This window comes from Triticum aestivum, chromosome 3B (assembly GCF_018294505.1).
Source record: "Triticum aestivum cultivar Chinese Spring chromosome 3B, IWGSC CS RefSeq v2.1, whole genome shotgun sequence".
Taxonomy (NCBI): Eukaryota; Viridiplantae; Streptophyta; class Magnoliopsida; order Poales; family Poaceae; genus Triticum; species Triticum aestivum.
Genome location: NC_057801.1, coordinates 201320129 through 201392217, shown reverse-complemented (window position 1 = coordinate 201392217; position 72089 = coordinate 201320129). Strand labels below are relative to the sequence as shown.

Below are 72089 nucleotides of genomic sequence, written 5' to 3'. Positions count from 1 at the left end.
TCCGGAACCACTAAAGGTTCCGGTGCGGAGTCCGGTCCAAAGTACGGGAGGTTGCCCTGCGGCACCTCCGGGGCCTCCTCCTCCTGGCGAGTCCCCTTCTGGGATCCCACCTCGGTGTCGTCGGCGTCACGGGGGGAGGAGGCGGTCGGAAGTGAAGCACTATTCACATCCGACGAACCAAAGGACCCGCTCGACAAAGCGGGGAGATCGTCCTTGGGCGGACTACAGGGTTGTATGCGGCGTTAGAAGACGCTATGCGACAAAAAGGAAAATTATGAGTCATTCAGGAGTGCGGACACTTACGATCTCGCCAGGGGCTTGGCCCTTGAGGTCCACTCCTCCTCGTCGTCGGCGGTGTTGGTGGAACAGTCCGGGGAAAGGGTCCTTCCCTTCTTGGACCCTTCGGCCTCCCCTGTTGGGGAAGCCTTCCTCTTCTTCTCTCCCCCCGCTGGGGGAGAAGCCTCTTTCTTCTCTTCCTCGTCTTCGTGGGAGGAGTCCGCCTCGGAGTCATCGGATGATGAATCCGATAACACCTGGCACCGGAAACTCCTCCGGGTTCCCGTGGCCTTCTTCTTGGCCTTCTTCTCCGGCACCACGTAAGGCGCCAGGACCAGCAGCCCTGTCAAACGGGCATCCGCTGGGTCTTCTGGAAGGGGAGCCGGACAGTTAACCTGTCCGGACGTCTTCTGCCAGGCCTGTTAAATGTATTGGGAGTTTAGATCCCGCATAGAGTCAAACTATGGAAAGCAAGTGTCTCGTAAAGGACAATATAGCTTACCTCGCCAGTCGAACGCTGCGAGCTGAACCCGCGATCTTCGGTAGCGGATGCAGGCGCCTCGGCGCCCTTGAACAGCACCCTCCAGGCCTCTTCGTACATAGTGTCGAAGAGCCCGCTCAAGGTCTGGTGCTGTGCCGGATCGAACTCCCACAATTTGAAGTCCCGCTGTTGGCAGAGGAGTATCCGGCGGATGAGCATGACCTGGATTACGTTGACAAGCTTGAGCTTCTTGTTCACCAGGGTTTGGAGACAGGATTGGAGTCCGGTCAGCTCTTCCGAATCGCCCCACGGCAGGCCCTTCTCTTTCCAGGAGGTGAGCCGCGTGGGGATGCCAGATCTGAATTCGGGGGCCGCTACCCATTCGGGGTCACGCGGCTCGGTGATGTAGAACCACCCCGATTGCCACCCTTTGATGGTTTCCACGAAGGCGCCCTCGAGCCAAGTGACGTTGGGCATCTTGCCCACCATGGCGCCTCCACACTCCGCTTGGCTGCCCCTCACAACCTTCGGCTTGACATTAAAAGTCTTTAGCCATAAGCCGAAGTGGGGCTGGATGTAGAGGAAGGCCTCGCACACGACGATAAACGCCGAGATGTTGAGGATAAAATTCGGGGCTAGATCATGGAAATCCAGGCCGTAGTAGAACATGAGCCCCCGGACAAAGGGGTGGAGTGGGAAGCCCAGTCCGTGGAGGAAATGGGGAAGGAATACCACCCTCTCATGGGGCCCGGGGGTGGGGATGAGCTACCCCTCGTCAGGGAGCCGGTGTGCAATATCGCTGGACAAATATCCAGACTTGCGCAGCTTCTTGATGTGCCCCTCCGTAACGGAGGAGGCCATCCAATTGCCTCCCGCTCCAGACATGGTTGGAGAAGGTTGAGGTGAGATGTGCGGACTTGGGCGCTGGAGCTCAAGTGCGCAGAGATGGATAAGCTAAGGAGGAAGAAGGCATAGGTAAAAAAGGTGGATCCTTATCCCCTTATATATGGGCAGACGAAACTATGCGTCCCCACCAGCCTGGTAAAACTCGCTTATCTCCCAAGCGCCGCAATCAATGGCGCGGTTGGGTTACCCACATCCGTATTGATGAGAATCCCGGAATAAGGGGACATAATCTCTGCATCGACAAGACGTGCCAAGGAAACCGCTTCACTAAACGCGCTGAGGTGGAACAATAAAAACGATTCGAGTAAAGGCTTGGCCGTGGTGTGACGTCGTGCCACGAAATACGTCAGCAAATTGAACATGTGTAAATATTATTCTCTCTACGGTGGAAAGTGGAATTTATTTTGCAGAGCCGGACACTATCTTGGTGTTCACAATCTTCTATGAATTATTCGGAGGAGGAACCCGCCTTGCAATGCCAAAGACAATATGCGCGCCGGACTCGTCGTCATTGAAGCCTGGTTCAGGGGCTACTGAGGGAGTCCTGGACTAGGGGGTGTCCGGATAGCCGAACTATCATCATCGGCCGGACTCCAAGACTATGAAGATACAAGATTGAAGACTTCGTCCCGTGTCCGGATGGGACTTCTACATCAACACCATAGCCCCTCCGATGAGTTGTGAGTAGTTTACCACAGACCTTCGGGTCCATAGTTATTAGCTAGATGGCTTCTTCTCTCTTTTTGGATCTCAATACAATGTTCTCCCCCTCTCTTGTGGATATCTATTCGATGTAAACTCTTTTTGCAGTGTGTTTGTCGAGATCCGATGAATTGTGAGTTTATGATCAAGTTTATCTATGAGAAATATTTGAATCTTCTCTGAATTCTTTTATGTATGATTGAGTTGTCTTTGCAAGTCTCTTCGAATTATCAGTTTGGTTTGGCCTACTAGATTGATCTTTCTCACCATGGGAGAAGTGCTTAGCTTTGGGTTCAATCTTGCGGTGTCCTTACCCAGTGACAGAAAGGGTTGCAAGGCACGTATTGTATTGTTGCCATCGAGGATAAAAAGATGGGGTTTATATCATATTGCACGAATTTATCCCTCTACATCATGTCATCTTGCTTAAGGCGTTAATCTGTTCTTATGAACTTAATACTCTAGATGCAGGCAGGAGTCGGTCGATGTGTGGAGTAATAGTAGTAGATGGAGGTAGGAGTCGGTCTACTTGTTGCGGACATGATGCCTATATACATGATCATGCCTATATAATCTCATAACTATTCGCTTTTATATCAATTGCTCGACAGTAATTTGGTCACCCAGCGTAATACTTATGCTATCTTGAGAGAAGCCACTAGTGAAACCTATGGCCCTCGGGTCTATCTTTTATCATATGTGTTCCCAATCTACTTTTATTTGCATCTTTACTTTTTGCATCTATAATATAAAATACCAAAAATATATTTATCTTTTCATACTATCTCTATTAGATCTCACTTTCGCAAGTGGCCGTGAAGGGATTGACAACCCCTTTATTGTGTTGGTTGCGAGTTCTTTGTTTGTTTGTGTAGGTGCGTGGGACTTTTGAGGAGCCTCCTACTGGATTGATACCTTGGTTCTCAAAAACTGAGGGAAATACTTATGCTACTATTGTTGCATCACCCTTTCCTCTTCAAGGAAAACCAACGCAAGCTCAAGACGTAGCAAGAAGGATTTCTGGCGCCGTTGCCGGGGAGGTCTTCGCTCAAGTCAAGACATACCAAGCACCCATCACAAACACATCTCCCTCGTATTTACATTATTTGCCATTTGCCTCTCGTTTTCCTCTCCCCCACTTCACCCTTGCCGTTTTATTTGCCCTCTCTTTCCCAATCTCCTCCTCTCTCTTTCGCTTGCCTTTTTCTGTTTGCTCGTGTGTTAGATCTTTTACCTTGTCGCTATGGCTAGCTCAGTCTTTATACCTTCGTCTCCCGATTTTGAAGTTCTCCACTTCAAGCAAAGACAAGGAGAAAATTTAAAAGACGTTTGGTTTAGGATGTTGGAGTCTTATCATAGTTGTGCTTTAGAAGGAGATTTCAAGATCTTAATTCGCAATTTTTACGTTGGGTTAACCTTACCCCACAAACAACTCCTTGATGTTGCCGCAAAAGGGGAATTTATTGAAGTTGATCCTAGTTCCGCTTATGAAATTTTATAGGGGATAGTAGGAGTACTTCCCCGATAGGAAGGATCACCCTTCTGTCTTGAAGGAACCCAAATTTTAAATAAATTACTTGAATTGCAAAAACTTGTTGAACCTTTTAAGAATATTGTTGGGAGTATCAACCGCATGAATAATTTGATCACACTTTACAATAAGTGGTTGGATGCCTTAGATCAAAGGATCTCTGAGCATGAAGGGAAATGCAAAGAGCCTCCTGGACTTAAGCATAACTCCATTAAAAAAATTAGTGCCAAAGATGGCACTACTTAGATCTATCTTCGCTTTTATGCGTAGCTAGGGGCGTTAAACGATAGCGCTAGTTTGGAGGCAACCCAATTTTCTTTGTGTTTTTTGTTTTCTCCTGTTTAGTAATAAATTTTTCATCTACCTTCTGTTTAGATGTTTTTTAATCTTTTAATTAGTGTTTGTGCCAAGTAGAACCTATAGGATAACCTATGATGATTTGATTCTGCTGAAAAACAGAAACTTTTCGCACACGAATTGAGTTTTGTTAAATCACAGACACGTAATTTTGTGTTGATTCTTTTTGATGCTGATCAATAGACAAATTGTCCAGGATTTCCTATTTTGGTAGGATTTTTAGAGTTCCAGAAGTATTCGTTAGTTACAGATTTCTACACACTGTTCTGTTTTTGACAGATTCTGTTTTTCGTGTGTGGTTTGCTTATTTTGATGCATCTATGGCTAGTAAAATAGTTTATAAACCATAGAGAAGTTGGAATACAGTAGGTTTAACACCAAAATAAATAAATAATGAGTTCATTACAGTACCTTATGTGGTGGTTTTGTTTTCTTTCACTAACGGAGCTTATAAGATTTCCTGTTGAGTTTTGTGTTGTGAAGTTTTCAAGTTTTGGGTAAAGCTTTTATGGACAATGGAATAAGGAGTGGCAAGAGACTAAGCTTGGGGATTCCCATGGCACCCCAAGATATTCAAGGATAACCAAAAGCCTAAGCTTGGGGATGCCCCGGGAAGGCATCCCCTCTTTCGTCTTCGTTCATTGGTAACTTTACTTGGAGCTATATTTTTATTCGCCACATGATATGTGTTTTTCTTGGAGCGTCGTGTATTATATTAGTCTTTGATTTTTAGTTTACCACAATCATCCTTGCTGTACACACATTTTTGGGAGAAGCCTACTTGATTGAATTTATTAGAATATGCTATGTGCTTCACTTATATCTTTTGAGCTTGATAGTTTTTGCTCTAGTGCTTCACTTATATCTTTTAGAGCACGGTGGTGAATTAATTTTGAAGAAATTTCTAGTCTCTAATGCTTCACTTATATTATTTTGAGAGTCTTTTAGAACAGCATAGAATTTGCTATGGTTACAAATTTGGTCCTAGAATGATGAGCATCCAAGTTGGGTATAATAAAACCTATCATAGAAAGTGAATTGGATGCTATGATCAATTTGATGCTTGATAACTATTTTGAGATATGGAGGTAGTGATATTAAAGGCATGCTAGTTGAGGTGATTATGAAAAATACTTGTGTTGAGGGTTGTGATTCCCGTAGCAGGCACGTATGGTGAACCGCTTTGTGATGAAGTTGGAGCACAATTTTATTTATTGATTGTCTTCCTTATGAGTGGCGGTCGGGGACGAGCAATGGTCTTTTCCTACCAATCTATCCCCCTAGGAGCATGCGCATAGTGCTTTGTTTTTGATGACTTCTAGATTTTTGCAATAAGTACATGAGTTCTTTTGACTAATGTTGAGTCCATGGATTATACGCCCCTCACCCTTCCACCATTGCTAGCCTCTCTTGTGATGCGCAACTTTCGCCGGTACTATACACCCACCATATACCTTCCTCAAAACAGCCACCATACCTACCTATTATGGCATTTCCATAGCCATTCCGAGATATATTGCCATGCAACTTTCCACCGTTCCGTTCATATGACACGCATTACTTTTGTCATATTGCTCTTTGCATGATCATGTAGTTGACATTGTATTTGTGGCAAGGCCACCTTCATAATCTTCATACATGTCGCTCTTGATTCATTGCATATCTCGGTACACCGCCGGAGGCATTCATATAGAGTCATATCTTGTTCTAGCTTTGAGTTTTAATTCTTGAGTTGTAAATCCATAAAAGTGTGATGATCTTCATTATTAGAGCATTGTCCCAGTGAGGACAGGATGATGAAGTCTATGATTCCCCCACAAGTCGGGATGAGACTTTGGACTTTACAAAATAAAAAAATGAAAAAAGAAAAAAAAGAGAAAGGCCAAAAAAAAGAAAGGCCAAAGAAAAAAGAAAAAAGAAGAAAAAAAGAGAAAAAAAAGAGAGAAGGGACAATGCTACTATCTCTTTTTCCACACTTGTGCTTCAAAGTAGCACCATGATCTTCATGATAGAGAGTCTCCTATGTTGTCACTTTCATATACTAATGGGAATTTTTCATTATAGAACTTGGCTTGTATATTCCAATGATGGGCTTCCTCAAAATGCCCTAGGTCTTCGTGAGCAAGCAAGTTGGATGCACACCCACTTAGTTTCTTTTGTTGAGCTTTCATATATTTATAGCTCTAGTGCATCCGTTGCATGGCAATCCCTACTCACTCACATTGATATCTATTAATGGGCATCTCCATAGCCCGTTGATACGCCTAGTTGATGTGAGGCTATCTTCTCCTTTTTTTGTCTTCTCCACAACCACCATTCTATTCCACATATAGTGTTATGCCCATGGCTCATGCTCATGTATTGCGTGAAAGTTGAAAAAATTTGAGATTATTAAAGTATAAAACAATTGCTTGGCTTGTCATTGGGGTTGTGCATGATTAAATACTTTGTGTGATGAAGATAGAGCAACAGCCAGACTATATGATTTTGTAGGGATAACTTTCTTTGGCCATGTTATTTTGAGAAGACATGATTACTTCAATTAGTATGCTTGAAGTATCACAATTTTTATGTCAATATGAACTTTTATTTTGAATCATTTGGATCTGAACATTCATGCCACAATAAAGAAATTATATTGAGAATTATGCTAGGTAGCATTCCACATAAAAAAATTCTGTTTTTATCATTTACCTACTCGAGGACAAGCAGGAATTAACCTTGGGGATGCTTGATACGTCTCCAACATATCTATAATTTTTCATTGTTCCATGCTATTCTATTACCCCTTTTGGATGTTTGTGGGCTTTATTTTACACATTTATATCATTTTTGGGACTAACCTACTAACCGGAGGCCCGGCCCGTATTGCTGTTTTTTTTTTTGCCTATTTCAGTATTTCGAACAAAAGGAATATCAAACGGAGTCCAAATGGAATGAAACCTTCGGGAGCGTGATTTTTGGAACGAACGTGGTCCAAAGGACTTGGAGTGCAAGTCAAGAAGTAGCCGAGGCGGACACGAGAGGGTAGGACACGCCCACCCCTACTGGGCGCGCCCCCCTGTCTCGTGGTTCCCTCGGGCGGCCACCGATGTACTTCTTCTTCCTATATAAGCCTACGTACCACGAAAACATCCAGGAAGCCAACAAAACACAATTTCCACCGCCGTAACCTTATGTATCCGCGAGATCCCATCTTGGAGCCTTCGCCGGTGCTCCGCCGGAGGGGGAATCGACCATGGAGGGCTTCTACATCAACACCATAGCCCCTCTGATGAGTTGTGAGTAGTTTACCACAGACCTTCGGGTCCATAGTTATTAGCTAGATGGCTTCTTCTCTCTTTTTGGATCTCAATACAATGTTCTCCCCTTCTCTTGTGGATATGTATTTGATGTCAACTCTTTTTGCGGTGTGTTTGTCGAGATCCGATGAATTGTGAGTTTATGATCAAGTTTATCTATGAGAAATATTTGAATCTTCTCTGAATTCTTTTATGTATGATTGAGTTATCTTTGCAAGTCTCTTCGAATTATCAGTTTGGTTTGGCCTACTAGATTGATCTTTCTCGCCATGGGAGAAGTGCTTAGCTTTGGGTTCAATCTTGCGGTGTCCTTACCCAGTGACAGAAAGGGTTGCAAGGCACCTATTGTATTGTTGCCATCGAGGATAAAAAGATGGGTTTTATATCATATTGCATGAATTTATCCCTCTACATCATGTCATCTTGCTTAAGGCGTTACTCTGTTCTTATGAACTTAATACTCTAGATGCAGGAAGGAGTCGGTCTATGTGTGTAGTAATAGTAGTAGAGGCAGGCAGGAGTCGGTCTACTTGTTACGGACATGATTCCTGTATGCATGATCATGCCTAGATAATCTCATAATTATTCGCTTTTCTATCAATTGCTCGACAATAATTTGTACACCCACCGTAATACTTATGCTATCTTGAGAGAAGCCACTAGTGAAACCTATGGCCCTTGGGTCTATATTTTATCATATTTGCTCCCAATCTACTTTTATTTGCATCTTTACTTTTTTGCATCTATAATATAAAATACCAAAAATATATTTATCTTTTCATACTATCTCTATTAGATCTCACTCTCGCAAGTGGCCGTTAAGGGATTGACAACCCCTTTATTGCGTTGGTTGCGAGTTCTTTGTTTGTTTGTGTAGGTGCGTGGGACTTTTGAGGAGCCTCCTACTGGATTGATACCTTGGTTCTCAAAAACTGAGGGAAATACTTACGATACTATTGTTGCATCGCCCTTTCCTCTTCAAGGAAAACCAACACAAGCTCAAGAAGTAGCAACCGCCATGGAACTCTGTGTATCCCCAATAGCAAGATCCTATCCCTTCGCGGCAGCAATGTCCATGGCCTCCTCCGCGGCCAGCTTGCCTATGTCAACCGCCACCTCCAATGGTTCTGACTCTTTGGCTTGGTGGCCTGTGGGTGAGAAGAACAGAGGACAACAAGGAAGGAGAAGGTTACAAAGAGAGAAAGAGAAGAAGAAGAGAGAGATGAAGGAACAAATGAAGTACCTGGAGAAGTCTGCCGGGCCCTCTGTTTCCCCGGCAACAACTGTTGGCGGGCCCCGAGCTTCACCCTCTGCCGTGGTAGTCCCGGCAGCCTCCAGTGCATCTTCATCCACAAAAGGCTCCGTGGGGGTCTCTCCAGCTCGAGCATTAGGGTATGCGTGCCCCTTGGGGAGGGGCTCACCCAGCATCATCTCACCTTCCCCTCCACCTGATGGAACAAGAAGGCTATCCCCATCGCCTCCGGCAGGTGGAACTAAGTCTCCACTCCCGGGCCGAGGGCTGGGCTGGGGGCTCGGCACAGGGTCCTCTGCATCACCCCCCGCCAAGGACGAGCTCTCTGCGCCCTTCAATGACTCGAGACGCCGGAGCTTCCTCCGGGAGCGATGGACGAGGGTTTCCGTGTCCTCCTCCACCTCCCTGCCGGCAAAAATAATTGGATATGAACAAGCTATCCACAAAAGAAATCCTCCTTACTCTTATGCAATAAGAACGAAGTCCAAGTTGAACTCCATGTGAGGTGAGGGCTCCCTTCTCCTCTTCGGGGGGCGGAGGAGCAGGGCTCTCTGGCAGCTGCGGTGCCTGGTGCGGAGCCAGGGGATCAGATGAAGATGAGTTCTGTGAAGAACTCAAACTCGAGCTAGAGTCCGGATCACCCTCCACGACCGCCGCTCGCCCGGTGAAAGAGGTCTTGGTCCTGGCGAGACAAGGACATTGGCGGCACACCATGTCGGCTTTGGAGGCTTTGGTGTTAGTCTTCTTCACCTTCTTAGCGGTTGGATCGGCGGCGGCACGCCTGCGGGTATGCTGCTCGGGGTCCGACTCGGGGGCTTGCGGCCCAACCGCAAGCCACTCCTCGAGCTCCGCCACCTCGCCGACCTCCCCCTCCTCCTGGAGCTCCGTTGCTGCCGTGGCTAGGGCATCTAGCCCGGCAAAGTTATACCCGGCAAGATCTTCCCCGATAGCTCCTTCCATGCCTTGCGCCTCGCTGCCGCCTTGGGAAGAATTCCCGTCCCCAGCCTTCCCCTTGCTCTTTCCGGCCTTCGCCATCTCCGTGAGGCAGGCCGCCTTGGCCTCCTTGACCCTCCTCAAAATATGCGCCACCTCCATAGAGTAGGTGGGCTTATACATCCTAGTTTCGGTCCTAGTGACCCCCTCCACCATGGTGTTTGACCACTCGAGCTCCTCATCCAGGGTGGGTAGCTACCAAGTGCTTGCTACCCCTTCAGCGTTGCAGTCCGGCATCCATTTCAATATCTGGTCCCAGGCAGAATTGATGTTCAGGGGGATGACGGTTGCCCCGAGCTTCAACAACTCGAAGTGACCGAACAGTTGGTCACACAACCATGCATGACCATAAACTGACAAGTTGTTGGCCAATCTAGGGAGCAACCTCATCATGTCTGCTGCATCACCATACAACCACGGGGATCTGTCCCTTTCCTGCAACGACGAGATGCGGCGGAGAAGAACGTTTGCCCCCACATGCTCGATGGTTAACCCGATAGCCCTCAAATGGGTGATCCTATTGATTGTCGGGTGCAGCCTGTCCTTAGTAAGGCCTTTATCGCTCCAAGCCTTGCCGCACTTGACACATTCCTACTGGGCTTCGCAAAACTCGGGGGGATTCCTTATCCTGTATCCATCACAAATCTCCTCTCCATTCATCCCATCTCTCACGCTGGTACCCAGGGAGGTAATCCCAGATCTTCCTCGCCACACGTGGCATCCAGCTAATGATTCCGGAGCGGTAAACTCTGCTCTCCACTCGCAGGACAAAGTAATGTTGAAACACATCCACATTGGGCCTGACTCCGACGAAATTCTTGCACAAATGCGTGAAGATGGCCATGGTCGCCATTGCATTTGGCGTGAAATCAAGGAGGTGGAACCCATAGATCTTCGTGATCGCCTCCAGGAACTCGGAGAAGGGGGGACAAAGAACGCAGATGAAGTAAGCACAGAAGAATCAATGGGAATCGCGCGGATCCTCCTTCCCGACCACATAAACCATAGGCTCTCCATGCCCTTTCTCAATGGGCCTCCCCCACATATACACATACCTTGCTTGAAGGACTTGGCCGCTCAAATTCGACGGGGTGAAGACGACATCTTTGCTCTGCATCTTGGAGCATCTCCGCCTCTCTCCTGCTTCCCTCTGCGGCGGCCTCCTTCGCTGCGGCTGCCTGCTTCTTCTTGTCTGTGGGTTTCTTCCCCATTCTGGCAGCGGTGACATGGAAGGTAGAAGGGATCGATGGGGAGGACGACAGCGGAAGGGAGAGAGGAGGAACTGTCACTTGGCTTGCGGAGGAAGAAGATGGGAAAGCGGAGCAGAAGACAGATGAATCACGCCGCTCCGTTTTTCCTTGCTATTAAGGGGGAAAAGCGGAACAGGAGCGCGACGCTTTAGAAAGTTACCATTTGACCTTAACTGCCACATTCCCATGACCCCACGACGAGCAGTAATTAAGCGAAGTTGACATTGGATTGACCAGTCATCATGGCAAATTTGTATGCGCAGCCCTCTCCTGCCACGTGTCGCGCATGGTTTGGGGCCTAAACCAACATGCCCCGCAACACGTGTGGCTCAGGCCCGGGGGCTTATGTCAGGGAAAATATACAGGGGTATATGTTCCCCCCTGACTCGTGCACAAACAAGCCAAGATCAAACCAAGATGTACAAGAAACCAAGAGATCTGAAGAACCAACAAGCAGATCAGAGGGACCGAGGCCAAGCCAAAGAAGCAAGATATCTTCAAGAATGAAGACTCCCTTGCTGGACAGGCGTGCCCGGCAAGGGGCGAGGCCACCCCTAGAAGAAGTGACCAATGCATCCCTGCAAGGCTTGTCGGGGCTTGTGGAGGCTGAAACACCTCACTAAGCACTCTACCATGACTCACGTCGTCGATCACTGCACTGTCAAGCCGCAGAGTGATTAGGTGGCAGCCATTCTCCACATGACAACCCCTTTCTACCAGAAAACCCACAGACGACACTCGTCCTATGATGTGTCAGACGAGCAGGCATGGAGCTGGCAAGATAGCCCGGCAAGCCTTGCCAGGTAACCAACAACATGACGTTGAGCGGTGCATTAAGTGCGCACTATCAGCCTGCAGAGTTAAGTATGTGTAACATCCCAATCTTCAATTTGGATGTTATACATAGATCATTCATATGCATTTCATATTTTATTGCATTTGGTTGTGATCCAAGAAATCTTAAGCAACTCAAGGACCCAAGGAGAGAGTTGGAGGTTTCATTTAAATTTCATTTTTGATATTTTTTCAAATTTGAAATGTGGATCAATTTGATTTCAACAAATTCTTTCCAATTATTTCAAACAACAAAAATAAATGAGAGAAGATAAAATGACTTCTTCAAAACAGATGAGAAATATTGGAAAAGAAATTGTGAAGTAAAAATATTTTTTTGAATTTTTTTCTTTGCATTTTTATTCGGTTGAAATTAGAGAAAAATATGCAATTTTCAAAATTGCATTTAGTAAAGAAAAAAGTTCATCTTGTCCCAAATATTAGGTAAGGATGGCCAAAATTGTTTCTGGAATTTTTAGAACTTTTATTTTTTGTTTATTAGGATTTTTTTTCTCATCACTATTTAAAAAAAAGGGTCAACTGGGCCGGCCCAGCCGAAGCCAGGCCAGGCCCAGCGCGCCGCCGCCCTCGTTCCCGTGCCGTCGCAGGACTCCGAGAGGAGTCGAAGCTCACCCCGCCGCCCGACCCCCTCCCCAAGTCGGCCTCGCCACCACCCCCGGGCTTTATAAGCCGCCACCCCGCCGCTCTCTCCTCCCCAACCCGCAGCCGCTGCCTCCGCCTCCATCACAGCCGCTGCCGAGTCGCGCCACCGCCGTCGCCGCCTGCTGCTGCCGTGCCAGTCACCGCCCCGCTCAGCCCCGCCGCCACCGACACGGAGCCTCACCGGAAAGCCGCCGAAGCCGCCGCCGGTTAGCCGGTTAATTTTCGGTTTTTTTAGTTTTCGGTTTAGTTAGGTTAGATCAGTTTTATTTTTTTAGATCTGTTATTTAGCGAATGTTCACCCAATTAGTTCTGTTACCGAACAATTACGTTTGTTAGTCTCTGTTAGCGGACGTTCGTCCAATAATTTTTTTTCTTTTTCTGTTTATTTTCAGCCAGGGACCTAACCGCGAATAGTTTTATCGCGATTTAGCCCCTGAACTTAAAACTAGCGTCACTTTTATCTCGTTATCGAAATTAGTTAAAACCAATGCCTAAATCTTTGTAACGATCCCCTATTTCCAGTAAACCAACTTGAACATGATTTTGACAATTTAAAAACTGAGTTTAGTTTAGATTAGTATTCGATCTTGTTTCGTTTGTTTCTTGAGTTTCGTAACTCCGTTTGAGTTGATTCTTTTTGCAAATCGTAGCTAATAACATGTACCTACTGTTAAGATCTAATACACATGAAAATAATGTTGTTAGGTTTCATTTTCTTCTTAGCTTGGTTGTTTGCTTGTTTCGAGTTTTATTTGGATCTTTTCTCGATTCTCTTTGTTTCATTTGATTGATTGCTTATGTATGTTATTGTTTGTCTATGCTATATTATCCGGATTGCGAAGCTTGTTACTATGAATCTCTAGAGTTTTCCGATCGTCGGCAAGGCAAGTTACACTTTGATCATACTCTGCTCTACCCAGTTTTTACTATGCATTAGTTTTGCCCCTCAAATATTTGCATGAGTAGCATTGGGAACATGTGGGTTGGTTGTAGTACTTTAGGTAGGAACCTAATACCGTTGATCACCCCGGGAATATACGTTATGTTCATTCATTGCTTAGCCATGCTCGTAGACGGGGATTGGATTGTGATGTACATGGAAGTTGTGAGAGTTAATAATTTAGGATAACCTGAAGGTGGCAACTTTAATACACATCTGGGTGGATTGGTTGGGGCACTTGGAGAATCCAGTGCTTGCCCGTTTGGGAAATCCCGGAGTACCCGTGTGATTTTTCCTCGGTTCGCCACCGAGGCTCAAAGGGATCATATGATATTTCATGCCTAGAAACTTTCGTGTGCAGCCGCAAGCCATTATGGGTTGTGGCATAGTTGAGTAAGTTGCGTGAGCTCTTGAAGAGGTGGACTAGCAGATGTAGGGGAAATTAGGTGTACCAGTCTGCCCGGAGTAGAGAGTTAATGCTTCAGAAAGACTATGTCTCAATCTTCCGATCATGGATGCGGTTGAGTCTTGTGGGGAAAAGTGTGCAAACCTCTGCAGACTGTATAAACTAATCATGGTTAGCCGTGTCCCCAGTTACGGACATCTTGAGTATCTAGAATTGGATATTATTGTTGATCTCATCACTCTTAAATTTGATTGAATTGGGTTTAATGATGATACTTGCTTAATTGGGATTGAGTTGGAGGAACCTTCTCAAATATTAGTAGAACTTGGGAGTAGTAAATAAATTTATTCCTTTGCTGTAGGGAAAAACTAGCTTTATGCAAAACTTTAAACTTAGGGCCTCCACCAGGCAAATATTGCATGTAGATGTAGTTCTTGCATTCATTACTTTACAGTGTAACTCTGCCGACATATTCAATGTGCTGACCTTCACGGCTGCAACGTCTCATGTTGCAGACTTCTCAGACGATGAATAAGGTGTGATAGGTCGTTGTCATGCACTCAGCTATGCCATTGGAGTTGATGGAATCATTTACCTTCAAAGCTTCCGCAGTTATTGAGTTTAGATGGCCTTCAGCCACTTTATTTGTGTAATCATACTATTTATGAGGACCTCGGTGTAATAAGTGTGTGACTGAACTCTGTCATAATTCCTTGAGTACTGTGTGTGTCAGCATTACCGATCCAAGGATGCCACTTAAGCACAGAGACTTCGGTCCACTGGGATCTTGGTCGCTACAGTATGATAGCACTATTTGCTATCTTATTAGTGTCTAATGACTGATTTGCCACTGTGGTGACCCCTTAACCTATAAAAGGAGGCCCATGGCAATGGTTTGCGAGGTTGGAAAGTTGGAGAACTCACACCCCCATATGCGTGTAGTCACTGCCTCCCTGAGGCCTTGCCGGGCGAGTGTACTACTCCCCGCCACCGCATTTCCACCATCAATCCACCAAAGCAGGAGTAGGGTTTTACGCCTCACGGCGGCCTGAACCTGGGTAAAACTGTCGTGTGATCTCTGCCATGCTGCCCCATGTTGGTCTGCTCTTTGTGCAACGCGACATCCCCCTGTCGAACAAGCAAGGGGCCATCTTGGCCCAATAGGTGGTCGTGGTTTCCTGCGACAACGGGTTCCTCTAACATTTCTTCAATATGTGGATGAAATTTAAACCACTTTTCCTTAGGGAGATCAACATGAGTAGAAAATGATTCACAAAAGGAAGCTACTATCTCAGAGTCAAGACCATATTTAGTACTAAACTTATGAAAAAACATCAGTTTCCATAAAATATTGAACACAATAACACTCAAGTTTTGTACCCGACTCTTTACCTTTGTCGAATTCCCAATCTTCAGAGTTGCGTTTAATTCTTTCTAGAAGACCCCATTTTGAATTCAATAGTTTTGTTCAAAAAGGAACCAGCAGAAGAAGTATCAAGCATGGATCGATCATTATGAGAAAGCCGAGCATAAAAGTTTTGTATAATAATTTGTCTTGAGAGCTCATCGTTGGGGCAAGTGTGCATCATATAGTTAAGCCTCCCCCGGCTTGAGCGATACTTTCTCCTTCACGAGGCCAAAAATTATCCAAATGCATAGGATAGAACTTCTGATGAAATTCCAATTTCAATCAATTCAAATCCCATGTTCCAATATCATCCAATAGCCTATACCCTGTCAATTCCTTTCCCTCCAAAGATAAAGGGAATACCTTCTTCTTAACTCCATCCTCGGATAAACATGCAAGCCTAAACAATCCACAAATTTCTTCCACATAGATTAAGTGCATATCAGGATCTACCGTTCCATCTCTTGCATAAGGATTATCTAGCAGTTTCTCTAACATACTGTGGCACCCCGGCTGAGGGAGTCCTGGACTAGGGGGCGTCCGGATAGACGAACTATCATCATCGGCCGGACTCCAAGACTATGAAGATACAAGATTGAAGACTTCGTCCCGTGTCCGGATGAGACTTTCCTTGGCGTGGAAGGCAAGCTTGGCAATACGGATATGTAGATCTCCTACCATTGTAACCGACTCTGTGTAACCATAGCCCTTTCCGGTGCCTATATAAACCGGAGGGTTTTAGTCCGTAGGACAACGACAATCATACCATAGGCTAGCTTCTAGGGTTTAGCCTCCTTGATCTCGTGGTAGATCCACTCTTGTACTACCTATATCATCAATATCAATCAAGCAAGAGTAGGGTTTTACCTCCATCGAGAGGGCCCGAACCTGGGTAAAAACATCGTGTCCCTTGTATCCTGTTACCACAGTTCAGGACCCCCTACCCGAGATCCGCCGATTTTGACACCGACATTGGTGCTTTCATTAAGAGTTCCTCTGTGTCGTCACTGATAGGCTCGATGGCTCCTTCGATCATCAACAACAACGACGCAGTCCAGGATGAGATTTTTCTCCCCGGACAGATCGTCGTATTCGGCGGCTTTGCACTACGGGCCAATTTGCTTGGCCATCTGGAGCAGATTGAGAGCTACGCCCCTGGCCATCAGGTTAGATTCAGAAGTTCGAACTTCATGGCTGACATCCGCGGAGACTTGATCTTCGACGGATTCGAGCCACAGCCGAGCGCGCCGCACTGTCTCGATGGGCATGATTTAGTTCTACTGCCGGATAGTGCCTCGGAGGCCGCACACGAGTCCGCTCCGACCCTTAATTCGGAGCCGACTGTGTAGATCGAGGATGGGTGGCTAGACACCGCCTCGGGAGCCGAATACCGACCTTGTCCCTTGTGAAGCTCGTGACTCCGAGGTGCCGACTAGGAACGACGACATCTTAAAACTGAGATTATGATCCTCGGCACGCCGTCACTTCTGACAACGTACCGAGTCTCAGGGGCTACCATCTATACAGGGCGCACTCTATGTGCAAAACTGTCAAAAGGTATGTCATTTTTACGTACCTCAAACCCCGTCAATTAACTTCTGACGGCCTCATGCAACCCGCTCTTAGCGGATGAAATCCTCTCAATCACCGTACTCATTAATGTACGGTGATCTTCTGAGATAGACGCCCTCTCGAGCAAATCCTTTAGCTCCCCCAGCCGCACACCAGTGGGTGCCGCACTCTTTGGCCCCGCCGGACTCGGGGAGACCCTCCGCGATGACACCTCAGGGTCGTCTTCCCCGCCTGACGGCGCGGCAGATGGAGGCGTCTCGCTCTCCATCATCTCCGGACGAAGATCCCCCGAAGATGAGCTCAGCTGAGAAGGGCTGAGACCCAAACTACAAGGTAAAAACTTCGGTTATCCTTAGACATAAAAATAGGGATGTCCCTTATTACAAAACTCCCATTTTTCTACTTACGGCTCGCTGGAGGGCTGATTCCTTTGGGGAGATAGTACGGCCGGGGCTTCTCCTGGCTCAGGACCCTCCAGTGAAGATTTCTTCCCCCGCTTTGAGGCCTTAGCCTCAGGATCTTCGGAAGCGGTCCTCTTCTCCCCCTGGAAGGAGGGATTCTCGATCCCCCCCTTTCTTGAAAGCCTCCTTAGTGGAGGCGGTAGTCTTTCTGTTTTCCCCTTCGCCCTCTTCTGAAGGCGCAACCTCCCGCATCTTGACTAACACGGGATCCGGCATGGTCTCGGGGAGAGGGGCCGGACACCGTATCAGTTTTGCTTGCGCTATCCACTCCTGCCCAAGGGATAGCTGGTTAAAAGGCAAATCCATGATAAATAAATGAACGACATGTCCGGACACAGGGCTACTTACTTGAGTATCCGGGCGATTGCAGCTTAGGCCAGCGTCCTCGGTCAAGTCCGGACACATCTCTTGTGATCTGAAGAATAGTTTGTACATCTCCACGGGTGTCGTACCCATGAAGTGTTGGACAGCTCTTGGTCCCTCCGGATTGAATTCCCACAGGCGGAGGGGGCGATGTTTGCAGGGCAGAAGACGCCGAATCAGCATAACCTGCATCACTACGACCAGATTGATCTCCCTCTCTTGGAGGTCTCGAATCTGGCCCTGCAATATTGGTACGTCCTTGGACGGCCCCCAGTCAAGCCCTTTATTGATCCATGACGTCAGCCGTTGTGGAGGGCCCGAACGAAAGGCGGGTGGCGGTACCTGCCTGCTGCCCCTGGGAGCGGTGATATAGAACCACTCCTGTTGCCACAAGCCGAGCTCCTCTGGAAAAGAGCCCTCGGGCCATGGAGCATCAGCCCTCTTACTTATAACTGCCCCTCCGCACTCTGCCTGTCGCCCCTCGATCATCTTCGGTTTCATGTTGAAGGTCTTGAGCCACAAACCGAAGTGAGGGGTAGTGCGGAGGAAGGCTTCGCAGACAACAATGAACGATGAGATATGGAGGATGGACTCCGGAGCCAAGTCATGGAATTCCAGCCCATAGTAAAACATGAGCACTCTCACAAAGGGATCCATCAGGAAGCCTAAACCCCGACGGAGGTGAGACACGAACACAATGCTCTCACCAGGCTCGGGAGTGGGAATGACTTGCCCTTGGGCAGGCAACCTATGCAAAATCTCGTAGGTTAGGTACCTGGCTTCTCTCAGCTTTAGCACGTCCCCTTCCATGACGGAAGAGGGCATCCACCGGCCCTGAATGCCGGAGCCGGACATTGTCGAAGGTCCGAGGCGCCCGAATCTGGAGTCCTGGGTGTTGGAACTCGGGGCAAGGGGCGGATTCGATCGAGGATTGAAGAAAAGGAACGGGCCTTGGTCTCATTATAAAGAGGGAGAATACCAAGAGCCATCCCCGTGACCATTTGGAACCCGCCTTCGATGGAGGGGGCATGGCAACGGGCGCGGTTGGGTTACCCACGTCCGTATTGATGGGAATCCCGGAATAAGGGGAACACGACCTCTGCTTCGACAAGACGTGCCAAGGAAACCGCTTCGCTAAACGCGCTGAGGTGGTATAATAAAAACGATTCGAGTAAAGGATTGGTTGTGATGTGATGTCACGCCACAAAATACGTCAGCAGATTGAACTTGTGTAAATATTATTCTCTCTACGGTGGTATGTGGAATTTATTTTACAGAGCCGGACAGTATCCTGGTGTTCACAATCTTCTATGAATTATTCGGAGGAGGAACCCGCCTTGCAATGCCGAAGACAATATGCGCGCCGGACTCGTCATCATTGAAGCCTGGTTCAGGGGCTACTCAGGGAGTCCTGGACTAGGGGGTGTCCGGATAGCCGAACTATCATCATCGGCCGGACTCCAAGACTATGAAGATACAAGATTGAAGACTTCGTCCCGTGTCCGGATGAGACTTTCCTTGGCGTGGAAGGCAAGCTTGGCAATACGGATATGTAGATCTCCTACCATTGTAACCGACTCTGTGTAACCCTAGCCCTTTCCGGTGCCTATATAAACCAGAGGGTTTTAGTCCGTAGTACAATGACAATCATACCATAGGCTAGCTTCTAGGGTTTAGCCTCCTTGATCTCGTGGTAGATCCACTCTTGTACTACCCATATCATCAATATCAATCAAGCAGGAGTAGAGTTTTACCTCCATCGAGAGGGCCCGAACCTGGGTAAAAACATCGTGTCCCTTGTCTCCTGTTACCATCCGCCTAGACGCACAGTTCGGGACCCCCTACCCGAGATCCGCCGGTTTTGACACCGACATTGGCTCAGAGCAACCGGTTTACCTTGCATTGCCATCCCAGAGATCAAGTCTTCTGGCAACACACAACAACATGGTACAGAAACAACCGCTTTATTGATGCTAGCGGAAACACAAGTCTGATATTACATTGAGATAAGAGGCCAAGCGGCACACACACGATGTAGCTGAACAGTATGTACATTATTTAATGAACATGAAGGGGCATCAATCACATAAACGAAGCGGCAGCGAAATGACGATGAAGTGGAACTCCATAGCACAGGGACACTGACGTGGACACGATCTAGACGCGGGAAGCTCTCCCATCTGATATGACTTGCCTGAAAGCTGGCATGACACGCCAGGTCAGTACATTGAATGTACTTGCAAGCTCACATGAAACATAAGCATAATGGCAGACAATATTATGACAATTAATCAGGGTATGCAATGCAAATAATACTACTGATGCGGTGAAACCAACATGTGCATCGAGTCCCTCAGACTCGCTTACCAGATGGGTTCCCTCGTAACCTAATGGTGATCATACCCGGATCACAACAGAAGCCAATCACTTATGATCATCTTATGATCCCACAAATCATCACACAACCAGTGCCAACAATAAATACTTAGTGTGCAAGATTAATTATAAATGTTGATCCATGGTGTGACATACTCCCGAGTTGTGTCCATAACCGAGGACACGGCTATCGATAGATTAAATGCACTCTACAGAGGTAGCGCACTTTACCCACACCACAGAACCCATGGCCTCGCACTCCCATTCGGGTGGACCAACAGCGTTCCGACGGAACCCTTCCCTTGCCATGACACTCTCCCGGCCACTCGGACCAACTCCCTCTCAGGGCTAAGTCATGGGTGGCCCCGTGCCTACCAAAGGCATCAACGGCCATCGTCGTGGCAAAATGCTCCCAAATGGGGACAAGGTACCATAAAAACAAAATAGGCACACAAGGTTATGTCTTCTTACCAGGCCAGGGTACCGCACGCCCATAACCTTCCCTCGTTGGAGGCACCGGCAAGTGGCATGACAAAGGACCGAATCAAGACCCCACATAAAGGTAAATGTGGTCGCACTGAGAAAACCCTATTCAGTGGCACCATGACTTGATCAACGTTATATTCAAGTTGGATTATTATCAGGTTTAACTTGAAAATAAAATCACTCCAAGTCATACAATGCCATGCTGATGCAACTATTCGATATGCAAAACATGCAGCTCACAATAACGGATCAACCTTATCTATATGACTTTCTTGCATACTTGTCATAAAACCTTACTGATTGTACTACACGGGTTATCGACATGCATCATTTTGGTTAACTTGTCATTTATATGAAAATCCAATTATCAAATGAAACTACCATTATTTATCAAAGAACTTTCATCAAGTTAAAACTTTACTCTACTTGACCAAACTAGTTCATGCATTCAAACAGTAACTTAAACAAGCATTTCAAGCATGACAAAGTAACTATCATTAATCCATACTTATTTAACTAATTTAAATGCATGAAAAATACCTCATAATTAAGTAGGAAAGTTAGGGATATTGAAATGACACCATCCAAATGTTGGTGTGGCTTGCCTTAGTTCAGAGGAGGTTCACACTCCTCCTGGATAGCTTCAAGACAAGTCTCTCCCTCTGAAAATATTTAAAAACCACTAAACAAAATATCAAGAACCATTCTGAAAATCACCAGAAATTTTAGGCAGCAAAGAAAAATCCACACTTTGGTGTGCTACTACAGCTTTCTAAAACAAACACAATGCAAAAAGAATCAACTCATTTGGACTTATACGCTAAAAGTTATCACTGGTTAAAGTTTGGGTCAAATATTTGAATTAATTTGAATAAAACAGAAAACCTGGGGGGTGACGTCGATGGCGTAAAGCCAGAATACGCCTCCACTCATACCGCTTCGGGTGCGAGTGGAGAGGCTGACAACGGGCCCAGCAGTCAGGAGAGAGAGGGGAGGGGGAAACAGAGCACGGCGGTGCTCCGCTGGAGCTCACACCAGCGAGGAGTGGATCTAGGGAGAAACCAGAGGGATAGAAGTGAAGAGGGGGTCATGACGCACCTGCCTGAACCCGTGGCTCATTGGGGGATGACCGGAGCTGCTCGCAAACAAGCTCGCAAGCGGCAGTGGCGGTTGGGACTTGCCGGAGAGGAAGAAGGCGACAACGAGGGGCGACTCCAGGGGCTCTACTGCTTCCAGGCGACACAAGTGGACCTCCAATGACGCGCCTGAGAGATTGGTTGAGCTCGAGGAGCTCTGGAGCAGGGTGGATGGGCTGCGGGGATCACTGGCGAGCTCTGGTCGGGGACGGCGGCCAGAGGCCTACTCGGCCGGGCTGTGGCTGTGCTACGTGTTCGTGGAGGTTGAGTGGTGCAATGTGAGGCTTCGGAGCGGAGGGGAGGGCTCTGTTTATAGCCGGAGGGGGAGGGGTATACGTGGTGCCACCGAAGCTCTCAGGAAGACGGCGAGCAACAATGAAGGGCGCCAGCAAGGAGGAGAAGGGCTTAGCAATCACGCGGGGAGCTGTCCACGGTCGCGGACGAGCACATGAAGTAGGGGGAAGAAGATAGGGGCACGGGTTCTCTATGGCTTTTTGGCCGTGACGCGCCCGTGCTCGCTGCGGAGTCTTCGGTGTCGGCGAGCGCCAGGGAGGGGTCAAGGGCGAAGTGACAAAGCTAGTGGCGCGGCGCGGCAGTCATCGGCGAGCTCTGGCTCGAGCACGCGCCGAACAGAAGCACTGGCGCGACGCAGAGCGCGTCGAACGCATGCTAGAGCCCGTGCCCACACGCGGTCACTATGCTGGCATGGTCAAAATGATGCCCACGCTCGGCCAAACCTTGTCTAGGCTGTTGTTCGTGCAGTGTTTAGTCTAGAGAGGGTGAGAACTCACTGCCAGGCCGACCAGATGTGACTCAGCTTGCTGGCAAGTTTCTGGACAGAAGCTTGGTCGCGAAGTTTGGAGGGCTTCTAGAAGGCCATTAGGGCTGATCTCCTGGGATTAAGGTTTACTTAGGAGGGTAATGAGGCTCAAGAAAAACCATCTCCAAAGGATCAAGGAAAAATACAATTGTTGTACAAACTGCATTTTTGGGCGAGAAGAGAAATGATTTTCTATAGCAAAAATATTACAAAAAGTCATGCAATATTTTTGATCAGGGAGGTGGGCCAAGGTTCAAAGAATATTCAGGATTTATCTCAAGATTTTTGGAGCAGTAAAAATGAGGGTTGCTTTGGAGCACTAGTTTCTGAAATGAGTTTCAGAAGGGAAAATGAACATTTTTCTTTTATGAAAAATATTCATTGGGCCATTTTGGAGGTTTTCAGAGAAATGAGGTTGAATGAGAGGTAGATGGGTTACTTGGGTGAAAGTCAAGGGCATGCCTAAGTGATAAGTCCATTTGAATTGATTCCAAAAACTCAAATCCAAAGCAAAGGCAAATTAATCCGGAAAAAGAGAGAAGGCAAAATCCAGGCTGTCACAAACCTCCCCCACATAGGATGAATATCGTCCTCGAGACTCGGTTGCTTGGGAAAACAGTTCTCGGTAAGCAGTCCATAAAAATTCCTCTCTTTCCCAGGTTGCCTCTTCCTCGGTATGATGCTCGCATTGAACCTTGTAAAACCTTATCATTTTGCTGCGAGTGACTCTTTCGGTCTCATCCAATATTCTGATTGGTCTTTCCTCATATGTTAAATCCTTAGCCAATTCTATCTCTGCCATATCAGTCCTTTTCTCCGATGGCGAGATACATCTTCTTAGCTATGGGATTTGAAATACATTGTGTACCTCTGACAGTTCTGGTGGCAATTCCAACTGATAAGCAACTATTCCAACTCTGGTCATGACTGGGAATGGGCCAATATATCTGGGTGCCAATTTTCCTTGGGTCTGAAACCTCTTAACTCCTTTCATAGGGGTGACTCGAAGATACACATGTTCTCCGGATTCGAAGCTGACCTACCGGTGCTTTGCATCATAGTAACTCTTCTGTCGTGACTTGGCCAACTGCAGCCTGTCTCGGATCTCCTTGACTTGCTTCTCAGCTTCCATCATTAGATCCGTCCTGAAAATACGGTTGTCTCCGGTTTGAGACCAGTTTAGAGGAGTGCGGCACTTACGGCCATGCAGAGCTTCATAAGGTGACATCTTTAAGCTGGTCTTGAAACTGTTGCTGTTAGAAAACTCAGCGTACGGTAGACAGTCTTCCCACTTGGATCCTTGGGCCAATGCACATACTCGGAGCATATCTTCAAGTATTTGATTTACTCGCTCAGTCTGTCCATCTGTCTGGGGATGATAAGTTGTGTTGTATCTTAGGGAAGTTCCCAAGGCTTGATATAGACGGGACCAAAAGGCTGAAGTGAAGAGAGATCCTCTATCTGATGTGATAGTCTTTGGCACTCCATACAAACTGACGATCCGGGACACATATAACTGTGCAATTTGATCGGCACGGCAAGTGGTCCGGATGGGAATAAAGTGAGCTACCTTCGTTAAGGCATCCACTATGACCCATATTGCGTCATTTCCTCCGTGTGTCTTTGGTAAACCGGTGAAGAAATCCATGTAGACATTGTCCCATTTCCATTGCGATACGGGTAAGGGTTGAAGGATTCTGGCATATTTTTGGTGTTCCGCCTTTACCTTGTTGCATATATCACAACAAGCCACAAATTAAGCGATGTCTTTCTTCATTCCATCCCACCAGAATACCTGACGAAGATCTTCATATATTTTGGTGCCACCTGGGTGAATCGAGTATGAAGATTCGTGTGCCTCTGCCAATATCTTCTTTCTCAGACTTTCTTGGTTGGGTACGCAAATCCTTCCTCGAAACCTTAGCATACCTTGTTGATCTTTAGAGAAATCATGTGTCTGTTTGGCATATAATTGCAGTGAATTGTCATCTGCTTGAGTGCTGCGAATTTCTTCCTCCAGGGTAGGAGCAACTTCCAATATGTTGGCAAGACCAGCCACCACTATTACCAGATTGAGCTAAGCAATCTCTTCGCAAAGTTCAGGGGGCAAAGAATCCAAGAGAGCATTCAGGCTGGCAGGCTTGCGGCTGAGGGCATCGGCTACCACATTAGCTTTACCCAGGTGATAATTTATCCCGAGGTCATAATCCTTCACCAACTCGAGCCATCTTCACTGATGAAGGTTTAAATCTGGTTGGGTGAATATATACTTGAGACTCTTGTGGTCTGTAAATATTTGGCACCTCTTTCCAGTAAGATAGTGTCTCCAAATCTTCAAAGCATGCACCGCCGCGGCCAATTCCAAGTCATGAGTTGGATAATTTCCTTCGTGCAGCCGCAGTTGTCGGGATGCATAGGCCACAAACATGCCATCTTGTATGAGTACACATCCAAGACCTTTCCTGGAGGCAACACAGTAGACGTCAAAGCTGCGGTAGATGTCAAGAAGAGTCAATACTGGTGCTGACATCAGTCTGGTTTTTAACTCGTTGAAACTCCTTTCACAGTCCTCAGTCCATTCAAACTTCTTATCCTTCTTTAGGAGCTCTGTCATAAGCTTGGCAATCTTAGAGAATCCTTCGATAAAGCAGTGATAATACCCGGCTAATCCAAGGAAACTCCTGATTTCTGAGACGGTCGTGGGTGCTGCCCAATCAAGCACATCTTTCACCTTACTTGGATCCACGGCTATTCCTTCCGCTGAGAGAACATGCCCTAAGAATCCAACTTGCTTGAGCCAAAATTCACATTTGCTGAACTTTGCATAAAGCTGATGGTCGCGGAGTCTTTGCAAAACTGCTCAAAGGTGGCCCTTGTGCTATTCTTTGCTTTTTGAGTAAATGAGAATGACATCGATGAACACCACCACGAACTTGTCCAAGAAATCCAGGAACACCTTATTCATCATATGCATGAAAAAGGCTGGGGCGTTGGTGAGACCGAATGACATAACGGTATATTCATACAGACCGTACTGAGTGGTGAACATGGTCTTGGGAATATCTTCCTTCTTGATTTTGAGTTGATGACACCCGGTCCTCAAATCAATCTTGGACAATACATTGGACCCACTAAGTTGATCAAACAAATCATCAATCCTCGGTAGTGGATACTTGTTCTTGATGGTGACATCGTTCAGCTATCGTTAGTCCACACCAAGTTGTTTCTTTAACTCCACCAATTCTGATGAAGGCATTCGATAATATTTCTTGTATATCGGCGCGGTTCCAGGCACCAAGTCAACTGCAAACTCAAGCTCTCTGTCTGGCAGCATTCCTGGCAATTCCTCAGGAAATACATCCGGATACTCACTGACCACAGGAATAGATTCCACTTCTTCAGCCACAGTTGTGAAAACCATATCTTTCTTGGGTATGCTTCTGCGGGCATAAAAACTTGTGGTGCGACCTTCCTGATTTGCCATGGTGACTTCTCTGGTCGCACAGTTGATGCGTACTTGGTATTGGATTAACCAATTCATTCCCAGAATAATGTCCCATTTATCAAATTCGATGACTATCAGGGCTGTTGGAAACTTGACTCCCTTAATATCAATCTCCAAATTATGGCAGACCAGATTTCTTCGAAGCACCGATCCCGGGGATTGTACAATCATACTATTTCCCATAATCGAGCAAGGAAAATTTTTTGGGCAAAAAAACTCCGCTAAATAAAAGAGTGGGAAGCCCTAGAGTCAAATAAAATTATTGCAGGTATGCTATTAACAGGAAACATACCAATGATGACTTCTGGGTCTTCTTGGGCTTCATCGACAGAGATATGATGGATTTGACCTTGGATGGCCCTCGGGATGGAATATGGCTCCAGGTGGCTGACTTGCGGACGGAATGGAGTAGTTGGCTTGCCGTTCTTAGGACACTATCTGGCGTAATGTCTGGTTTGTCCACAGTTTAAGCAGGAATTGTTGCCCTGACATTCTTCACGTACCAGACTGGTCACGACATTCTTGACTTGAGTGGTGGTCTTGTTGACATTTTGCTACCAGTTGGGTTTGTACTCAACCTCAGTCTGTTGCCATGTATGAGCCTTCTGCACTGGTTGCATATCCTTCTTAGGCTCGAATTTGTGCTTGTGGGCATATTAGCGGGCCTGTTGTCGTGCATGAGCTTGTGCTCCCTTTCTACGGTGAGGGCCTTGTTCATCAGAGTTTGGAAGTCTAAGAAATCAAACAAACATAGGGTGCATATGAGGTACTGGTTCAGTTCGCCAAGAAACTGTCGACCTTCCTTTCTTCTGTGGCCACATCGTAGAGAGAAAAACGGGCCAAATGGTTGAATTTATTTAGGTACTCATTGATACATCTCCATTGTATCTACTTTTCCAAACACTTTTGCCCTTGTTTTGGAATCTAACTTGCATGACTTGAATGGAACTAACCCGGACTGACATTGTTTTCAGCAGAACTGCCATGGTGTTATTTTTGTGCAGAAATAAAAGTTCTCCGAATGACCTGAAAATCCACGGAGCAATTTTCAGAATTAATAAAAAATACTGGCGGAAGAATTATCGTCAGGGGGCCCAAACCCTGTCCACGAGGGTGGGGGCGTGCCCCCTCCCCCTGGGCATGCCCCCTGCCTCGTGGGCCCCCTGAATGTCCACCGACCTCAACTCCAACTCCATATATTTGCTTTCGCGGAGAAAAAAATCAGAGATAAAGTTTCATCACGTTTTCGATACGGAGCCACCGCCAAGCCCTAATCTCTCTCGACAGGGCTGATCTGGAGTCCGTTCGGGGCTCCGGAGATGGGGATTCGTCGCCGTCGTCATCATCAACCATCCTCCATGACCAATTTCATGATGCTCACCGCCATGCATGAGTAATTCCATCATAGGCTTGCTGGACGGTGATGGGTTGGATGAGATTTACCATGTAATCAAGTTAGTTTTGTTAGGGTTTGATCCCTAGTATCCACTATGTTCTGAGATTGATGTTGTTATGACTTTGCTATGCTTAATGCTTGTCACTAGGGCCCGAGTGCCATGATTTCAAATCTGAACCTATTATGTTTTATGAATATATGTGAGTTCTTGATCCTATCTTGCAAGTCTATAGTCACCTATTATGTGTTATGATCCGACAACCCTGAAGTGACAATAATCGGGATACTTCTCGGTGATGACCGTAGTTTGAGGAGTTCATGTATTCACTATGTGCTAATGCTTTGTTCCGGTTCTCTATTAAAAGGAGGCCTTAATATCCCTTAGTTCCCACTAGGACCCCGCTGCTACGGGAGGGTAGGACAAAAGATGTCATGCAAGTTCTTTTCCATAAGCATGTATGACTATATTCGGAATACATGCCTACATTACATTGATGAACTGGAGCTAGTTCTGTGTCACCCTATGTTATAACTATTACATGAGGAATCGCATCCGACATAATTATCCATCACTGATACAGTGCCTACGAGCTTTTCACATATTGTGCTTTGCTTATTTACTTTACCGTTGCTACTGTTACAATTACTACACAACTGCTACCATTACTTTTGCCACTATTACCGTTACTTCCATACTACTTTGCTACTAAATACTTTGCTGCAGATACTAAGTTATCCAGGTGTGGTTGAATTGACAACTCAACTGCTAATACTTGAGAATATTATTTGGCTCCCCTTGTGTTGAATCAATAAATTTGTGTTGAATACTCTACCCTCGAAAACTGTTGCGATCCCCTACACTTATGGGTTTTCAAGACTATTTCCTGGCGATGTTGCCATGGAGCATAGCTCTATTCTTTGTGTCACTTGGGATTTATATCTGTTGGTCACTATGAAGAACTTAAAAGACGAAAGAACTAAGATTTATCCCTCAACTGCGAGGGGAGGTAAGGAACTGCCATCTAGCTCTGCACTAGATTCCCTTCTGTTATGATAAGCTTGCGACACCTAAACCTGCTTCTGCTATTAATTCTGATATGTCGCATGTTATTGATGATGCCACTTCTACTATGCATGATACTTATGATGAAACTACTTTTGTGCTTGAAACTACTGTGCCATTAGGTGAATTTCTTGATGAACAACTTGCTTGGGCTAGAGGGAATGAAATTATTGAAAATGAAATTATTGAAGATAGTGATGATGAAGGTTCTCCCCCTAAGTATGAATTGTCTGTTGTTCCTGAGGGTTATGTTATGGATGAAGAAACTGCTAGAGATTTTCTTGCTTGCAATGATAGATCTGATCTTAAGAAGTTATTAGCTAAACTGAAACAGAAATCTCTAAATGCTAGAATGAAATATGACCCTGCTTTTGCTACTTGACCTATCTTTGTTACGGATAAGGATTATGAATTCTCTGTCGATCTTGAGATAATTACTTTGGTTGAATCTGATCCTTTCTATGGCTATGAATCTGAAACTGTTGTGGCACATCTTACTAAGTTAAATGATATAGCCACCCTGTTCACAAATGATGAGAAATCTCGCTACTATTATATCCTTAAGATATTTCCATTCTCATTAAAGGGTGATGCTAAGACTTGGTTTAATTCTCTTGATCCTGGTTGTGTGCGTAGTCCCCAGGATATGATTTATTACTTCTCTGCTAAATATTTCCCTGCTCATAAGAAACAAGCTCCCTTGAGGGCAATATATAATTTTGTGCAAATTGAGGAAGAGAGTCTCCCACAAGCTTGGGGGAGGCTTCTCCGGTTACTTAATGCTTTGCCTGATCATCCTCTTAAGAAAAATGAAATACTTGATATCTTTTACAATGGACTAACTGATGCTTCCAAGGACCACTTGAATAGTTGTGCTGGTTGTGTTTTCAGGGAAAGAACAGTCGATCAAGCTGAATTGCTATTGAATAATATGTTGGCTAATGAAAATAATTGGACACTTCCTGAGCCAATTCCTGAGCCTATTCCTAAACCAACTCCGAAGAAGAGGGGTGTTCAATTTCTCAGTCCTGAAGATATGCAAGAGGCAAAGAAATCTATGAAAGAAAAAGGTATTAAAGCTGAAGATGTAAAGAATTTACCTCCTGTTGAAGAAATACATGGCCTTAATATACCACCTATTGAAGAAACACATTGTCTTGATAACCCGACACAGGTAGTAAAGGTAAATTCTCTCTATAGATATGATAAGGTTGAAATCCCCTCTACTAAGTTTCCTAGCCAATGTTTAGATGAATTTGATTACTTTATGGCTAGACAAGAAACAATGCTTATGTTGGTAGAGAATTAAAGAGTAATTCTTACATGATTGGACGCTTGAGTGATTATATGGCTAGAGTTAAAGGTGAACTTAAACTCATTAGTAAATATGCTTCTATGGTTACCGCTCAAGCAGAAAAAGTACTTAAAGCTCAAAGTGATTTGCTCGATGAATTAAATAATAAACATGATTTTGTTGTTAGAGTGGCTACTAGAACTGGTAAAATGACCCAGGAACCTTTGTATCCTGAAGGTCACCCTAAGAGAATTGAGCAAGATTCTCAGAGAAATAATGTAGATGCACCTAGTCCTTCTAAAAGGAAGAAAAAGAAAAATGATAGGACTTTGCATGCTTCTAGTGAACCTGTTGTAGACACACCTGAGAATCCCAATGATATTTCTATTTCTGATGCTGAAACACAATATGGTGATGAACATGAACCTAGTGATAATATTAATGATAATGTTCATGTTGATGCTCAACCTAGCAATAATAATGATGTAGAGACTGAACCTGTTGTTGATCTTGATAACCCACAATCAAAGAATCAACGTTATGATAAGAGAGACTTTGTTGCTAGGAAGCACAGTAAAGAAAGAGAACCATGGGTTCAGAAACCCATGCCTTTTCCTCCTAATCCATCCAAGAAAAAGGATTATGAGGATTTGGAGCGCTTTGCTGAAATGATTAGACCAATCTTTTTGCGTATGCGTTTGACTAATATGCTTAAAGTAAATCTTTATGCTAAGTACATGAAAGATATTATCACAAATAAAAGAAATATACTGGAAGCTGAAATTTCCACCATGCTTGCTAATTATACTTTTAAGGGTGGAATACCTAAGAAACTTGGAGATCTAGGAGTACCAACTATACCATGCTCCATTAAAAGAAACTATGTTAAAACTGCTTTATGTGATCTTGGAGCTGGTGTTAGTGTTATGCCTCTCTCTTTATATCATAGATTTCAATTGAATAAGTTGACACCTACTAAAATATCTTTGCAAATGGTTGATAAATCAACTGCTATACCTGTAGGTATTTGTGAGGATGTGCCTGTTGTGGTTGCAAACGTGACTATCTTAACGGACTTTGTTATTCTTGATATTCTCAAGGACGATAGCATGTCGATTATCCTTGGTAGACCCTTTTTGAATACTGCAGAGGCTGTTATTGATTGCAACAAAGGCAATGCCACTTTTCATGTTAATGGTAATGAGCATATGGTACACTTTCCGAGGAAACAACCTCAAGTTCACAGTATCAATTCTATCGGAAAAATTCCAACTATCATTATTGGAGGTTTTGAATTTCCTCTTCCTACTGTCAAGAAGAAATATGATATTCTTATAATTGGGGATGTGCATATCCCTGTTGAGGTAACCTAGTGTTATTCGAAATTTCTCCGGTTCCATGTTATTCGGAATGAGTTTGTTAACAAGACTTGATCAACCTTGTTAGTGTATTCCTTTTGATGATCATGAGATGGATGAAATTAGAAGGCACAAACTTATGTACCCTCTTTTTACTTTCTGTTATTTAGAATAAATAAAGTAAAATAGTATTTTCTGCCTGTTTTCTGAATTATCCATACAATAAAAAATACCTTGAAAATAAATGTTCTCCAAATGCCCTGCAAATTTAGTATGATTTTTTTGGAATATCTGAGAATACCTGGCACTGAGAACACAGCAGGGGGAGCAAGCACCTGGCCACGAGGGTCCAGGGCGCGCCCACCCCTACAGGGCGCCCCCCCCCCTTGCCTCGTGGGCTCACGGTGGCTCCCCTCCACTTATTCCTGCACCCACGCACTTCATCTTCCTCCCAAAAAAATCACCATCCAGCTCAAGCACGAGTTCTAGCTCATTTTGCTACAATTTTTGATCTCCTAGCTCAAAGCTCCATTCACAAAACTACTTTCGGAGATTGTTCCTTGGTATGTGACTCCTCCAATGGTCCAGTTAGTTTTTGTTCTAGTGCTTTATTCATTGCAAATTTTTGCTGCCTAGGTGACCCTGTTCTTGAGCTTGCATGTCAAATTTATGAGGTCCCAAGTAATTCTAATGCATGATATAGGCTCTAGGTACTTGTGGGAGTAGTTGCTATCAATTTTATTGAGTTTGGTTCACTTTTCTTTTGAGTTACTAAAAATTTCAGAAATTTTCAAAAAAAAAGATGAAGAGATTGTTCTTGAGGGGCTCTTCTAGCCAAGGCTCTAAGGATAAACAAGCTAAGGAGAAAGAAAATGCCAAGTATAATCTTCCTCGTGTGGCGGAAGTACGGCCGTGTGAATGGCCTTGTGATGATTTCTTGAAAGCAGCTGGGATTTTATTCTTTGGCTGATAATGCGGTCCTCACCGACTTCCTCCACGACCAGGTTGAACAGTATCTCTTACTCTCCAATACTTTCATGCAAAACTTCTAATATTATACTAAGAAATCACCTCCTTCAGTAGCTTTTCATTTATATGATGTGCTAGGGAAATGTTATTATGTGATTTTTGCGCGGTTTGCAAAATACCCTTCGAGGGCAGCTTAGAGGAACCGCATCGTAAAGATATGGATGTTTCTATTGATACTATTACTGTAGGGGCATCGAGGAAGGTTTCTGATGCAAGAATTACTAGCATACATTTTCCTGTTCTACGCTACTTTGCCATATTTGCTAGTCGATGCTTAATTGGTCGTGGAAACTGTGGAAACCTTAGTGTCCCTGATATTATTATTTTGTTCCATGCCTTATTTTGTGATAACTCTGTTAGTATGGGTGCCATTATTGCTAAATGATTAAGCCCGAACCGTATGAAGGGCCCCATCTTTGGAGGTATCTATGCTTCACGCCTTGCTAGACACTTCAAGATACCTATTAGGCATTTTGAGAAAGAGGAAAAACTACTACCCCCTACTTTTCTAGACTCACTACAAGAGATCAGGTCTACTGTGACGTGCCAAAATATGTCATCGAATAGCTAATAACGTCACAAATTACCATTGAGTGATGTTTTATGGGTGTCACAAGCATCGTCACGGAATCCCCATCACAGATTACTCCTAGTGACGCCGCACGCACAAAAATGTCAATGAAATTGGGACCTTCGGTGACGTTTTCTAAAACGTCAACAACTTGTTATTTCTGTGACAGACAATTAATGTCACTTGTTAGGAGCAAAGATGCCATATTGTACTATATTCAATGATAGAGCAACGTCACTGACTTCATGCCATGCCAACACTAAGCAGATTATACCACTACTAGCGTCACTACTTTCATTATTGATGAAAATGACATCATCAAAATATATTTCTTTTATTTCAAATAATTTACAACGAATTATCAAATCTACTATATTGCAAATAAGATAAGAGTGAAATCACATTATAATTGAAATGAAAGACAAATCATATTATACATTCAATCGTCTCAGCCAAATCATCCACCAAGTAGAAATGATAATAAAAATAACGCTGACTCAAGTTTGACATGACAATAGACAAGATAAAAAGTAATATTTTCATAACTGAAAGATCACATGTGTTGTCCTAAATATTGCAATGTATGATTCAGCAACTATCTTTCTATCACAAAAGGATGGTCTTCATGCACCATCAAGTTTGGGCTGACTTTCTTGCTAAGTTGCTTGAGCACTTGAGAGGATACCGATCAGGTTATCCGTCTCATGTTGCTTCTTTTCCCAAGCTTCATTCTTCTCTTGTTGGCTCTTCTTCACAACGTCCAATTCTTCTTGATGCTTCCTCTACATCTCTTCAAATGCTCTATCTTGTGCTTCAAGTCTCACGGGTAACTCATCCTTGTGCCTATAAATCGACGAAACACAACATCATGTTTCATCTTAATGATATGAAAACATACAAGATAACAAGGTCTAAGAGTACCACTAAGAAGCTTACAAACGGTCAAATTATGAATATGAGTTCATTATTAAATGTGAGGCAAGCAAGAATAACTCATAACGGTTCAACAACATGTACTGCCTCTACTAGATATAAGTCTTTTTAGAGATTCCAATATGGACTACATACAGAGCAAAATGAGTGAATCTACACTCTAAAATATGTTTATATACATATATATATGTAGTTCCTATTAAAATTTCTATAAAGACTTATATATAGAAACGAAGGGAGTATAACCAAGTGCTAGATTTCAGCAACCCAAGTTACATGAAGCAACTATGCTAGCACAACAATTTTTTTTAGTTCAAACTCTACCAGCCTACATCATTCTGCTAAAAAACACATATTGATATCCAGATTAAAAAGCTAAAATGTTATTCCCATGCCTTCGTGTTGCAGCAGCAACAAACCATATTTGTCATTACAACTAGTTCTTATTTTTTATGTTAGTTTGGACAATTGGATTTGGATCAAACCATACATAAACAACATAGCACTCCTTAGTGCAACTTTCATTAGAAGAACTGAAGATGAAGTCTTATTCACACACATTTGTTTTTTTCACTATCATGAGTGCACTGTGCACACAAAAGGAGGCAAACAGAACAACAAAAACACAAAGAGAAACAAGACAAGTACCCAGCATTTGCATCTTTTGCCTCTCTATCTTTCTATTCAATTCTTTCTTCTAGAACTCGGATTTCTACTGATGAAGTAGAGCTCCCAGACCTTCAGGTGCTTGCTGGGTCAAACACATTAGGTAAAACAAGGCAGCGAGCCAACATTCACTTATGCAATGTCAACAGAGTTCAAATAGGAATGTAGTGAACAGAAAAATCATAATCCAGATTACTTAGTAGGAGATTAAAAGAGTGGAGGAACAGAAACTATGAATCAATCTTTATTCAGTTATTTGTTATACTTATAGTGCATAGTGACATACACATGATACGAGCAATGCAGAATTAAAGCCACTTACTCTCCATTAAGTACATATTATTGAAGATGTATGTTCACACGATATATTACCATTGCTTTGCACATAGGAAGAGCGGCCTCCTCTTCATCTCCTTTCCTTCCTCCTCTTTCTTTCAAATACGCCTCACGCTTTATTTTTCGTTCCGCGAGATATTCCCTGCTTCCCCTCTCAGTCTCCAGAACTGGTGGCATGATTTTAGTAACTGAAGCTGGAAAAGATGACCGGGCGTGAAATGAATGAATTGCCAAAAGACCTAGATTGTGTAAAATAATGTTAAACATGCGACACTGCTAACAAGCAGTTCATGTCAGATTACATAAACAGAAAATGAAGATTTCATGCATTGTGATGTAACAAATGAAGCAAGCAACATGCAGGATGCAACCGGGGCACGGTCAAGGAGAAGCAGCCAACAAGCCTAGAAAAACAACACCAGTAAGTTCAGAACAAAAAACAACACAAATAATAACATTACTGTAGGTGCTGGCATAGTTCAGAAAACCAGAAAGTTTACTATACTCTTTCAAAACTAAGGCTCGATGGATGGTGCTCTATGTTTCTAAACTAGGAGCAGCTTATTCAAGGAGTGGACACTCCACTTATAGCTAGACATTTATGTAACAAGTTAACAATCAGCTTGATTTTACCAGTTTAGTATGTCAGGATACAGTCACAAACTGAAGTTTAAGATTATGCATCTAATGGAAAATTGAATGTTGGTCAAAGCTTATTTTTTCTGAAACCTGCAACGCATCTCCCAATTTCCATGAATTTAACTACCATTGAATCATTTTTTCACCAAGAGACCATGATTCCTCAAGGGAAAAATAAAGGAAAAGTCGTACCAGCTTGAAGTGTCGACATATGAGGAACAGAACAATCCAAAAAGAACAAATAAAATTTACAGTAACCATAGGCAGTCAGGCAAATATTGTCTACAGAAAGGTATGTCATTAGTGACTAATTCCTGCGGCTCTGCACTGGAAATCATGCAAGTGTAATCGATGATAATGGATCATAAGACCCAATGAAATGTACATCGACCATCCTAACATATCGTGGTGTCTGGCAAAAATTCAAATATTCACAGTACCTGTGCCTACTCAAATATACAAACACCAAAATTCTAAGCCCATGAACATCATCTTCACACTAACATATAAGAGCAATGTTGAGGATATCGCTTATCGTTAGCGTCTCGGTCAGCTGGGGATTAGAGATTAATCGGAAATCGGTCGATTAATTGATTTTATCGATCGACTATTAATCAGACATTTTTTTGCAAATCCCAGTTACCCAACACTAAAATACGCTATATTCAACACCAAAATAATATTTGACAGAAGTATTATCTTGATTCCTAGCCTTTGAATCCTCGTATAATGGCAAAAAAATTGGACAACAGTACATATTGCATAACAAAGACCACAAAACGCAAATAAACATAGTTTTTGCAAACATATGCTATGAATAGGTCCGATTTATCGGTAGATTCCCAATAACTCGCTTGTCAGAGCGATAAATCAGTCCAAAAGATAAACGGTGAAGATAAGGCATAATCTTATCGGTCACCCCATGAGTAGCGATAAATCGGAAGATTAATCGCTGAATCGGAAGATTTTTTGAACAGTGTATAAGAGTATCATCTTCACAGTTTCTGTACGCAAGAGTATCCGTACAAGCACATACCAAACAAACAGCATCTATAATACGGAATCCGAACTGCCATCGTGATTACATATATTTAATTTATATACACAGAATGTAAATAGTTAATGAAGCCGTGAAAGATATGAGAACCATCAAAAATCCTACTCTGATATTCTCCCCATCGGTTTTCATTCTGTAAGTGTGAAGCAGGATATAGTGGAACCTAATAAAAATGCATAAAAGATGACATTGTCAAACCACTGATTACAAAAGGTAACAAGGGCAAAGAATGTGAGTACGAAAAGAACTCTAGTTAACCAAAATTTCAAAATCATTAATCTTAATTCACAACTGATAATTCGCTGATTTACTGCAATAGAATTCAGGCACGTCATTCTCCTTAGACACAGTTGATCAGGGGCTCTATCATACCCCTTTGTATCAGGACTGGGCAATAGCCCACTGGTTACCGGGAGCACTAGCGACTCCTTGGAGCCTAGTTTAAATCCCTATGGGGCGAAATTAAAGCTTGCTGATTTGTTTTGTAGGATGAACTAGACATGCCGTAAAGAGATCTCTCAACTAAGGTCGTGCATCTGATAGTTAACTGAATTTTGCGTAATGGCTAACTGACTGCAGTAGCATATATTCAGATTCACGCCCTTTTTTACCATAGCAGCTGCAGCAAACGCAAAACCAGGTTCACTACTGCAGTTTTGCACAAACCTATCAATAGGATATCAAGTAAAGTTATCTAGTAGGAGGCTCAGACTTTTTACCATAGCAGGTTGTGGAAAATCCTAAGGGCGGGATGATGAGTAGTATGCATGAACCCTAACCATTGAACATCAAGGGGTGGCGGGATGAGGAAATCACAGAGAGACGTCGCCGATCGCAGGGGAGAAGAGAGCCTGGTGCTCGCAGGGCGGGTGATGCGGCGGATCTATGTTCGGCGGTGCCGCAGTGAGGCGGCCTCCTCCAATCTTCCGTAGCCGGTCGCTGCAATTGGGGGGAGAAGAGGGCCGGCTTCTCGCGGGGTAGGATGTGGGCGTGGATACGAGCTCAGCCGGTGGGGCGGCCTCCACCGATCCACCGTCGCCGATCGCTGTAATCGGGGCTGCGGTCGTAGGGAGAAGAGAGCCGGTTAAATCGGGGGAGAAGAAAATGCGGGGTAGGCGGTGGCTCTTCGCGGGTGAAATAGAAGGGAGGAAAATTGGCTGGGGTCTTGACGTGTGGGGACACAGGGTGGATGCAGGAAAATTTAGAGAAGTGGAGGGAAAAGAATATTTGGGTGGAGGGAGAGAGTTTTTTCGTTGGGGAGATGGTTTATTTTCAGAATTTAATTTCCACTTTAATTCGAAATAAATAGCAAATGATTATTAAAAAATGTAAATCTTACATACACACTATGATGTGGTATTTTCATGTATTTTTTTGGAAAACTGTAAATAAATATGTGGAAGGTTATACACCGGGGGTCTTAACTATGTGATTTGGTTCCTAAAAAAAACTATGTGATTTGAAAAAAAATCAAATGAGTGAAGATTTGTTTAACTCTTTTAATCTTTTTTTGAGGAAATATAACTCTTTTAATCTAGCATGTATAAAACCCTTTCCCTCAAAAGGATGTATAAAACCCTTTTTAGATGTATAAAACTCCTCTTTGATCACGAGATCTTGTTGGCGGTGGCATGTGCAAATTGACATGAGGTTGTTCGATCACTCTACCCAACACACTAATCAATTGAACTAAAATTGGACCTATTGTTCCTCTAATTATCCACGATACACATCTTTTTTTGCCGGCCACTACCTATCATTTTTATTTTTGAGATAGAACCAAGCAACTACAACGCCATATGCATCACTTCACGAATGCATGTAATATCCTTTTTCTGCCACTGGCTATTTATATTAGATATTACAAAATAATTACATCACTCGATAGCCTGTGAAGAAACAATGGCGGGTCCCACTGTCAACATTGAAGTGTGGGTCCTACCATTCAATAAGTTGTGAAGCAGTTGTGGTGGGTCCCGTTGCTAGGTCTTACATGACAAAAAATTAAGCATCACACATTCCTAATATTTGATTACTCTAATAGGTCCGTCATCAAAATTACCAAATCGTGATAGAAATTGGCAGACAGGTGGCACTCAACCGTGGATGCGATTTTGTGACGTTAACCATAACCAATTAATAGAGATCGGTGACTCCACCTCTAAAGCGTCACACATCAGGTATTTGTGTGATGCTGTGCACCCTCGTCACGAGGATTTTCGTCACAGCATCTCCTTGTAGTGACTACAGGAGCATGGTAGCGCATGAGTTTATTATTAACAATGATGATAAGATGCTTCTATATAATCTGAGATTTAATAAGAAACACAATGATATTATTATCTTGCCTGCGCCTTCTTTGTTTGATTTAACTGCAGGCCATTACCTCGTCTTGCCGGCGGCCGTGTACGCGCTCCGTGGCCAGACATCCGCTCCAGAGCCTGAGCCGGAACCACCACTTGATCTTTATCGTCCATCATCTTATCAGTGGGATCCGGAGGAGATCGCCACCTAGTGGCAGTACAATGACACTCCTCAGTACACCAGGGAGAGTAGCCGCGATCCATGGGCATAGACCAACTTAGGCCAAAAGCCTAAGCTTGGGGGAGTACGTATCTCTCACCGACATTACATTCATGTTCACACACTCATTCTAGTTGTCGGTCTCATACTTTTTCATTGCACTATCCATGCTAGTTTAAAATCTTTTTCTAGCTTTCTTCTTGTGTGTTTGATAAACTTTAAGAAAAAACAAAAAAATAGTTAGTTTAATTTTCATGCTTGTAGTAGTAATTAAATGAAAACCTAAAAAGATTTCTCGTTCTTCTTTTGCTTGTTGGGAGATTTCCCGTGTAAATAGTTTTATTTCTTTTCTTTTCTTTGGGGGTTAAGAGGAGAAGACCATAATGAAAATGTTTAGTGGCTCTAATATGCATGATTGTTGATTAAACCAAGAGCCCATATTACCTTGTCTTTTCCCTTGAATTGAATGCTTGCATATTCTAGCTTAGTCCAATGCACATGCACTATTATTATTATTCACATCGTTTGGTCGTGCAAGTGAAAGACAATAATGATGATATATGATGGACTGATTGAGATGAGAGAAGCTGGTATGAACTCGACCTCTCTTGTTTTTGTAAATATGATTAGTTCATCGTTCTTGATTTAGCCTATTATGAATAAACATGTTTGCAATGACAATTAGAGATTATAGTTGCTTATGCCATGCTTAATTAACTAGGATCTTACAATGGTTTACCTTGCATGCCAACATGCTATTAAAATGGTTGTGATGTGGTATGATAGGGTGGCATCCTCCTTTGAATGATTCGCGTGACTTGACTTGGCACATGTTCACGCATGTAGTTGAAACAAAATCAACATAGCCTTCACGATATTTATGTTCATGGTGGATTATATCCTACTCATGCTTGCATCTGGTGTTGATTAATTTTAATGCATGTTCATGACTGTTGTCGCTCTCTCAGTTGGTCGCTTCCCAGTCTCTTGCTAGCCTTCACCTGTACTAAGCGGGAATACTGCTTGTGGATCCAAACTCCATAAACCCCAAAGTTATTCCATATGAGTCCACCATACCTTCCTATATGCAGTATTTACCTGCCGTTCCAAGTACATTTGTATGTGCCAAACTCCAAACCTTCAAATGAAATTTTGTTTTGTATGCTCGAGCAGCTCATGTATCAACTAGGGTTGTCTGTATCTTCCATGCTAGGTGGGTTATTCTCAAGGAGAGTGGACTCCGCTCCTCATTCACGAGAAAATGGCTGGTAACCGGGATGCCCAGTCCCATGCTCAAATCAAATAAAAATAATTAAACAAACTCTCCCAGGATTGTTGCTAGTTGCAGGCACCCGTTGTTTCGGGCAAGCCATAGATTGATGCTTGTTGGTGGTGGGGGAGTATAAACTTTACCATTCTGTTTGGGAACCGCCTATAATGTGTGTAGCATGAAAGATATCGAGATCTCATAGTTGTTACGTTGACAGTGAAAGTATACCGCTCAAAATGTTATTCATCTCTATTTTAAAATCGAGCTCTAGCACCTCTACAAATCCCTGCTTCCCTCTGCGAAGGGCCTATATATTTACTTTTATGTTGAGTCATCACCCTCTTATTAAAAAGCACCCGCTCAAGACCACCGCTGTCATTTGCATGCATTGCTATTAATTTATATTGGGTATGACTTGACTGGATCTCTTTTACCATGAATTATAATGTTTAGTCAGTCCTTGATCTTTAAAGGTGCTCTTTATTTATGTTTTGCGGTCTCAGAAAGGGCTAGTGAGATACCATCTTGTTATATCATATTATTATTGTTTTGAGAAAGTATTGTCATCCGAGTTTTATTATTATTGCTCTCTAGTTGATTATGCCATTGATATGAGTAAACATGAGACCTAAGTGTTATTGTGAATATGGTTAGTTCATAATCTTTGCTGAAAACTTGAATGATGGCTTTACATATTTACAACAGGAAGAGCAAACAGAGTTTGTAAAAGTTTTTCTTTATCACTTTCAGTTTGTCAGCTGAATTGCTTGAGGACAAGCAAAGGTTTAAGCTTGGGGGAGTTGATACGTCTTCGTCGTATCTACTTTTCCAAACACTTTTTCCCTTGTTTTGGACTCTAACTTGCCTAATTTGAATGGAACTAATCCGAACTGACACTGTTTTCAGCAGAACTGCCATGATGTTATTTTTGTGCACAAATAAAAGTTCTCGGAATGACCTGAAAATCCACGAAGAAACTTTTCAGAATTAATAAAAAAATACTAGCGAAAGAATTAGGGTCAGGGGGCCCACACCCTGTCCATGAGGGTGGGGGGCGCCCCCTCCCTCTGGGCGCGCCCCCTGCCTCGTGGGCCCCTTGAACGTCCACCGACCTCAACTCCAACTCCATATATTTGCTTTTCTAGGGAAAAAATCAGAGAGAAAGTTTCATCGTGTTTTACGATATGGAGCCGCCGCCAATCCCTAATCTCTCTCGGGAGGGTTGATCTGGAGTCCGTTCGGGGCTTCGAAGAGGGGGATTCGTCGCTGTCGTCATCATCAACCATCCTCCATGACCAATTTCATGATGCTCACCGCCGTGTGTGAGTAATTCCATCATAGGCTTGCTGGACGGTGATGGGTTGGATGAGATTTACCATGTAATCAAGTTAGTTTTGTTAGGGTTTGATCCCTAGTATCCACTATGTTCTGAGATTGATGTTGCTATGACTTTGCTATGCTTAATGCTTGTCACTAGGGCCCGAGTGCCATGATTTCAGATCCGAACCTATTATGTTTTCATGAATATATGTAAGTTCTTGATCCTATCTTGCAAGTCTATAGTCACCTATTATGTGTTATGATCCGACAACCCCGAAGTGACAATAATTGGGATACTTCTCGGTGATGACCGTAGTTTGAGGAGTTCATGTATTCACTATGTGTTAATGCTTTGGTTCGGTACTCTATTAAAAGGAGGCTTTAATATCCCTTAGTTTCCACTAGGACCCCGCTGCCACGGGAGGGTAGGACAAAAGATGCCATGCAAGTTCTTTTCCATAAGCACGTATGACTATTTGGAATACATGCCTACATTACATTGATGAACTGGAGCTAGTTCTGTGTCACCCTATGTTATAACTATTACATGAGGAATCGCATCCGACATAATTATCCATCAGTGATCCATTGCCTACGAGCTTTTCACATATTGTGCTTTGCTTATTTACTTTACCATTGCTACTGTTACAATTACTACACAACTGCTACCGTTACTTTTGCCACTGTTACCGTTACTTCCATACTACTTTGCTACTAAATACTAAGTTATCCAGGTGTGGTTGAATTGACAACTCAACCGCTAATACTTGAGAATATTCTTTGTCTCCCCTTGTGTCGAATCAATAAATTTGGGTTGAATACTCTACCCTCGAAAACTGTTGCGATCCCCTATACTTGTGGATTATCACTCATTTACTGACATGCTTCCTTCAGTGAGAGAGAGGAATTAGAGCTGCTTGATTTTCATAATTCTAGCGGGAATGTGATACATGCGGAAATGATCCTTGAATTTGGTCCAAGTAATTTCCTCGTCTGTGGGCCACATAGCCTTGGCATTATCCCACCATATAGCGGCAGCTCCTTCAAGATAATGTGTTGTGAACGGAACCTTGTCTCCTTCAGTGAGAGCAATTTCTAGTTTTCTTTCAATAGTCCTCAACCAATCATCGGCTTCCAACGGATCAACAACTTGGCTGAAACTGGGAGGCTTGGTCCTCTGAAAATCTGACAGCTTGGAGTGGAGACCATTCTGACTTCCATTCTGTCCAACCATAACTTGCACACTTTTTAATAGTTCTAGAAGAACATTGTTCCTTCTTTCTTCAAACATTCGCATGATTTGCTCAGTGGAGGGCGGATGTGGCGGTGGTGGTTGGTACGGCTCGGGGGAATGTCTTGCCTGTCTTGCGGAGCGACGAACAGGGACATCCTCACAAGCTTGGCTGCTGCTGCCTCCCCGCATCATCCTATTATTTATTTTCCCAATGCAAAGCAACCGTGATGAGAAATATCCAAGAATGGGAGGAAAAGCCAGTGAAAATCCCAAGAAAAACACAGCGAAAAGAAACCAAGGTGAATAAAAAAAGTTACAACATAATTATACATCGACTCAACATAAAAGATAACATCATGACGGGCTCACTACCCTCATACATGAAACTAAACATCATGACACATGCGACTACATCCATACATCATCCTCATGACAAAGGTGATACTCTAGCGATCTACTGCTCGGCTGGCGCTGCTGCGGGCTCCTCTCCTGAGTCGGACTCAGACCCTGAACTGATAGGCAAGACCTCCGGGTTAAAAGAAACGCGACGGCGTTGCCTCGAGGACTCTCCCTCGGGGGCAGGTGCGGGATGGAATCTAAGCATAGGAGCTGCAGGAGTAGCGACAAGGGAAGCTCATGCAGCAGGAGCACTGCGAGGAGTCACTGCCAACGGGTTGGTGGTACCCTGAGTGGTTACCGGGGTAACAGAGGTGGGAGGAACGTATGGAGTGAAACCGACAGTAGGTGGAGGGTTCCTATTCCGAGTGGCGTCAAGGGCTATCCGGGATCGGGTTAGCTCTCGGGCTAACTCATACATCAAGAGATAACTGGCAGTGATATAGCGAGAAAGTTGGCTAGAAGGATGATCGCACGCTGGATCAATAAGAGGAAAGCGAATACGCCCATTCTCGTGCAGAGATGGGTAGTAGTAAAAACCTGGATGGGTGTGCATGTGAACCTCATTGTAGCGCAAGTCTACAAGAGCTTCGATAGCAGCAAACTGGACCGCCTGTGATGGCGTAGAAGCGAAACCACCCTTAGAAGAACGAGTGTAAGCGTCGGAAGGGTAACTGTGGTGTAGAGTGACCTCAGCATAATACTCATACAACGAACCGGCCAGATGCTCTCGAAACACCTGATACACTGGATCAACACCCTCTGGATAGAGTCGTTGCCACACGTTCTGAAGCAAGTGCGTTGATGTGTACAGAGCTGGCTCAGGATGGTACAAGATCGGAACTGGAGCCATCTACACTCACAACCATCAGACGGCTAGTAATAACAATAGATAAACATACATGCAATGCAGTAATCAATTTCTATCACTACCGGCACTCAAACAAAACTATCTACCGTTCCACTAACACACGAACGGTCTAGCGTGCCCTACAATTAGCGCGGCTCCGATACCAAGCGTTGCGGCACCCCGGCTCAGAGCAACCGGTTTACCTTGCATTGCCAGCCCAGAGATCAAGTCTTCTGGCAACACACAACAACATGGTACAGAAACAACCGCTTTATTGATGCTAGCAGAAACACAAGTCTAATATTACATCGAGATAAGAGGCCAAGCGACACACACGATGCGGCGGAACAGTATGTACATTATTTAATGAACATGAAGAGGCATCGATCACATAAACTAAGCAGCAGCGAATGACGACGAAGTGGAACTCCATAGCACAGGGACACCGACGTGGACACGATCTAGACGCGGAAGCTCTCCGATCCGATACGACTTGCCTGAAAGCTGGCATGACATGCCAGGTCAGTACATTGAATCTACTTGCAAGCTCACATCAAACATATGCACAATTGCAGACAATATTATGACAATTAATCAGGTTAATGCAATGCAAATAATACTAATGATGCGGTGAAACCAACATGTGCACCGAGTCCCTCGGACTTGCTTACCAGACGGGTTACCTCGTAACCTAACGGTGATCGTACCTGGATCACAACTGAAGCCAATCACTTACGATCATCTCATGATCCCACAAATCATCACACAACCAGTGCCAACAATAAATACTTAGTGTGCAAGATTAATTATAAATGTTGATCCATGGTGTGACTTACTCCTGAGTTGTGTCCATAACCGAGGACGCGGTTATCGATAGATTAAATACACTCTACAGAGGTAGCGCACTTTACCCACACCACAGAACCCATGGCCTCGCACTCCTATTCCGGTGGACCAACGGCGTTTCAACGAAACACTTCCCTTTCCATGACACTCTCCCGGCCACTCCGACCAACTCCCTCTCAGGGCTAAGTCATGGGTGGCCCCATGCCTACCAAAGGCATCAACGGACATCATCGTGGAAAAATGTTCCCAAACGGGGATGAGGTACCATAAAAACAAACGGGCACACAAGGTTATGTCTGCTTACCGGGCCAGGGTACCGCACGCCCATAACCCTCCCTCGTTGGAGGCACCGGCAAGAGGCACGACAAAGGACCAAATCAAGACCCCCCATAAAGGTAAATGTGGTCACACTGAGAAAAACCCGATTCAGTGGCACCATGACTTGATCAACATTATATTTAAGTTGGATTATTATCGGGTTTAACTTGAAAATAAAATCACTCCAAGTCATACAATGCCATGATCATGCAACTATTCGATATGCAAAACAAGCAACTCACAAGAACGGATCAACCTTATCAATATGACATTCTTGCATACTTATCATTAAACCTTACTGATTTTACTACACTGGTTATCATCATGCATCATTTTCGTTAACTTGTCATTTATATGAAAATCCAATTATCAAAATGAAACTACCATTATTTATCAAAGCACTTTCATCAAGTTAAAACTTTACTCTACTTGACCAAACTAGTTCATGCATTCAACCAGTAACTTAAACAAGCATTTCAAGCATGACAAAGTAACTAGCATTATTCCATGTTTATTTAACTAATTTAAATGCATGAAAATAGCTCATAATTAAGTAGGAAAGTCAGAGATATTGAAATGACACCATCCAAATGTTGGTATGGCTTGCCTTAGTGCAGAGGAGGTTCGCACTCCTCCTGGATAGCTTCAAGACAAGTCTCTCCCTCTGAAATATTTAAAAACCACAAAATAAAATATCAAGAACCATTCTGAAAATCACCAGAAATTCTAGGCAGCAAGGAAAAATCCACACTTTGGTGTGCTGCTAGAGCTTTCTGAAACAAACACAATGCAAAAAGAATCAACTCATTTGGACTTATAGGCTAAAAGTTATCACTGGTCAAAGTTTGGGTCAAATATTTGAATTAATTTGAATAAAACAGAAAACCTGGGGGGTGACGTCGATGGCGTAAAGCCAGAATACGTCGCCACACGTACTGCTTCGGGTGTGAGTGGGGAGGCTAACAACGGGCCCCAGCAGTCAGGAGAGAGAGGGGGAGGGGGAAACAGAGCACGACGGTGCTCCGCCGGAGCTCACGCCGGCGAGGAGTGGATCTAGGGAGAAACCAGAGGGATAGAAGTGAAGAGGGGGTCATTGCACACCTGCCTGTACCCGTGGCTCGTCGGGGGATGACCGGAGTTGCTCGCAAGCGGCGGTGGCGGTCGGGACTTGCCGGAGAGGAAGAAGGCGATGGCGAGGGGCGACTCCAGGGGCTCTACCACTTCCAGGAAACACCAATGGACCTCCAATGACGCGCCTGAGAGGTTGGTTGAGCTCGAGGAGCTCTGGAGCAGGGTGGACGGGCTGCAGGGATCGCCGGCGAGCTCTGGTCGGGGATGGTAGCCAGAGGTCTGCCCGGCCTGGCTGTGGCTGTGATACGTGTTCGTGGAGGTTGAGTGGTGCGGTGTGAGGCTTCGGAGCGGAGGGGAGGGCTCTATTTATAGCTAGAGGGGGAGGGGGATACATGGCGCTACCGGAGCTCTCTGGAAGACGGCGAGCAATGACGAAGGGCGCCAGCGAGGAGGAGAATGGCTCAGCGAATCACGCGGGGAGCTGTCCACACTCGCGGACAAGCACATGAAGCAGTGGGGGAAGACAGGGGCACGGGTGCACTATGGCTTTTGGCCGTGACGGGCCCGTGCTCGCTGCGGCGTCTTCGGCGTCGGCGACCGCCAGGGAGGGGTCAAGGGCGAAGAGATGAAACTGGTGGCGCGGTGCGGCAGTTGTCGGCGAGCTCTGGCTCGAGCAGCGTCGAACAGAAGCACCGGCGCGACGCAGAGCGCGTCGAACGCATGCCAGAACCCATTTCCACACGCGGTCACCATGCTGGCTGCAACGTCTTGAGCTTGCATTGGTTTTCCTTGAAGAGGAAAGGGTGATGCAGCAATAGTAGCGTAAGTATTTCCCTCAATTTTTGAGAACCAAGGTATCAATCCAGTAGGAGGCTCCTCAAAAGTCCCACGCACCCTACACAAACAAACAACGAACTCACAACCAATGCAATAAAGGGGTTGTCAATCCCTTCACGACCACTTGCGAAAGTGAGATCTGATAGAGATAATATGATAAGATAAATATATTTTTGGTATTTTATAATATAGATTGGAAAAGTAAAGATGCAAATAAAAGTAGATTGAAACCTTATATGATAAAAGATAGACCCGGGGGCCATAGGTTTCACTAGTGGCTTCTCTCAAGATAGCATAAGTATTACGGAGGGTGAACAAATTACTATCGAGCAATTGATAGAAAAGCGAATAATTATGAGATTATCTGGGCATGATCATGTATATAGGCATCACGTCCGCAACAAGTAGACCGACTCGTGCCTGCATCTACTACTATTACTCCACACATCAACCGCTATCCAGCATGCATCTAGAGTATTAAGTTCATAAGAACAGAGTAACGCATTAAGAAAGATGACATGATGTAGAGGGATAAACTCAAGCAATATGATATAAACCCCATCTTTTTATCCTCGATGACAACAATACAATACGTGCCTTGCAACCCCTGCTGTCACTGGGTAAGGACACCGCAAGATTGAACCCAAAGCTAAACACTTCTCCCATGGCAAGAAAGATCAATCTAGTAGGCCAAACCAAACTGATAATTCGAAGAGACTTACAAAGATAACTCAATCATACATAAAAGAATTCAGAGGAGATTCAAATATTTCTCATAGATAAACTTGATCATAAACCCACAATTCATCGGATCTCGACAAACACACTGCAAAAAGAGTTACATCGAATAGATCTCCACAAGAGAGGGGGAGAACATGGTATTGAGATCCAAAAAGATAGAAGAAGACATCTAGCTAATAACTATGGACCCGAAGGTCTGTGGTAGACTACTCACAACTCATCGGAAGGGCTATGGCATTGATGTAGAAGCCCTTCGTGGTCGATTCCCCCTCCGGCGGAGCACCGGCGAAGGCTCCAAAATTGGATCTCGCGGATACAGAAGGTTACGGCGGTGGAAATTGTTTTTTGTTGGCTCCCTGGATGTTTTCGGGGTACATGGGTATATATAGGAGGAAGAAGTACGTCGGTGACCGCCCGAGGGGCCCACGAGACAGGGGCGCGCCCTGTAGGGGTGGGCGCACCCTCCTATCTCGTGGCCGCCTCGGCTGCTTCTTGGCTTGCACTCCAAGTCCTCTGGATCACGTTCGTTCCAAAAATCACGCTCCCGAAGGTTTCATTCCGTTTGGACTCCGTTTGATATTCCTTTTCTTCGAAATACTAAAATAGGCAAAAAAAACAGCAATACGGGCTGGGCCTCCGGTTAGTAGGTTAGTCCCAAAAATTATATAAATGTGTAAAATAAAGCCCATAAACATCCAAAAGGGGTAATATAATAGCATGGAACAATCAAAAATTATAGATACGTTGGAGACGTATCAAGCATCCCCAAGCTTAATTCCTACTCGTCCTCAAGTAGGCAAATGATAAAAAACAGAATTTTTCATGTGGAATGCTACCTAGCATAATTCTCAATGTAATTTTCTTTATTGTGGCAATGAATATTCAGATCCAAATGATTCAAAATAAAAGTTCATATTGACAAAAGAAATAGTAATACTTCAAGCATACTAATCAAAGCAATCATGTCTACTCAAAATAACATGGCTAAAGAAAGTTCATCCCTACAAAATCATATAGTTAGGCTATGCTTCATTTTCGTCACACAAAAATGTTCCCAAATTCTACACCCCCGATGACAAGCCAAGAAATTGTTTCTTACTTAAATAATCTCAAACTTTTTCAACCTTCACACAATATATGAGCGTGAGCCATGGATATAGCACTACGGGTGGAATAGAATATGATGATGGGGATTGTGTGGAGAAGACAAAAAGGAGAAAGTCTCACATTGACGAGGATAATCAACGGGCTATGGAGATGCCCATCAATTGATGTCAACATGAGGAGTAGGGATTGCCAGGCAACGGATGCACTAGAGCTATAAATGAATGAGAGCTCAACAAAAGAAAACTAGTGGGTGTGCATCCAACTTGCTTGCTCACGAAGACCTAGGGCATTTGAGGAAGCCCATCGTAGGAATATACAAGCCAAGTTCTATAATGAAAAATTCCCACTAGTATATGAAAGTGACAACATATGAGACTCACTATATGAACGACATGGTGCTACTTTGAAGCACAAGTGTGGAAAAAGAGATAGTAACATTGCCCCTTTTTGTTTACTTTCTTTTTTTCCTGTTTTTTCTGTTTTTCTTTTTTTTCCTTTTTTTTATTTGGGCCTTTTTTTGGCCTTTATTTTTTCTTTTTCTTTTTCTTTTTCTTTTTGGGGACAATGCTCTAATAATGATGATCATCACACTTTTATTGATTACAACATATGAATTACAACTCAAAACTCGAACAAGATATGACTCTATATGAATGCCTCCGGCGGTGTACCGGGATGGTGCAATGAATCAGGAGTGACATGTATGAAGAATTATGCATGGTGGCTTTTCCACAAATACGATGTCAACTACATGATCATGCAATGGAAATATGACAAAAATAATGTATGTCATGATGATAAACGGAACGGTGGAAAGTTGCATGGCAATATATCTCAGAATGGCTATGGAAATGCCATAATAGGTAGGTATGGTGGCTGTTTTGAGGAAGATATAAGGAGGTTTATGTGTGATAGGGCGTATCATATCACGGGGGTTGGATGCACCGGCGAAGTTTGCACCAACTCTCAAGGTGAGAAAGGGCAATGCACGGTACCGAAGAGGCTAGCAATGATGGAAAGGTAAAAGCGTGTATAATCCATGGACTCAACATTACTCAAAAGAACTCATACTTATTGCAAAAATTTAGAAGTCATCAAAAATCAAGCACTACGCGCATGCTCCTAGAGGGATAGATTGGTAGGAAAAGACCATCGCTCGTCCCCGACCGCCACTCATAAGGATGCACAATCCAAGTACACTTCATGTTTCAAATTTGTTACACAACTTTAACCATACGTGCATGCTACGGGACTTGCTAACTTCAACACAAGCATTCTTTAAATTCATAATCACCCAACTAGCATGACTTTAATATCACTACCTCCATATCTCAAAACAATTATCAAGTATCAAATTGATCATAGCATCCAATTCACTTCCTATGATAGTTTTTATTATACCCAACTTGGATGCCTACCATTCTAGGACCAATTTTATAACCATAGAAAATACCATGCTGTTCTAAAATACTCTCAAAATAATATAAGTGAAGCATGAGAGTCTAGCAATTTCTACAAAATTAAGCCATCGCCGTGCTCTAAAAGATATAAGTGAAGTACTAGAGCAAAAACTATCTAGCTCAAAAGATATAAGTGAAGCACATAGAGTATTCTAATAAATTTCAATCAAGTGGGCTTCTCCCAAAAGGTGTCTACAGCAAGGATGATTGTGGAAAACTAAAAAGCAAATACTAATATCATACACGACACTCCAAGCAAAACACATATCATGTGGAGTATAAAAATATAGCTCCAAGTAAAGTTACCAATGAACGAAGACGAAAGAGGGGATGCCTTCCGGGGGCATCCCCAAGCTTAGGCTTTTGGCTACTCTTGAATATCTTGTGGTGCCATGGGCATACCCAAGCTTAGGCTTTTGCCACTCCTTATTCCATAGTCCATCAAATCTTTACCCAAAACTTGAAAACTTCCCAACACAAAACTCAACAGGAAATCTCATAAGCTCCGTTAGTGAAAGAAAGCAAAACCACCACATAAGGTACTGTAATGAACTCATTATTTATTTATATTGGTGTTAAACCTAATGTATTCCAAGTTCTCTATGGTTCATACCACTTAATACTAGCCATAGATGCATCAAAATAAGCAAACAACACACGAAAAACAGAATCTGTCAAAAACAGAACAGTCTATAGCAATATGTAACTAACGCAAACTTATGGAACTTTAAAAATCCTACCAAAATAGGAAGTCTTGGAAATTTTGTCTATTGATCAGAAGCAAAAATAATCAACGCAAAAGAACGTTTCTGTGATTTAACAAAACTAGTTTCGTGCGCGCGAAGTTTCTGTTTTTTAACAGAATCAATATTAACTATCACCATAGGTTATCCTATAGGTTCCACTTGGCACAAACACTAATTAAACATAAAAACACATCTAAACAGAAGGTAGATGCAAGATTTATTAAATAACATCAAGGAAAAATATTGGGTTGTCTCCCAACAAGCACTTTTCTTTAAAGCCTTTTTAGCTAGGCATTGAGATTTCAATGATGCTCACATGAAAGACAAGAATTGAAGCACAAAGAGAGCATAATAAAACATGTGACAAACACACTTAAGTCTAACATACTTCCTATGAATAGGCATCTTGTAAGCAAACAAATTATCAAGGCAAGCAAAAACTAGCATATGCAAGGAAGAACAAAGAGATGATAGCAATCTCAACATGCAGAGAGGTAATTTAGTACATTGAAAATTTCTACAACCATATTTTCTTCTCTCATAATAATTACATGTAGGATCATAAGCAAATTCAACAAAATATCTATCACATAAAATATTTTCAAAACGATCCACATGCATGCGAAGTTGACACTCTTCCAAAATACTGGGATTAACATTAACTAAAGTCATGACCTCTCCAAACCCACTTTTATCAAAAATATCATAAGATTGAACATACTCCAAATATGTGGGATCTATAATTGACACTCTTCCAAACCCACTTTCAATATTATTGCAAACACTATAATCAATCTCATATTCATCATGGGGCTTAAATAAATTTTCAAGATCATAAGAAGAATCACCCCGATCATGATCATTGCAAAAAGTAGTAGACATAGCAAAACTAGCATCCCCAAGCTTAGGGTTTTGCATATTATTAGCACAATTGACATCAAGAGAATTTATAATAAAATCATTGCAATCATGCTTTTTATTCAAGGAGCTATCGTGAATCTCTTCATAAATTTCTTCATCACAATTTTCAGATTCACGAATTTCAAGCAAAACCTCATAAAGATAATCTAGAGCACTCAACTCACTAGCAATAGGTTCATCGTAATTGGATCTCTTAAAGAGATTAGCAAGTGGATGAGGATCCATAAACTTTTAGCAAGCGAAGATGCAAGCAAAAAGGAGGGCACATGGAGACACAAGATCAAACGGAAGAGGGGCGAAGAAAACGGCAAGGGTGAAGTGGGGGAGAGGAAAATGAGAGGCAAATGGCAAATAATGTAAATGCGAGGGAGATGAGTTTGTGATGGGTACTTGGTATGTCTTGACTTGAGCGAAGACCTTCCCGACAACGGCGCCAGAAATCCTTCTTGCTACGTCTTGAGCTTGCGTTAGTTTTCCTTGAAGAGGAAAGGGTGATGCAGCAATAGTAGCATAAGTATTTCCCTCGGTTTTTGAGAACCGAGGTATCAATCCAGTAGGAGGCTCCTCAAAAGTCCCACACACCTACACAAACAAACAAAGAACTTGCAACCAATGCAGTAAAGGGGTTGTCAATCCCTTCACGACCACTTGTGAAAGTGAGATCTGATAGAGATAATATGATAAGATAAATATATTTTTGGTATTTTATAATATAGATTGGAAAAGTAAAGATGCAAATAAAAGTAGATTGAAAGCTTATATGATAAAAGATAGACCCGGGGGCCATAGGTTTCACTAGTGGCTTCTCTCAAGATAGCATAAGTATTACGGTGGGTGAACAAATTACTGTCGAGCAATTGATAGAAAAGCAAATAATTATGAGATTATCTAGGCATGATCATGTATATAGGCATCACGTCCGCAACAAGTAGACCGACTCCTGCCTGCATCTACTACTATTACTCCACACATCGACCGCTATCCAGCATGCATCTAGAGTATTAAGTTCATAAGAACAGAGTAACGCATTAAGAAAGATGACATGATGTAGAGGGATAAACTCAAGCAATATGATATAAACCCCATCTTTTTATCCTCGATGGCAACAATACAATACGTGCCTTGCAAACCCTGCTGTCACTGGATAAGGACACCGCAAGATTGAACCCAAAGCTAAACACTTCTCCCATGGCAAGAAAGATCAATCTAGTAGGCCAAACCAAACTGATAATTCGAAGAGACTTGCAAAGATAACTCAATCATACATAAAAGAATTCAGAGGAGATTCAAATATTTCTCATAGATAAAGTTGAGCATAAACCCACAATTCATCGGATCTTGACAAACACACCGCAAAAAGAGTTACATCGAATAGATCTCCACAAGAGAGGGGGAGAACATGGTATTGAGATCCAAAAAGAGAGAAGAAGCCATCTAGCTAATAACTATGGACTCAAAGGTCTATGGTAAACTACTCACAACTCATCGGAAGGGCTATGGTGTTGATGTAGAAGCCCTCCATGGTCGATTCCCCCTCCGGCAGAGCTCCGTCGAAGGCTCCAAGATGGGATCTCGCGGATACAGAAGGTTACGGCGGTGGAAATTGTTTTTCGTTGGCTCCCTAGATGTTTTTGGTGTACGTGGGTATATATAGGAGGAAGAAGTACGTCGGTGGCCGCCCGAGGGGCCCACGAGATAGGGGGCGCGCCCTATAGGGGTGGGCGCACCCTCCTATCTCGTGGCCGCCTCGGCTTCTTCTTGGCTTGCACTCCAAGTCCTCTGGATCATGTTCGTTTCAAAAATCACACTCCCGAAGGTTTCATTTCGTTTGGACTCCGTCTGATATTCCTTTTCTTCGAAATACTAAAATAGGCAAAAAAAACAGCAATATGGGATGGGCCTCCGGTTAGTTGGTTAGTCCCAAAAATGATATAAATGTGTAAAATAAAGCCCATAAACATCCAAAAGGGGTAATATAATAGCATGGAACAAATCAAAAATTATAGATACGTTGGAGATGTATCACTGGCATGGTCAAAATGACGCCCACGCTCGGCCAAACCATGTTTGGGCTGTTGTTCGTGCAGTGTTTAGTCCAGGGAGGGTGAGAACTCACTGCCAGGCCGACCAGATGTGACTCAAGCTTGCTGGCAAGTTTCTGGACAGAAACTTAGTCTCCAAGTTTGGAGGGCTTCTAGAAGGCCATTAGGGCTGATCTCCTGGGGTTAAGGTTTACTTAGGAGGGTAATGAGGCTCAAGAAAAACCAGCTCCAAAGGATCAAGGAAAAATACACTTGCTGTACAAAGTGCATTTTTGGGCCAGAAGAGAAATGATTTTCTGCAGCAAAAATATTACAAAAAGTCATGCAATATTTTTGCTGAGGGAGGTGGGCCAAGGTTGAAATAATATTCAGGATTTATCTCGAGATTTTTGGAGCAATAAAACTGAGGAATGCTTTGGAGCACTAGTTTCTGAAATGAGTTTCAGAAGGGAAAATGAATATTTTCTTTTATGAAAAATATTCATTGGGCCATTTTGGGGTTTTTTCAGAGAAATTAGGTTGAATGAGAGGTAGATGGGTCACTTGGGTGAAAGTCAAGGGCATGCCCAAGTGATAATTCCATTTGAATTGATTCCAAAAACTCAAATATAAAGAAAAGGCAAATAAAGTCCGGAAAAAGAGAGAAGGCAAAATCCAGGCTATCACACATACCCGAAGGAATTTCAAAATAAATACTTTTAGTAGGTTCAGTAGGTTGAGGGCCAAATCTTATTGCTTCTGATTGAGGTGAAGACACCCTGAACAAACCCCTCAAAGGATTATTTTCCATAGTGACAAGTGGCAGTAAATTTCAGCTAGTAATATAAAAGTTTCCTTATCAAATTCCACTTACCAAAGTTGCTTCACTCCTCGGCAACGACACCAGAAAAGAGTCTTGATGATGTTGGGGAACGTAGTAATTTCAAAATTTTCCTACGCACACGCAAGATCATGGTGATGCATAGCAACGAGAGGGGAGAGTGTTGTCCACATACCCTCGTAGACCGAAAGCGGAAGCGTTAGAACAACGCGGTTGATGTAGTCGTACGTCTTCACGATCCGACCAATCCAAGTACCAAATGTACGACACCTCCGAGTTCAGCACACGTTCAGCTCGATGACGATCCTCGGACTCCGATTCAGCAGGGTGTCGGGGATGAGTTTCGTCAGCATGACGGCGTGGTGACGGTGATGATGTTCTACCGACGCAGGGCTTCGCCTAAGCACCGCTACAATATGACCGAGGTGGAATATGGTGGAGGGGGGCACCGCACACGGCTAAGGAATGATCACGAAGATCAACTTGTGTGTCATGGGCTGCCCCCTGCCCCCGTATATAAATGAGGGAAGGGGGAGGTGCGGCCGGCCCCTAGGGGTGCGCCTGGAGGAGTCCTACTCCCACCGGGAGTAGGACTCCCCCCTCTTGCCTTGTTGGAGAAGGAAGGGGAAGGGGGAAAGAGGAAAGGGGGGCGCCCCCCTTCCTTGTCCTATTCGGACTAGGGGGGAGGGGGCGCACTGCCTACCTTCCTCTTCTCCCTTAGGGCCCATGTGGGCCCATTAACCCCCGGGGGGGGGGGGTTCCGGTAACCCCCGGTACTCCGGTAAAATCCCGATTCACCCTGAACGATTTGGATATCCAAATATAGGCTTCCAATATATCAATCTTTATGTCTCAACCATTTCGAGACTCCTCGTCATGTCCGTGATCACATCCGGGACTCCGAACAACCTTCGGTACATCAAAAACTATAAACTCATAATATAACTGTCATCGTAACGTTAAGCGTGCGGACCCTACGGGTTTGAGAACTATGTAGACATGACCTAGAACTGTTTGCGGTCAATAACCAATAGCGTAACCTGGATGCTCATATTGGCTCCTACATATTCTACGAAGATCTTTATCGGTCAAACCACATAACAACATACGTTGTTCCCTTTGTCATCGGTATGTTACTTTCCCGAGATTCGATCGTCGGTATCTCAATACCTAGTTCAATCTCGTTACCGGCAAGTCTCTTTACTCGTTATGTAATGCATCATTCCATAACTAACTCATTAGCTATATTGCTTGCAAGTCTTATAGTGATGTGCATTACCGAGAGGGCCCAGAGATACCTCTCCGACAATTGGAGTGACAAATCCTAATCTTGAAATACGTCAACTCAACAAGTACCTTTGGAAACACCTGTAGAGCACCTTTATAATCATCCAGTTACGTTGTGACGTTTGGTAGCACACAAAGTGTTCCTCCGGTAAACGGGAGTTACATAATCTCATAATCATAGGAACATGTATAAGTCATGAAGAAAGCAATAGCAACATACTAAATGATCAAGTGCTAAGCTAACGGAATGGGTCAAGTCAATCACATCATTCTCCTAATGATGTGATCCTATTAATCAAATGACAACTCATGTCTATGGCTAGGAAACACAACCATCTTTGATCAACAAGCTAGTCAAGTAGAGGCATACTAGTGACACTATGTTTGTCTATGTATTCACATATGTATTATGTTTCCGGTTAATACAATTCTAGCATGAATAATAAACATTTATCATGAAATAAGGAAATAAATAATAACTTTATTATTGCCTCTAGGGCATATTTCCTTCAATCTCCCACTTGCACTAGAGTCAATAATCTAGTTCACATCGCCATGTGATTTAACACCAATATTCATATTTGTATATGATTAACACCCATAGTTCACATCGTCATGTGACCAACACCCAAAGGGTTTACTAGAGTCAATAATCTAGTTCACGTCGCTTATGTGATTAACACCCAAAGAGTACTAAGGTGTGATCATGTTTTGCTCATGAGAGAAGCTTAGTTAACGGGTCTGTCACATTCAGAGCTGTATGTATTTTGCAAATATTTTATGTCTATAATGCTCTGCATGGAGCTACTCTAGCTAATTGCTCCCACTTTCAATATGTATCCATATTGAGACTTAGAGTCATTTGGGTCGATGTAAAAACTTGCACCGATGTAACTATTTACGACGGGCTCTTTTATCACCTCCATAATCGAGAAATATTTCCATAGTCCTCACTAAGGATATTCTTGACCAATGTCCAGTGATCTACTCCTAGATCACTATTGTACTCCCTTGCCATATTCAGAGCAAGGTATACAATAGGTCTGGTACATAGCATTGCATACTTTATAGAACCTATGACTGAGGCATGGGGAATGACTTTCATTCTCTCTTCTATTTTCTGCTGTGGTCGGGATTTGAGTCTTACTCAATTTCACACCTTTGCAACACAGGCAAGAACTCTTTCTTTGACTGTTCCATTTTGAACTACTTCAAAATCTTGACAAGGTATGTACTTATTGAAAAACTTTATCAAGCGTCTTGATCTATCTCAATAGATTTTGATGCTCAATATGTAAGTAGCTTTACTGAGGTCTTTCTTTTAAAGAACTCCTTTCAAATACTCCTTTATGCTTTCCAAAAAAATCTACATCATTTCTGATCAACAATATGTTACTCACATATATTTATCAGAAAGGCGGTAGTGCTCCCACTCACTTTATTGTAAATACAGGCTTCACTGCAAGTCTGTATAAAATCATATGCTTTGATCAACTTATCAAAGCATATATTCCAACTCTGAGATGCTTGCACCAGTCCATAGATGGATTGCTGGAGCTTGCACATTTTGTTAGCACCTTTAGGATTGACAAAACCTTCTGGTTGCATCATATACAACTCTTCTTTAAGAAAACCATTAAGGAATGCAGTTTTGACATCCATTTGCCAGATTTCATAAAATGTGGCAATTGCTAACATGATTCGGACAGACTTAAGCATCGCTACAGTTGAGAAAATCTCATTGTAGTCAACACCTTGAACTTGTCAAAAAACCTTTTTGTGACAAGTCGAGTTTTGTAGATAGTAACACTACTGTCAGCATTTGTCTTCCTCTTGAAGATCCATTTATACAATATGGCTTGCCGATCATCGGGCAACTCCACCAAAGTCCACACTTTGTTCTCATACATGGATCCCATCTCAGATTTCATGGTCTCAAGCCATTTCGCGGAATCTGGGCTCATCATCGCTTCCTCATAGTTCGTAGGTTCATCATGGTCTAGTAACATGACTTCCAGAACAGGATTACCGTACCACTCTGGTGCGGACTGTACTTTGGAAGACCTACGAGGTTTTGTAGTAACTTGATCTGAAGTTTCATGATCATCATCATTAGCTTCCTCACTAATTGGTGTAGGAATCACTGGAACTGATTTCTGTGATGAACTACTTTCCAATTCGGGAGAAGGTACAAATTACCTTATCAAGCTCTACTTTCCTCCCAATCACTTCTTTCAAGAGAAACTCCTTCTCTAGAAAGGATCCATTCTTAGCAACAAATGTTTTGCCTTCGGATCTATGATAGAAGGTGTACCCAACAGTTTCCTTTGGGTATTCTATGAAGACGCACTTCTCCGATTTGGGTTTGAGCTTATCAGGTTGAAACCTTTTTCACATAAGCATCACAACTCCAAACTTAGGTTTACTGCTAAACCATACGGTGTCGTCTCAACGGATTTAGATGGTGCCCTATTTAAAGTGAATGCAGCTATCTCTAATGCATAACCCCAAAATGATAGTGGTAAATCGGTAAGATACATCATAGATCGCACCATATCTAGTAAAGTACAATTACGACGTTCGGACGCACCATTACATTGTGGTGTTCCAGGTGGCGTGAGTTGCGAAACTATTTCACATTGTTTCAAATGAAGACCAAACTCGTAACTCAAATATTCGTCTAAATGATCAGATCGTAGAAACTTTATTTTTCTTGTTACGATGATTTTCCACTTCACTCTGAAATTCTTTGAACTTTTCAAATGTTTCAGACTTATGTTTCATCAAGTAGATATACCCATATATGCTCAAATCATCTTGTGAAGGTCAAAAAAATAATGATACTTGCCACGAGCATCAACACTCATTGGATCGCATACATCGGTATGTATTATTTCCAATAAGTCAGTAGCTCATTCCATTGTTCCGGAGAACGAAGTTTTAGTCATCTTGCCCAAAAGGCACGGTTCACAAGCATCAAATGATTCATAACCAAGTGATTCAGAAAATCCATCTTTATGGAGTTTCTTCATGCGCTTTACACCGATATGACCAAACGGCAGTGCCACAAATAAGTTGCACTATCATTATTAACTTTGCATCTTTTGGCATCAATACTATGAATATGTGTATCACTACGATCGAGATCCAACAAACTATTTTCATTGGGTGTATGACCATTGAAGGTTTTATTCATGTAAACAGAACAACAATTATTCTCTGACTTTAAATGAATAACCATATTGCAATAAACATGATCAAATCATATTCATGCTCAACGCAAACGCCAAATAACATTTATTTAGGTTTAACACTAATCCCGAAAGTATAGGGAGTGTGCGATGATGATCATATCAATCTTGGAACTACTTCCAACACTCATCGTCACTTCTCCTTCAACTAGTCTCTGTTTATTCTGTAACTCCTGTTTCGAGTTACTAATCTTAGCAACCGAACAAGTATCAAATACTCAGGGGTTACTATAAACACTAGTAAGGTACACATCAATAACTTATGTATCAAATATACCCTTGGTCACTTTGCCATCCTTCTTATCCACCAAATATTCAGGGTATTTTTGCTTCCAGTGACCATTTCCTTTGCAGTAGAAGCACTTAGTTTCAGGCTTTGGTCCAGCTTTGGGCTTCTTTACGGGAGTGACAACTTGCTTGCCATTCTATATGAAGTTCCCTTTCTTTCCCTTTGCTTGAAACTAGTGGTCTTGTTCATCATCAACACTTGATGCTCTTTCTTGATTTCTACATTCTTCGATTTCATGACCATGAAAAGCTCGGGAATCGTTTTCGCATCCCTTGCATACTATATTTCATCATGAAGTTCTACTAACTTGGTGAGGTGACTAGAGAACTCTGTCAATCACTATCTTATCTGGAAGATTAACTCCCACTTGATTCAAGCGATTGTAGTACCCATACAATCTGAGCACATGCTCACTAGTTGAGCAATTCTCCTTCATCTTTTAGCTATAGAACTTGTTGGAGACTTCATATCTCTCAACTCGGGTATTTGCTTGAAATATTAATTTCAACTCCTGGAACATCTCATATGGTCCATGACGTTCAAAACGTCTTTGAAGTCCCGATTCTAAGCCGTTAAGCATGGTGCACTAAACTATCAAGTAGTCATCATATTGAGCTAGTCAAACGTTCATAACGTCTGCATCTGCTCCTGCAATAGGTCTGTCACCTAGCGGTGCATCAAGGACATAATTCTTCTGTGCAGCAATGAGGATAAACCTCAGATCACGGATCCAATCCGCATCATTGCTACTAACATCTTTCAACACAGTTTTCTCTAGGAACATATCAAAATAAACATATGAAAGCAACAACGCGAGCTATTGATCTACAACATAATTTGCAAAATACTACCAGGACTAAGTTCATGATAAATTTAAGTTCAATTAATCATATTACTTAAGAACTCTCACTTAGATAGACATCTCTCTAATCATCTAAGTGATCACGTGATCCAAATCAACTAAACCATAACCGATCATCACGTGAAATGGAGTAGTTTTCAATGGTGAACATCACTATGTTGATCATATCTACTATATGATTCATGCTCGACCTTTCGGTCTCAGTGTTCCGAGGCCATATCTGCATATGCTAGGCTCGTCAAGTTTAACCTGAGTATTCTTCGTGTGCAAAACTGGCTTGCACCCGTTGTAGATGGACGTAGAGCTTATCACACCCGATCATCACGTGGTGTCTGGGCACGACAAACTTTGGCAACGGTGCATACTCAGGAAGAACACTTTTATCTTGAAATTTAGTGAGAGATCATCTTATAATGCTACCGTCAATCAAAGCAAGATAAGATGCGTAAAAGATAAACATCGCATGCAATCAATATAAGTGATATGATATGGCCATCATCATCTTATGCTTGTGATCTCCATCTCCGAAGCACCGTCATGATCACCATCGTCACCGGCGCGACACCTTGATCTCCATCGTAGCATCTTTGTCGTCTCGCCAACTATTGCTTCTACGACTATCGCTACAGCTTAGTGATAAAGTAAAGCAATTACAGGGTGATTGCATTTCATACAATAAAGCGACAACCATATGGCTCCTGCCAGTTGCCGATAACTCGGTTACAAAACATGATCATCTCGTACAATAAAATATAGCATCACGTCTTGACCATATCACATCACAACATGCCCTGCAAAAACAAGTTAGACGTCCTCTACTTTGTTGTTGCAAATTTTACGTGGCTGCTACGGGCTGAGCAAGAACCATTCTTACCCACGCATCAAAACCACAACGATAGTTCGTCAAGTTAGTGTTGTTTTAACCTTCGCAAGGACCGGGCGTAGCCACACTCGGTTCAACTAAAGTTGGAGAAACAGACACCCGCTAGTCACCTATGTGCAAAGCACGGCAGTAAACCCAGTCTCTCATAAGCGTACGCATAATGTCGGTCCGGGCCGCTTCATCCAACAATACCGCCGAACCAAAGTATGACATGCTGGTAAGCAGTATGACTTGTATCGCCCACAACTCACTTGTGTTCTACTCGTGCATATAACATCAACGCATAAAACCTAGGCTCTGATACCACTGTTGGGGAACGTAGTAATTTCAAAATTTTCCTACGCACACGCAAGATCATGGTGATGCATAGCAACGAGAGGGGAGAGTGTTGTCCACGTACCCTCGTAGACCGAAAGCAGAAGCGTTAGAACAACACGGTTGATGTAGTCGTACGTCTTCACGATCCGACCGATCCAAGTACCGAACATACGGCACCTCCGAGTTCAGCACACGTTCAGCTCGATGACGATCCCCGGACTCCGATCTAGCAGGGTGTCGGGAATGAGTTTCGTCAGCACGACGGCATGGTGACGGTGATGATGTTCTACCGACGCAGGGCTTCGCCTAAGCACCGCTACGATATGACCGAGGTGTAATATGGTGGAGGGGGGCACCGCACACGGCTAAGGAACGATCACGAAGATTAATTTGTGTGTCATGGGGTGCCCCCTGCCCCCATATATAAAGGAGGGAGGGGGGTGGTGCAGCCAGCCCCTAGGGGTGCGCCTGGAGGAGTCCTACTCCCATCGGGAGTAGGACTCCCCCCTCTTACCTTGTTGGAGAAGGAAGGGGGAAGGGGGAAAGAGGAAAGGGGGGCGCCGCCCCCCCCCCCCCCCCTTCCTTGTCCTATTCGGACTAGGGAGGAGGGGGCGGGCGGCCAGCCCTGGCCGGCCCTCCTCTTCTCCCTTAGGGCCCATGTAGGACCATAACCCCTGGGGGGGGGGGTCGGTAACCCCCGGTATTCCGGTAAAATCCCGATTTCACCCGGAACGATTCCGATATCCAAATATAGGCTTCCAATATATCAATCTTTATGTCTCGACCATTTCGAGACTCCTCGTCATGTCCGTGATCACATCCGGGACTCCGAACAACCTTCGGTACATCAAAAACTATAAACTCATAATATAACTGTCATCGTAACATTAAGCGTGCGGACCCTACGGGTTCAAGAACTATGTAGACATGACCTAGAACTGTTTCCGGTCAATAACCAATAGCGGAACTTGGATGCTCATATTGGCTCCTACATATTCTACGAAGATCTTTATCGGTCAAACCGCATAACAACATACGTTGTTCCCTTTGTCATCGGTATGTTACTTGCCCGAGATTCGATCGTCGGTATCTCAATACCTAGTTCAATCTCGTTACCGGCAAGTCTCTTTACTCGTTACGTAATGCATCATTCCATAACTAACTCATTAGCTATATTGCTTGCAAGGCTTATAGTGATGTGCATTACCGAGAGGGCCCAGAGATACCTCTCCGAAAATAGGAGTGACAAATCCTAATCTCGAAATACGTCAACTCAACAAGTACCTTTGGAAACACCTGTAGAGCACCTTTATAATCACCCAGTTACGTTGTGACATTTGGTAGAACACAAAGTGTTCCTCCAGTAAACGGGAGTTACATAATCTCATAGTCATAGGAACATGTATAAGTCATGAAGAAAGCAATAGCAATATACTAAACGATCGAGTGCTAAGCTAACGGAATGGGTCAAGTCAATCACATCATTCTCCTAATGATGTGATCCTGTTAATCAAATGACAACTCATGTCTATGGCTAGGAAACACAACCATCTTTGATCAACAAGCTAGCCAAGTAGAGGCATACTAGTGACACTATGTTTGTCTATGTATTCACACATGTATTATGTTTCCGGTTAATACAATTCTAGCATGAATAATAAACATTTATCATGAAATAAGGAAATAAATAATAACTTTATTATTGCCTCTAGGGCATATTTCCTTCAGATGACCCACAAGTATAGGGGACCAATCGTAGTCCTTTTGATAAGTAAGAGTGTCAAACCCAACGGGGAGCAAAAGGAAATGATAAGCGGTTTTCAGCAAGGTATTCTCCGCAAGTGCTGTAAGTAACAGTGATAGATAGTTTTGCAGCAAGAGAATTCGTAACAAGTAACTATAGTAGCAAAGGTGCAGAAAGGTGGCCAAATCCTTTTTATAACAAAGGACAAGCAGGAAAGTTCTCTTATATAAAGCAAAGTGCTCTTGAGGACAAATTGGGAATTGTCGTCTAGTCATGTTCATCATGTTTAGTTTATTTGCCTTCGCTACTTTGATAATTTTTTATGTGGGTGGACCGGTGCTTGGTTGTTTTTCTTACTTGAACAAGCATCCCACTTATGATTACCCCCTCTCGCAAGCATCCTCAACTACGAAAGAAGAATTGGGATAAATCTAACATAGCATGAAACATATGGATCCAAATCAGCCCCTTACAGAATAACACATAAACTAGGGTTTAAGCTTTTGTCACTCTAGCAACCCATCATATACATATTACTCCACAATGCCTTCCCTTAGGCCCAAGTATGGTGAAGTGTCATCTAGTCGACGTTCATATGACACCACTAAAGGAAGCAACAACATACATATCATAAAAATATCGAATGAAAACCAACATCACATGATTACATATAACATGACTTCTCCCATGTCCTCAAGGAAAAAAGTAACTTCTCACAAATCATATTCATGTTCAAGATCAGAGGGGAATTGAATATGCTTGAAGATCTGAACATTTAATCGTCCACCAAATAAACTTAGTAGCATCAATTATAAGATGTATTCAATACTACTAGCAACCCACACGTACCAATCTGAGGTGAACATTTAACCGTCCACCAAATAAACTTACTAGCATCAATTATAAGATGTATTCAATACTACTAGCAACCCACACGTACCAATCTGAGGTTTTGGGACAAAGATTTAATACAAGAGCTGAACTAGGGTCTGAGATGAGATGGTGCTAGTGAAGATGTTGATGAAGATTGGTCCTCCCATGATGAGAGGATTGTTGGTGATGTCGATGGCTTTGGTTTCACCCTTCCGAAGGGAAGTTTCCCTGGCGGAATCACTCTACCGGAGAGCAAAAATGCTCCTGTGCGGGTTCCGCCTCGAGACGGCGGCGCTTCATCCTGAAAGTCTTCAATTTTTTTTCTAGGGCAAATCGCTTCGCATAGCAGAAGATGGGCACCACAGGGCCCACAAGCTCATAGTGCACGCCTAGGGGGGTAGGGCGCGCTCCCTGGTGGCCCCCTCCTGGTATTTCTTCCGCCAATATTTTTTATGTATTCCAAAATAATTCTCCGTTAACTTTCAGGTCATTTGGAGTTGTGCAGAATAGCTATCTCTATTTTAGCCCTTTCGGTCCAGAGTTCCAGTTGCCAGCAATCTCCCTCTTCATATGAAACTTGCAAAATAGGAGAGAAAAGGCATAAGAATAGTATAATAAAGTGAAATAATGACCCAAACATAATAAATAATAGTAGGAAAACATGATGCAAAATGGACGTATCACGCCGCCACCCGTTACTCTGACGAGGCCAATGGTGAAGTGGTGGGAGAAAGAGAAGGAGGTGGAAGATGGTGAAAAAAGGGCATCTCGGTCGCTCAGGTACGGAACACACGAATGGCTCTCGGTGAATCTGGATAAGTTAGCTAATTAGTGGATTCGGTGCATCGGCCAAGGACACGTAGCGCAGCTGATTTCTTTCTAGAAATTAGCCGGACATTTTTAGATGTTTCCCATTTATAAAAGAGTCTAATAATAATTAGATGGCTTATATTAATTTAAATATCAATGATCCTAAAAAGGCCAAGTGGAGGAAGGCAACTTGGGCCACCAAGGCCCAAGTGGGGAGGCGCCCCCTTTGCCTATGAAGGAGGCCGAACTGAGGTAGGGGGAGGACTCTGCTCCCCTCTAATTAGATCAACTAGGATCGAGTTGAACTAGAACTAGAAAACTAGAGGAGGCTCCAAAACTTATGATACCCCCTCTCGCAAGCATCGACAACTACGAAAGACGAATTAAGATAAATCTAACCATAGCATGAAACATATGAATCTAGATCTGCCTTACGAAATAAACTTTAAAGTAGGGTTTAAGCTTCTATCACTCTAACAACTCATCATCTACTTTTTACTCCACAATGCCTTCACTTAGTCCAAAATATGGTGAAATATCATGTAGTCGACGTCCACATGACACCACTAAAGGAAGCAACAACATACATGTCATCAAAATATCAAACGAATACCAACATCACATGATTACCTATAACAAGACTTCTTCCATGTCCTCAAGAATAAAAGTAACTACTCACAAATCATATTCATGTTCAAGATCAGAGGGGTATTGAATATTATTGAAGATCTGAACATTTAATCTTCCACCAAATAAACCAACTAGCATCAACTACAAGATGTAATCAATACTACTCGCAACCCGTAGGTACCAATCTGAGGTTTTGGGACAAAGATTGAATACAAGAGATGAACTAGAGTTTGAGATGAGATGGTGTTTGTGAATATGTTGATGAAGATTGGTCCTCTCATGATCAGAGGATCGTTGGCGATGTCGATGGATTGGATTTCCCCCTTCCAGAGGAAAGGTTCCCCCGCGGAATCACTCTGTCGGAGAGCAAAAGTGCTCCTGCCCAGGTTCCGCTTCGAGACAGCGACTCTTCATCCCGAATGTCTTCTCTTTATTTCTTCTAGGGCAAATGGCTTCGTATAGTAGAATATGGGCACCAGAGGCCTGCTAGGGGGCCCACAAGCTCATAGGGCGTGCCTAGGGGGGTAGAGCGTGCTCCGTGAGCTTGTCGCTCCCTGGTGGCCCCCTCCTGGTATTTCTTCCGCCAATATTTTTTATGTATTCCAAAATAATTCTCCATAAATTTTCAAGTCATTTGGAGTTGTGCAGAATAGCTATCTTTGATGTAGCCCTTTTCAGTCCAGAATTCCATCTGCCAGCAATCTCCCTCTTCATGTGAAACTTGCAAAATAAGAGAGAAAGGGCATCAGAATAGTATCATAAAGTGAAATAATGACCCAAAACATAATAAACAACAATAGAAAAACATGATGCAAAATGGACATATCACGCTACCATCCGTTACTTCGACGAGGCCACTGGTTAAGTGGTGGGAGAAAGAGACGCATGTGGAAGACGATGGAAAAAGGGCATCTCACTCGCTCACGTACGAAACAAATGAGTGTCTCTCGGTGAATCTGGATAAGGTAGCTGATTAGTGGATTCAGTGCATGGGCCAAGGACACATGGCGCACGCATGGTGTAGCTGATTTCTTTCTAGAAATTAGCTGGACATTTTTAATCGTTTCCTATATATAAAAGAGTCTATCAACGGGCCTAAAAAGCCAAGTGGAGGAAGGCAACTTGGGCCACCAAGGCCCAAGTGGGGAGGCGCCCCCTTTGCCTATGGAAGGAGGCTGAACTGGGGTAGGGGGAGGACTCCTGCTGCCCCTCTAATTAGATTAACTAGGATCAAGTAGAACTAGAACTAGTGAACTAGAGGAGGCTCCAAAACTTGTGTGCTCAAAAATGCCAAAACCTCTAGTATACATAGGTTGGAGGAGGTGGAGGGGGCGCCACACGAGGGGGAAAAGTCCCCCCCCTGGCCGGCCAAGAGGAGGGGAAGACCCCCTCCAATTCGGCTTCCCCTTCCTTCCACAAGGGGGAAGGGGTGCCACCTCTATTCGGGCCCAAGTGGCCCAAATAGCTTTCCGCCACTTGGTCTTTGAAGGACCTGTTGATATTTAAATAAATATAAAAGCCTCCTTATCATATTTAGAGCATTTTAGTATTAATTTAACATCACCGGAAACTCTTTCCACCTATATATAATTTATATGTATTACCCGGTAAACCCGAAACCCTTTTGGTGACCTCGAAATGCTTCCGGTTCCTCTCAAAACTATTTCGAATATTGATGAAACTATTTCATAAATATTTCCTAATTACTCATGTCCTACTAACGCTCAGCAGATAGTGATTACCTTAAGCTTGTGACCCTGTAGGTTTGGTAAAACGTAGACATGAACAAAACCCCTTTCGTTCAATGACGAATAGCGGAACTGTGGGCGTCCATATCGATCCCTATGAGTACACGAGTGTCATTAGAGTGAACCTTTGGTTATCATGTTCTATTCCCTTTGGTTCGCGATACTTTATAAAACCCTAGGTGAGATGTATTGATATCCTCTTGAGTCATTCTCATGCTCACTATACCGGTCTCCATGTTACAGGTTTTGTTCTTCTTTCTCATTGACATGTTCTGACATCCCCGTGACCTAGTCTCCTGTGTTTGGCCATGGATGTCGTCACACCGGGAGGGCTCTAAGAAAATCTCTCCATCTTCGAAGGAGCAAATCTCACTCTTGAGCTATCTAGTCCCTTGTCAAACATTCTGATGAACCTGTAGGTTGTCGTTATGATCATCGTGTTACAAATGAAGTTTGAGCAACCCCAAAGTCCACCATACGGTAAGAAGTGACTACGATACTCTCATGTTCCAAGGAATTAAATCACATGTTAACTCTCCTTGTTATAACAATTGACTTGTGACGATTGCATCTCAAAGTATAACAAACAAGTTTGAGTCAATTCAATATGATCGTTCTTTCAATGTCATATTCTCAAAATTGTTTTTAGACTATCGTTACACTTAATGATATCTTAAGATCCAGAAAACATGATCACCAGCAACACTTGAGCTAGTCTTAGAGGCGATACTAGGAATCATATTTTACTGTTTATTATTCCACACGTGCATATGAGTTTTTCGTTGCATCACATATTCTAGGATCATAGCAGTTATAACAAAAAACATAAACTCTTAATTATAAACATGAAAATATAATGATATAATATTATTGCCACTAGGGCATATTTCCAACAATCTGTCACCCATATGTTGGGGTCCTGGCTTCTGTCGTACTTGTCTATTATGTTTATCCTGAAATCGGGAGGAAACGTACACTAGACATCTCGTCGATGAAGCATGTCGGATGTATCATTCTGGGGCCAAAGGCTGATGTGCCGATGACATCGATTGTGTGATGCGCATCGTCCAATCCGGTCACGGGATCATGCTCATCAAAAGCTGGTCAATTAGGACGTCAAGAATTCTGATGCAGCTGATGTGCATGATGCTTCTCGGTTTCTCTTTGGGGTGGGCCATGTGGTGTGTTGATCCGTAGGATCTGTCCCGTGATTCACTTGAGGCTGGTTGTTATAGTTGCGCGGATGATATACAGGCGGGGAGCCGCATCGTAGGTGCTTGGCCTGCATGGCTGCTAATCGTGGTTGCCTGACATGTGGCTTCGCTCGGAGGACGCGCTAACCAGCTCAATGAATGTCCTAGCGTGACTCTTGGGTAGGTCATAATTATGTTGCATGACTACTGCTATCTTGAGATACTCCATGTACTTATACGGATGCTCGTCGGGGAGCCTTCCCTTAATGAGATCCCTACTGTTGCCCGCATATTTTTTGTCATCGTGTGATAAGACTTTGGTCTTCGATCTGCGCCATCTTGAATGTTTGATTCATCTTTCTGCATTGGAGAGCTAGGGTGGTCGTATCTGATGTCGGCATGGTCGTTCGACTTTGCTAGCAGTACCAATATAGCCTCTCGGACTTCTGCAGCTCGGCTGCCCTCCTCCCCAAGCATTTGTTTTCCTTGGTAACCTTATGGAGGGTCGCCGTGACTTTCACCCGGACCGCCTGTTGTGCCATATTGTCCAGGATCGACTCGTCATTTGCTTCAACATGTCACCATCATTGATTTCCTCCGCCTCACCTCTTTCCTCCTGGCTAGGATCCGGCATGCCCACCATGTAGCAGGTCTGGACCTAGATCGCCTACCACGGACGAGAGGCACTATGGATGGCGGGTGACTATCGGCTGAGCTGCCCATCTCCACGTTGAGGTCGTCCGGCTCCTCAGCCCCCTCGAAGATGGTCGTGAGGTTAATATGGTAGAGATGAAGTGGGTGATGTGTGGGTTAAAAAAATTGTCATGCCTCTCTTGGTCTCGACATGAAATTAGGCCTTCGAAGACAAGCTCTCCACATGAATCCATGATGTATTCCGGATTGTAGAAGTGAACGGTTCAATCTGGACCATAGGTATAAACCTAGGACCCCGATATCCACCACACGTGTGGTATATTCGACATGCGCCCACACACCGTGTGTGGTGTGAGCAGGAGGCAACGAACATGGGCTATGTTTGGACGGACATTAGAATTGCCCACACGTGTGGGCGCGGCTACTTCGTGCCACACGCCCAACAAGTACTACTCATCTTCACCCCGCGCGTGTGGCACGAAGCAAAAATGCCCACACGTTCTGGCAGCTACGTTAGGTACCCTGCGGGATGACGTTTTAGTTGCCATCCTGGTTGGCAGATGTAGTTATCCGGGATGGCAAGTGTAGTTGTAAAAGCATGGCAACTCTATCTGTTTTGGTTAACTATAGTTGCCATGTCTAATTTATGGTAGTTGCCGTGTATAATCAAACTGTAGTTACCGTGTGTGATTAACTAGTTGCCATATATGGTCAAACAGTAGTTGCCATATGTGTTTACCTAGTTGCCACGTGTGATCCAACCATAGTTGCCATGTATTGTTAATCACAGTTGCCATGTGTGTTTATCTGGTTGTCACGTAGGCGCAACTGCAGTTGCCGTCTAGCAAAGAATCACAGTTGCCATGTGTGTTTACCTAGTTGCCACGTTCGCGTAACTGCAGTTGCCATCCACAATGTAGGAGTGTCATGTGAGCGAAAAGCAGTTCGCCCACATGCGCATGAACTAGGTGGTGGCTGTGTGGGCAAAAACTAGTTCGCCCACACAGCGCAGCTGGCAAACAACATGGTGCGGGCGTGTGGGCAAACTCTCCAACGTCCACACACAAGCCCCGTCCTACCTGGCACACCAAATCCATATTTTCGTGTCAAGATTCGTGCAAAAGACAGTGAACGGCGACGCCCACATGTGTGGGCGTTAGTGTTTCCGTAAACTTAACCAAGCTGGTCGGCTGAGTCGGCAACATAGCACATGGTGACAAAAACAAAGATCTTAGCCGGCAAGCAGATCGTGTTGGCGTTAACTGGAGATCCCATGGGCGTCTGTCGCCTCCTGCTGGCCATGAGTCAGGAACTCGGGATCCACCACCACTACCCCGAGTGTCATTCGACTCCGCCATGGACTCCCTCATACCGATGTTGTGTTTCTGGCCATTGTTGCTGGCCTCCTCCTTGCCTCTGCACCACATCAACACCACTGAGCATACACTCACCCCTATGAATGCACACACGCACACCCTACCCTTACGAGCACCTTCGAAAGACTGAGCCGGCATATCATCTTAAAATTTACGAAGTCACCGTTGGCATCTCGTCGTCGATGGGAACGTCTCCTCCCACTGAATGCGCATCGCCGGAAATCCTGAAATAAATCCAGTAATAAATGCGAGCACTAAGACTTGAACCCTGGTGGGCTGGGGATACCACAGTCCCTCTAACAATCCAACCACAAGTTGATTCGCAGCAATCAATACTTTATTAGTAGTAAATATTACGAAGGTGAGTGGGGAAGAGGCAAGTGGAAAGAAAACTAATTAACAACACAAAAGGGGAGCGAAGGAGGGAGAAAAGTGCAAGGGGAAGTTCACAAATGAAAGGAGTGAAGCGAAAGGAAGAGAAAAGAAAACAAAAGCCGAGATTCCTCTCCAAACAGGTCCTATCCTTTCCCTCTCTCTCTCTCTCTCTTTGTTGTTTTCTCTCACTGGACCCTCCATTTCTAAAGAAAAGAGAAGAGATGAGGACATGCAAAGCTACCATACCATAAAGATTTGCATAGGAATTTGCGGCAGCCAAGATCCTCTGCAAATTTGATTGGTGCAGCCGCAAGAATTATTTGTTGTCAATTGTTTGGTGCTCAAGGATGGTAGGTGGAGGAGAATTCAAGGGCACCATGGTGCAACAGATGGTGTGTTGTGGCACAAGCAACGCCAACAATATCATGAGTGGGCTGAGGCCTTGTGCCGAGGAGCAAGAAGAATCCACCAAGATGCCTCTCCTGTCTTCTTCTCCTTCCATGGCTTGCTCCCGTGGTCATCAGCTCCTTCACCACTCGTCAGGTCAAGTTCCTGAGGTTCGTGACAGCGCTGCAACTTCCCCTGCAAGTTTTCAAGGTGGGCAGGAGGAGAGCCAGATGCCAGAATCATGGAGCCAGATGCTTTTGTAAAGACCTTCGTCTATACCCCCCACCCTCAGTCCTCTATGATTTACTTACTACTAACGAAAGAATTAGTGCTAGCTAGGGTGCCTTTCAATTCATGCAGATTTCTTCATCAGTACAAATTAAGTAGCTGCGCGCTTTGTCCTGTTGTTGATCAACCACCTCTCTAATGGTCTTTTACTGAAAATCTCACATGCATGTTTCTTCTTCCTAGTACTAACTTGTTGTTTTTTCCTGTATGGATGGTGCATGTGTACGTACGCACGCGTCGGTAACCACAAAGCAGAG

General features: G+C 43.7%; 1 protein-coding gene and 1 long non-coding RNA gene across 5 annotated transcripts in view; one reads left to right on the top strand and one right to left on the bottom strand.

The window, feature by feature from the left end:
- Positions 1 to 33195: 33195 nt before the first annotated feature.
- Positions 33196 to 37485, bottom strand: LOC123065223 (uncharacterized). Of its 2 annotated transcripts, XR_006430928.1 has the most exons (4): positions 37142 to 37485; positions 36468 to 36525; positions 34703 to 34860; positions 33196 to 33574 (listed from the first exon to the last, which is right to left on the bottom strand). It is a non-coding gene; the product is annotated as an uncharacterized lncRNA (long non-coding RNA). The 2 variants fall into 2 exon arrangements; XR_006430929.1 differs by having other exon boundaries at positions 34703 to 36525; positions 37179 to 37485.
- Positions 37486 to 71230: 33745 nt separating this feature from the next.
- Positions 71231 to 72089, top strand: part of LOC123069360 (transcription factor bHLH68) — a 9278-nt gene continuing 8419 nt past the window's right edge. The window contains exons 1-2 of one of the 3 annotated variants that reach the window (XM_044492196.1): positions 71231 to 71803; positions 72085 to 72089. The exon at positions 72085 to 72089 is cut by the window's right edge and continues 287 nt beyond it. In XM_044492196.1, the coding sequence (XP_044348131.1) occupies positions 71505 to 71803; positions 72085 to 72089 (304 nt within the window). In that variant the 5' untranslated portion in view covers positions 71231 to 71504. The remainder of the gene's footprint in view (positions 71804 to 72084) is intronic. The other 2 variants (XM_044492193.1, XM_044492194.1) reach the window with 2 other exon arrangements.